Source organism: Nycticebus coucang, chromosome 9, assembly GCF_027406575.1.
Source record: "Nycticebus coucang isolate mNycCou1 chromosome 9, mNycCou1.pri, whole genome shotgun sequence".
Classification (NCBI taxonomy): domain Eukaryota; kingdom Metazoa; phylum Chordata; class Mammalia; order Primates; family Lorisidae; genus Nycticebus; species Nycticebus coucang.
The window spans coordinates 46,545,180-46,615,639 of NC_069788.1; the positions used below are offsets into that span (position 1 = coordinate 46,545,180).

Below are 70,460 nucleotides of genomic sequence, written 5' to 3' on the forward strand. Positions count from 1 at the left end.
AGCATTTAAATTGGGTGCATAAATATTTAGAATTGAAATGTCTTCTTGTTGTATTTTTCCCTTGACCAATATAAAGTGACCATCTTTGTCTTTTTTGACTTTAGTTGCTTTAAATCCACATGTATCTGAAAATAAGATTGCAACTCCTCTTTTCTTCTGAATTCCATTTGCCTGAAAAATTGTCTTCCAACCCTTGACTCGGAGCTTTAATTTGTCTTTTGAAGCCAGGTGTGTTTCTTGCAGACAGCAAATGGATGGCTTGTGTTTTTTAATCCAGTCAACCAATCTATGTCTCTTCAGTGGGGAATTCAAGCCATTAACATTTATGGAGATAATTGATAAGTGTGGTAGTATTCTATTCGTCTTATTTGGTGAGAGTCCATTGCTTAGTTTTATTTTTTGCATCAGTGTGGAGGTTAGGTTCTGTCCTTTGATTTCTGAGTTCTTACTTTGCTGCTGATCCATTGCGGTGGTCAGTGTGCAGAACAGGTTGAAGTATTTCCTGTAGAGCTGGTCTTGTTGTGGCGAATTTCCTCAATGTTTGTATATCCGTAAATGATTTGATTTCTCCGTCAATTTTGAAGCTTAGCTTAGCAGGGTACAGAATTCTGGGCTGAAAATTGTTCAGTTTAAGTAGATTAAAGGTAGATGACCATTGTCTTCTTGCTTGGAAAGTTTCATTAGAGAAGTCTGCGGTCACTCTGATGGATTTGCCCCTGTAGGTCAACTGGCGCTTACTCCTGGCAGCTTGCAGAATCTTTTCTTTTGTCTTGACTTTGGACAGGTTCATCACAATGTGTCTTGGAGAAGCTCGGTTAGAGTTGAGGCGATCTGGGGTCCGATATCCCTCTGAAAGCAGAGGGATATGTGTGTGTGTCAGAATCTTTGGTGATGTGTGTGTGTGTCAGAATCTTTGGTGATGTTTGGGAAATTTTCTTTTATAATATTCTCTAGTATGGCTTCCATTCCTCTGGGGCATTCTTCTTCCCCTTCTGGAATTCCTATAACTTGTATGTTGGAACGCTTCATAAAGTCCCATAATTCTGACAGTGAACGTTCTGCTTTCTCTCTCTTCTTTTCTCTCTCTGCCTCTTTTACTATCTGAGTTATCTCAAAAACTTTGTCTTCTACCTCTGAAATTCTTTCTTCTGCATGGTCTAACCTGTTGCTGATACTTTCCATTGCATCTTTAAGTTCCCTGATTGACTGTTTCATTTCCTTCAACTCTGCTATATCCTTTTTATATTCTTCATATCGTTCATCTCTGATTTGATTCTGTTTTTGGATTTCCTTTTGGTTATTTTCCACTTTATTAGCAGTTTCCTTCATTGTTTCCATCATTTCTTTCATTGTTTTCAACATGTGTATTCTAAATTCCCTTTCTGTCATTCCTAACATTTCTGTATAGGTGGAATCCTCTGCAGTAGCTACCTCATGGTCCCTTGGCGGGGTTGTTCTGGACTGGTTCTTCATGTTGCCTGGAGTTTTCTGCTGATTCTTCCTCATGGGTGATTTCTTTTATCTGTTTCCTTGCCCTAATTTTCCTTTCACTTCCTCTTGCTCTTTAAGTTTTTGTGCCTGTGGACTAAGGGTTACAGGACCAGAAGGGTGAGAAGGTTGAAGAGCAAAAAAGGGATGAAACAAAGGAGGACCGAGTGATAAGAAAAAAAAGAAAGGAGGACTGAGTGATAAGAAAAAAAAGAAAGATAGAGAAAGGAGAGGGGGTGGGGATAAGGAATATTGACAAAAAGAAGAGAGGCACAGAAAGAGGGAGACAGGGCAATATAGGTGTACAGTAGGGTACTTTGACACAACCTTAAAAAAACCCCACCTTCTGGGGGTGCCCAGTTGGGTGGTTCCCTTGAGGTCAGCAGCTCTTTGCTAACCTGATCAGACACAGTACCCCACCTGCACCAAGTAGAGAGGAAAGACAAAAATGCTATAAATCAAACCAAAACAAGCAAACAGAAAACTTTACGGGGATAAAATTGGGTGAAAAACCAAATGATAGCAGTAGAAACACTAGCAAAAATGGAGTTGTAGATATTAAAAAGGGCAGCAATGGGAAATTATAATTAAACTAGAAAAATTGAGAAAGAAAAAGGGATCTGTATGGAAAAGATTGAAATTAAAAAACAAAAGAACATCAACAACGTCAAAATAAACAAACAAACAGAACAACCAAACAAAAAAAAAGAAATACACAACCAAAAACAAAGCAGTTTGTATATGTTATTGAATATTGTCTGGGCAACACGTGGTCTTCTGGGGTATGAGATGTTAGTCACAGTTCTGATACGACTGGAGGCTGCTGATTTCTCAAACCCCAGCAGGTAGACACCCTAAATCTCTCTTCAGCCCACTTAAAAGGCACTTTGAACTTGTAAACTTGCTGAGCAGAAGCTTTCCCAGCTTTCTTGCTGGAATCACTGCTGAAGTGGCTATCCACTTACCCAGTGTGCCAAAAGCGGTCTCACTCTGCCCCTGAGGGTTAGGGCTGCAAGGCGGCTCAGACCCCACCCTTAGGCTACTTGGTTGCTGGGTTACCAGCTCCCACCCATTTCTAGCTCTGCCACCCTGAGGGCGGAGCTTGCCCGGGCAGATCACTGACAATGGTTCCATGTGACCCACCGCCAAACACTATTAGCTCCGTCTGGCTCAGCGGCACAGACTGGGGCCCTAGACAACGGCCAGAGTTCTCCGCACTCCCTCTCAGGCCTTCCCCAAGGCAGTTCAACTCAGTGCCAAGTCCAAGGACATCAAAACAGTTCACAGGTAAGGCTTTTCTGGTTTGCAGTCTCGCTGCTACTGAACTTACAGTTGTGGGCGGGTTTAGACGGATTGAACACACGCAACCACTTGCCGGTTTTCCACTGTTTTAGTCCTCCTCTTGGGGTCCAGAAGTCTCTCGCTGACTCCCTGTATCCTCATAGGAGTGATGATAGGCAGTTCCCACCAGCCAGAGATGCCTGGAGTCCTATCTCCCCAGACTCACGGTGCCCAGATGCAAGGAAGCTGTTACTCGGCTGCCATCTTGCTCCGCCTCCCGATTTCATTCTTTTTTATGGCTGAATAGTATTCCAATGTGTATGTGGGAAAAAATGGTACATAAAACCACATTTTAAAAAATCTATTCACTTGTTGATGGACACTTAAGTTGATTCTATATCTTGGTTATTGTGAATACAATAAACATGGGCATACATATGTTTCCTTGATATACTGATTTATTTTCCTTTGGCTATATACCCAGCAGTGGAATTTATGGATCATATAGATCTGTTTTTATCCTTTTAGGGAACCTCTGTACTGTTTTCCATAGTGGCTTCACTAATTTACAGTTACATTGACAGTATACCAGTGTTCTTTCTCTGCATCCTCACCAGCATCTGTTATTTTTGTCTTTATGATAATTGCCATCTTAATTGGGCTGAGGTGATATCTCATTGTGGTTTTGATTTGCATTTCCCTAATGATTAGTAATGTCGAGCATTTTTTCATGTATCTGTTGCCCATTTGTATGTCTTCTTTTGAGAAATGTCTATTCAAATCCTTTGCTGCTTTTGTAATAGGATTGTTTGGGGGTTTGGCTGTTCAGTTGTTTGACTTCCTTGTATAGTCTCATTATTAACCCATTGTCAGATGGATAGTTTGCAAATATTTCTTCAATTCTGTAGGTAGGTTGTCTCTTTTCTCTGTTGATTGTTTTCTTTACAGTGTAGAAGTTTTTAGCTTGATGTAATCCTATTAGTCTATTTTTGCTTTTGTTGCCTGTGTTTTTGAAGTTTTACAAAAAAAAATTGCAGCTCAGACCAAAAAGTCCTGAGTGTTTCCCCAGTGTTCTGTTCTAGTACTTTTATAATTTTGAGTATCATCTGTAAGTCTTTAATCCATTTTGATTTGATTTTGCATACGATGAGATTAGAGGTCTAGTTTCATTTTTCAGTTTTACAGCACTATTTATTGAAGAGTCTGTCCATTTGCCACTGAATGTTCTTCGTGCCTTTGATGAAAACCAGTTGGTTATAAATACATGGGTTCATTTCTGGGTTCTCTATTCTGTTCTCTTGGTCTGTGTATGTTTTTATGCCAGTACTATGCTATTTGAATTACTGTAGCTCTGTAGCATATTTTGAAGTCAGGTAGTATAATACCTCTAGCTTTGTTCTTTTTTCTCTGGATTGTTTTGACTATTTAGGGTCCTTTGTGGTTCCATATGAATTTTAGGATTTTTTTTCTATTTTTGCAAACAATGTCATTGATATTTTGATAGGAATTGTAATGAATCTATAGATTGCGTTTGACAGTATGGTTATTTTCACCATATTAATTCTGCCAGTTCATGAACATAGGATGTCTTTCCATTGTTTGGTGACATCTTCAATTTCTTCCATTAGTATTTTATAGTTTTAGAGGTCTTTCACCTCCTTGGTTAAATTTATTCGTAGGTATTTTATTTTTTGTAGCTATTGTAAGTGGGATTTTTTTTTTCTTGATTTCTTTTTCCACTAGTTCATTATTGGTGTCTAGAAATGCCATTTGGTTTTGTATGTTAATTTTATATTCTATAACTTTACTGAACTTGTTTATGAGTTCTAAGAAGTTTTTGGTGGAGCTTTTAGTGGTTTCTGTATATAAGATCATGTCATCTGCAAACAGGACAGTTTGACTTCCTCCTTGCCAATTCAGATGCTCTTTATTTCTTTTACTTGCCTAATTGCCAATTCAGATGCTCTTTATTTCTTTTACTTGCCTAAAAACTATAAAATACTAAGAAAGTAAATATATAATCTTTTAAATCTATAAATCTATAAAAACAAATTGTAAAAGATACTGTGGCATGTGAGCTGTGGGTTAAAAACTACTATTCTCCCAGGTGCAGTGGCTCATACCTGTGATCCCAGAACTCAGGGAGGCAAAGGTGGGTGGATTGCGTAAGCTCACAAGTTCAAGACTGGCCTGAGCCAGAGTGAGACCCCCTCTCTAAAAATAGCTGGGCATTGTAATTGGTGCCTATAGTCCAGCTACTCAGGAGACTAAAGTAAGAGAATTGCTTGAGTCCTAGAGTCTGAGGTTGCTGTGAGCTATGACATCATGGTACTCTAGTGGTGTCGACAAAGTCAGACTCTGTCTCAAAAATAAGATAAAAAATAAAAACTGCTACTCTGACTGAATGAAGAAGTGAAACTCCGTAGATAGATGTGAAGAAATGAAGAAGGGGGGAAATCTCCTTGGGTTTGTAAGTGGGGAGTTATTAATATTGGAAAGCAGGTTCTACAATCAAGGGATAAAATCCAGAGTATGGGGAACCTTAAATCGCAGGCCAAGTAATTGAGACTGAATATAGTAGAAAGGAGATGGCTATTTAAGTACAGTATTTTGAGAGGGAAAAGAAGATTTATTTTAGGATTTATTTGGCTTTGGAAAGATGGAAGGTAGGTCAATTAGGAATCTAGCATGCGTTCACACATGAGAAGGAATAAGTAGGCACAACATCAAAACCGGTTGCACTTAGAAGAGAATCCAAACTTCTCACGTGGTTCCTAGGTTTCACATGGTCTTGCCTCAGCCTACCTCTGGCCTCATCTGCTGTCTTCTATTCACTAGGTCTTCTTTCATTTCCTTTAAGGAACCAGCCCAGTGCCTTCCTTAGAACCTCATATATGCTGTTCCCACTGTGAGAATACTCTGCTTCCCATTTTCCTCCTAGCTGACTCCTATTTACCCTTCAGATCTCATCTCAATATCAATAGGTTTCCCACTCCATTTAGTCTCTCATGAATCTTAGTTCCTTTCCTTTATACTATCTTTTTACAATTTGTTTTTATAGATTTGTATGTTTACTTGTTTAATATCTATTTTCATTAGACTATAAATTTGATGGTGCTAGGTGTCTAATGCACAGTATACTGCTGGGCATATGAAAAGTGGCCAATAAATATTTGCTAAGTAAATAAATGAAGGAACATTTTTGAGTTTTCTTGTTTTATAATGGGGACAATAAATTCCAGCCCCGTGGAGTAGTTATGAAGATTGCTACATTACAATAATATAGCTAAAAGGGAAGGATGAATACAGATATGGGGAAACATACTGAGCTGGGAATGAGGGTGAATGTGGGAGCTCGAGGATAAGGTCTTCTCTGAAGTAGGAGGTTGCAGAGAGTAGGAAGAAAATGATAGCTGGCAAAGAGCTTGGGAAGGACTTAGAATGGAATGGAAAGGGTAGAAGAGTGCATAGGGAAAGGCAGTGGGGTAGAATGGTTCCTAGACATGCATGATAAGATTCACTGTTAAAACATTTGTGTTTGAGGGACAATCCATCACTGTCTAATACTTGAAGACTCTTCCAGTTTTAGCTTCAGCACCTTCAGTGACTGGCATCCCATTTGTTTATTGAGTGAGCAGTCACTTTTTAGGGGCCTTCTTGGTGGATGCTGGGAGTATAAAAAAGAGATTATAATCCCTTACGGACCTTGCAGTGGACGTGAGGTGGCTGTGAGGCAGACATATAAACAGAAGAGAATAATACAGTAAAAATGATGATAATGGCAGGCACAAGATGCTGTGGAAACATACTCAAGAGGCTACTAATGTCGACTCTGTTTTCAAAGAAGGGCTTCCTGAGGAAGGTGAGATTTCATCTCAAAGGACATTAGAAGTAGGAAAGTAGTAGGAGTTTCCCGGGCGGCGGGCCCGGAAGTGCAGGAACGAAGCGATTCTCCGGTTCTGGACTTGAGGCGCGGCTGCTGGAGTGAGGTGTAGGTGGGCGCGGCGGCGGTTCCCGGGAACAGCGAGCCTTGGGCAGGCAGGGAGGCAGCAACCGAACCTCCGCGTGCGGCCGCAGTCCGGGTCAGGCAGTCTTCCGAAACACTCCACCGGTTGGATCTTTGGCTCTTCTTTCTTTTCGACATGGTGGTGTTTTATTTGTGTATCTTAGGCCATGAGTGGTTTGCTGATATCTGGATTCAGGAATAAATTCTGAAATTGACTACAAACTTTTTGAAAAAAGAAGAAAGGACTGTACAACAGAATTTCAAAACTCTATGGGGCTTTCATTTTACACTTTCTTTTGCTCATTTGGAGAACTCTATTAAATGGGTAAGATCTTGCCCATTCATAAATAAGTTCTTAAAATTAAGCCCGTTAGTTCATGTTTAAAAACTTTGAAACATCTGATGGCTTTACAGGGGTTGAATATAAAAATATTTGAATTTAAAGGTTTAGTGTATTCATTAAGAAATACAGTAATGTCTTTCTTTCCTTTAACATTTTAAGGGTTGATGGGGGTTTAATGTGCTGAAAATGATATGGTGAATAATAAGGTGAGGTATTTATAAATTCAAAAGTAAATTACTCAAAAGTGAGGAAATGATTTTTTCAGAGGAGGAGTGGAGTATTCTTAGATTGCATCGAGGTGCAACAAAAAAGATACACAGAAAATGTAGGCCCACAATTTGTTTATCGGCTCTAAGTACCAGTTTTTTTTGTTTTTGTTTTTGTTTTTTGTAGAGACAGAGTCTCACTGTACCGCCCTGGGGTAGAGTGCCGTGGCGTCACACGGCTCACAGCAACCTCCAACTCCTGGGCTTACACGATTCTCTTGCCTCAGTCTCCCGAGCAGCTGGGACTACAGGCGCCCGCCACAACGCCCGGCTATTTTTTTGTTGCAGTTTGGCCGGGGCTGGGTTTGACCCCGCTACCCTCGGCATATGGGGCTGGCACCCTACTCACCGAGCCACAGGCGCCGCCCTCTAAGTACCAGTTTAATTTTTATTGGTAGGTTAAGTGAGACTCTTATGAAAAGATATATCAGAGGTGACAGATTGAGTTTAATTTTTATTGGTAGGTTAAGTGAGACTCTTATGAAAAGATATATCAGGGGTGACAGATTGGTATAGTCTTAGAAAAAAAAGATAATATTCAATGTTAGAAAGCTGCCATGCATGTCCTTTTACCTGGATGTCTTCTTTCATCCTTTTAAACTCTTGAGCCCCCTAAAGTATCTGTAACTTACTTAAATACTTCAGTAAAGTCAATGTGATTATTTACTCAGTCAACAGATATTTGAGCTCTCATTTGCCAGCCATTATTATAAGACACAGTGCACAAAACAGACAAAAATTCTTGCCTTCATGAGGTTAGAGGTTAATATTGTTATTTAGTTTCGTTAGTGTTTGTGTGTTTAATGTGTGGCCCAAGACGATGCTGCTTCTAATGTGCAACAGAGAAGATAAAGGGTTGGACACGCCTAAGGTACACAGAACTGGAATTCACTGAATTTACTAAGTAGATTGACCTGTTTTTGCACTACTTGCTAATAATTTTATCTAATAAATGTTTACTTACGTAGTTGACAAAAAAAGAAGTAGGGAAGTAGGATCATTAAGGGTAGTAAGATCATTAAGGAAAGTAGATTATGGAGAATCATTGAAGGTTTCCATGCAAAAGTATGATATGATCAGATATGTATAATAAAAAGATCCCTCTGGCAGCACTCTGGAAGACAATAATATTGGAGACAGAGACCAGTTATAAGAAAGTTGCAATAATCCAGGGGGGAAAAAACGGATAATTGAAGGCCTGGACCAATGGGAATGATAAGAAAAGGAAGGACAGACCCAGAGCACTATATTCCTAGTACTTTGGGATGCCAAGGCAGGAGGATCTCTTGAGGCCAGGAGTTCAAGACCAACCTGAACAAGAGCAAGACCCCATCACTACTAAAAATGGAAAAATTAGGTGGCCTTTATGGTGATACCTGAAGTTCCAGCTACTCAAAAGGCTGACGCAGGAGGATTGCTTGAATTCAGTAATTTGAGGTTGCTGTGAGCTAGACTGACACTATGGCACTCTAGCCTGGGCAACAGAATGAGACTCCGTCTCAAAAAACAAAACAAACAAAAAAAAAGGAAAACAAAAATAGCCAGGTGTAGTGGTGTGTGCTTGTAGTTCCAGCTACCAGCTACCTGGGAGGCTGAGGCAGGAAGATCTCTTGAGCCCAGGAGTTTGAGGTTGCTGTGAGATAAGATCATACCACTGCACTCTAGTCTGGGCAAAAATGAGACCCTGTCTCAAAAAAATAAAATAATGAAGAGACAAATTCAGGAGATAATAAAGAGAATTGATACGATTTAGTGAACAATGGGATGGGGAGGTTTGAGGAAGATGCAGTTGTCAAGAATGACTCCCTGATTGGTAGCTCAGGGGACGGGGTGAACACCTTGTTATGCATTGAGGTCATAAATATAGGAATTGGAAGATTGTGTTGAGTTTAATTTTATGAAGGTTGAGAAGGAGATACCTTCAGGATAGCAATTCCTAAACTTATTTGCCTATGGAATGATTCATTATAGTGGAATTCATTATTGAACCATATATATGATTCATAATATAAAAGAAAAAACTCACTAATTTTTTTAACCAAAGGCACAACTTGAAAATTATAAGACACTGCTTTTCATTTAAAACTTCTTCCTGTTAGACATTTTTGAGATAATTGGGAGAAATGAGCACAGATTGTGTTAAAGGAAGTTAAACAATTATTTTTAATTTTGTTGGTTGTGATGATAGTCTCATAGTTATGTTACATGTAAAAGAAAGATTATTTTCTATCATGGCTATACTTAGACATGTTTTCTGGTGTAATGCTATGACAGAATTTGTTTAAAATACTCCGGAAAAAAAAGGGATGGTGGGTACCTGAAGTCCCAGCTACTCAAGGGGCTGAAGCAGGAGGATCAGGAGATGCAGGAGCTGAAATAAGAATTTCTGTGCTAGAATGTTGAAATTCATAACAGTACATTGGGCTTTATTAGATTCTTCTCTTTTGTGTATACTTAAAATTTTTCATAATAAAATTCTTTTAGAGAAATAATCTTAGGCATAGACCCAAAGGAAATTATTAATAGCCGAATATAATTTTATATTCACATCAGTATTGAATCATATAATTTGAATATGTGATAAGACAAGTGACAGACCAGAGATCATAAAGAGGATGACATATATCACTTGAGCAGTTGGGTGGGAGATGCTGTTTGAACTTCAATACAAAGATTTAACCAAATATCTGTGCTTCAGATGTTCTTATACAATTGTCTGGGATGCCATGTTGAAAACAGCTATATTGAGGTGGGTGCTTGGTTCATAATGATTCTCCCTTTTCTAGGAATAATTCAAATGCATAGAGGTGCTATTGTGCTTGGCCACAGTGAATGGAGGCAATGGTATACAACTGAGGCATCTCACAGTCTCCCAGCAATGTGAGACTTGAGTGATAGGCAGGTGGCCTTTGTAGGTAAGCAACAACAACTCAACCCCACTGCTAAGGTCCCTGTGGTTATTCTAGCTTTTTCAGTTTTTATTTTTATTCCATGAGCTATATCAATATTTTTCCAATAAATCACCATTGTAAAATTTAAGTTAGCCATAATTGCTTTCTGTTGCTTGCAAATAAAATAGCCTTATTAAATATAAGAAATTGTTACATAATAAAAATTATTACATGAATGTGTGTAGTATTTTATTATGTCTTTGTTGAAATAGATTTTAACCAAAAAATGCTACCATCAAACGTATACTTTTTTATTTCTTGAGAAATGCTATCATCTTGTGGAGAATGCAGTTTGAGAACTTCTGTTGCAAGAAGAACGGTTTGAGAACTTCTGTTGTGGAGATGACCAGAGGCAGCTGAATGTATGGTAGTGTGGAACTCAGAGCAAGAGCTAAGCAGAAGAGGTAAATTTAGAAGATGTCCTCAGCAAATGGGTGGTAACGGCAGTCATGTGTGAGTAAATGAGACCATCCGGGGAAGTGTATAGTGTAAGAATGGTAAAGGTTGAGGACAAAGCTCCAGGGAACACCAGTACTTAAAGGGTAGCAAAGGAAAGGAGTCCCAAAGGCTGAAAAGGAGATGCCAGGGAAATGGGAGGAAAAACTGGGAGAGAGTGCCATCAGGGATGCCAAAAATTAGGCCGGTTGAGGGTATGGCCAACAGTGTCAAATGTTGCAGAGACTGCCAGGAGTCCATTTGATTTAGCAACACAAAAATATTGGTGAACAATTTTATTGTTAAGGGTAAAGATTAAATGGCAAGTGTGAAAGTGGGGATACAGTTGCTCATGACCTTTTCAGGAAATTTGGCTCTGCAAGGGGAAAAATGAGACAGTGCTAGACAGGGATGGCAAAACTGGGTATTAGGGGCTGTGTCATTATTTTCAGAGGTCTTTATGCCTAATGGCAAAGCAGACAGTGAGCTACTGTGACACAGAACTGGTTTCCTTGCTCCTTTCTTGCTCATGATTTTTACTTTCCCCAAATGATTTGTGCCTATTTCTGAAATATCTATAATGGAGGTGATTGGAGGTCCTGATGGGAGGAAGGATTACACAGTGGGAAGAGTAGTTACAAATGTTTGAAATTGTTACCATTTATACTGGGATTACAGAAGGGAGAGAAAGGAGTTAACCACTCCTTGCCATAGTCTTGTTGATGGGTGGTTATATTTTTCCTCTGCTATGGAGAACATGGACCACATTGCCTCATTCCTCTCACTCAGACTAATTGCAATGTCTGCTGTATTTATTCCTAGGCCCCACACCTAGTTCACTTTCTCCTCTTCTTAATCTATTATAACTGGGCACAATATATTCATTAACTGATTGCCATTTCCATAAATAAGGGGGAATAGGGCTCTTTGAATGATGGGTTTATTTTCATCCCAATTCTGACCACGTGAATAGAACATCATTCAGCAAACTATGGGCTGTGAGCAAAATCTTGCCAACCTCTTGTTTTCAAATGGCCTAAAAGCTAAGAATGGTCTTTACATTTTTAAAATAGTTGAAAAAAAAAAGCAAAAGAAGAATATTTCATGACACATGAAGATTACATGAAATTTGAAATTAGTGTCCATAGATAAAAAGAGAGTTGAAGATAAAACTCCAGAGAATACCAATATTTAAAGAGTAACTTACTGAAAGAAAGGAGTCTACAAATGAGACTAGAAGGAGATGCTCAAGAAGTGGGAGGAAAAGCTAGGAGGAAACTAGGAACACAGCCATGTTCTTTCATTTACATATTGCCTGTTGATGCTTTCATGCTACTGTTAAATCCTCATGACAGAGATCAGGGAGTCTGCAAAGCCTAAAATATTTACCATCTGGTCTTTTACAGAAAAGGTTTGCAGACCCCTGCTTTGGAACTCTAGGTGGCTGTGTGCCATGTATCTTCCCCTACAGTCCTGGTAGGCTGGTAAACGTCTTTCTACTGTCCTAAAGGGTTTCAATCTCTCTACTACCAGAACTACTGCTGGATTAGTCCATAAAGGTTGGGATGCTGGGAAAGCATTCCTTCATTTTTTGGAGTGTTACAACTATTTTCAGACCCTACTCTTTCCCTGGCTTCCTGTCTCTACCACACAGGCACACATGCCTTGCTGTTGCAGAATACCCAGGAGATCAATGAGTTGTTTTTGTTTTTATTTTTAGCTGTTACTGCTGCTGTTTATCAAAGGGGCCATATGAAGCTGGGCATGGCAGTGTACACCTGTAATCCTAGCTGCTGGAGAGACTGAGGCAGAAGGGTCCTGGAGGCCAAGAGTTCAGGGCTGTAGTGTACTATGATCACACCTGTGAATAGCCACTGCATTTTGGCCTGGGTAACATAGCAACTCCATCTCTAAAAAAGGGGGGTACCAATTTTGAAGTTCTCTGAAAACTGATGGATCATACTCATATAAGTTAATTTCACAGATTACTTAATTGCCACATTAGAGCTTTCTCATTGCCTCTTCCCCCACCCCTTCTGTCTTTTTCTTTTCTCTATCAAACTTGAAGCATATACTCTGGCAGTTTCTTCCTCACCTCCCACTTACTTCTCAGCCTACCACAATCTGGAGTATACTCCCACTACATCACTGAAACTGCTCTCAATAAATTTGTCAGCCATCTCATAATCGCCATTTGAGGACACTTTTCAGTCCTTCCTTGACTTTTGAGTAGTATTCATAATGCTGACTCTGTTCTTCTCTTAGCTTTCTGGATGCTCCTGGTGCCACCAGATTTTTACAAATTAGTGTATTTCAGTGTACTGGTTGTTATGTTGTCATAGTGCCACACCCACCCTCTTATTCTGTTTTCAACTCCATCTAGGAGGCAGACAGGTACATGAATATTTCCCAGACTTCCTGGCCAGCTGGCTTCCTATTAGGTTCTGCCAGTAGGAGGCATTGGTGGTGTTCAGAAGGCAGAAGAAACTAAGTAGCTTCCTGCTTCAACTTCAGACTCTAACAGGGTAACAATTGCTGGCAATTGCTGGTTGATGTAGCAGCAGGAAGAATGGGAGACTCTGGATTTCAACCTCCTGGGCAGAAGAAGGTTGGAATCTCAATGATTTTGGCCTTGATGGAGGTGCCACTTCTTTAGTAGATAAGAACTGACTATGGCAGTGCCTCCCACAGGGCAGCAGCAGGTGTAGATATATGGATTACCAGTTCAGGAGTGATGGCAGCTTCTGATTTTCAGGTACTGATCCCTTTTTCTTTTGTACTTCTAGTGTCTTCCTCTATTTTGCCCTTGCCCTTTTAACACCTTTGTAACCAATTCTCTATGTTAAGTTCTCTCAGTCTGAAGTACATACATGTTCCTGACTGGATCCTGGATGATAAATGGGATGAGGTTTAGTGGCTGAAACTACACATATTTTTGTCCTTGTTTCCTGCTCCTTGAGTTTCAACATTTGTGCCGATGACCCCCAATTCAGGCTCTTCAGCCCATGCCTAGGAGCCATATCATTACACCTTGCTGCCTCCTGCACAGCTTCAATTGGCTGTTCCACTGGCGTTTTAGATTCATGTAAAATTGGACTCATTTCTCTTCTTCTTTAAACCTGTTCCCTGGCATTTTTTCTACTTCATTCACTCCATCACTGACCACCCACTTAGCCACCCACGCTAGAAAACTGGGAGTTATCCTTGAATCTTCCATCTCCTCACTTTCCCACATCTAATCAGTAGCCAAACCCTTTAGATTCTACTTTCTAATCATCTTAATATTCTATCCTTTCTGTCTCCTCTCATTATGAGTTAATTCAGGCTCTTAGTATCTCTTATTAAGTTATCGCTATATTGTTTGCTACAAGAGAGTGAAGTGGGGTATGTGTGTGTAACATTTTTTCTTAACACACTATGCTATAGACCAGTGACCAGCAGTTTGTCTTACTTCTTTCCAAGTTCCAATTCATTGTTTTGAAATATAAATAAGAAAAAATTTTCTAAAATGCTAAAATATTATGTTACTCCCCAGTTGTTTTTTTGTTCGTTTGTTTGTTTTAGAGGCAGAGTCTTGCTCTGTCATTCAGGCTGGACTGCACTGGCCTGATCATAGTTCACTGCAGCCTGCAACTCCTGGCCTCAAACAATCTCTCACCTCAGCCTCCCAAAGTGCTGAGACTATAGGCATGCCACAACACCCATCTTCACTCCCCATTTTTAATATCTCTGTCATCTGGTAAATAAAAACAAGCCCCTCCTGTGGCATACCATAGAATCTGGTTCTTGCTTGAATTTCTAGCTCATCCTGCACCCCTCTACCTCCATCACCACACAGGACACATAAGCAACCAGCACAACATTCACATGAACTGGTACATAAGGGTCTCTAAAGAGGAGTTCTGGACGCCTTTGACTGTCACATATCTGCCTACCCCTTGCCCTGGAATGCTTTCCTCATCCCTCATATTCTGCTGGTCAAATCGTTTTAACCTTCAAAACTCTTAGGAGCCTGCCTGATTATGTTCCACATATTTCTCCATCCTAATAAAATCATTGCTATTTCCAAAACACTTGGCATTCTTACTTGAATACATCTTATTGTTGTGTAATTATTCATTGATTCCACCCCCTTCCTCAAACTCGAAGCTCTTTGAAGGCAGGAATATGCCTTATTCATCTTTCTATTTCTAGCACTGGGCCCAATATCTAGCCCTTATTAAATCTCCAGTGTATTTCTGCACAACAAATTGGAGCTAATGCCTGGAGGAGCATTTAACCTTTCCGAGAAAGGTTAAATGGAGGAGACAGGAGGGGACCGCAGAGCCCTGGGGCTTCGCTGTGGGAAGATGCGCGTCCCACTCCGCATTCTGCCGCGTGGCAGCGCTACTCTGAAGAGCCCTCTAGTGGGTTTATGGGCGGGGGCCGACGGCCTGAGCCTAGAGGGCACTCCACCCGGAGGCAGGCGTTCCTCCACTGGCCCTCCTAGCCCAGTTCCATGCCACTCTGGCCTGATCCAAGAGCCAAGTCTTCCGGAGGTTCCTGGCCTCAGGTCTCTCCCCAGTGACTGATGATGTCAAACCCGACACTTCTGTGATTGGCTTAGACAAAATGACAAGGTCAGCCATTGGAAATGAGCTGTTAAAACAAGATCTAAGCTGCCTCTCAGGGCGGGAGTGGGAGACCTGGGTAGCTGGGTTGGTAGCTCCTGCCTACTGTGTGGTATGAAGACATGGCTCATGGGCAGAGCCAAGGAGCTGCGCTGCTACAGCTGCTGCAACTTCTGTGGCTGCTGCCCCACTCCGGAGCCGTCCCTGAAGGTAAGACAGTACCCTCCCTTTACCTCCATCCTGACAGCGTTAGAGCTAGGGATCCCACCCAGAGCATTTGAGGAAGGGCCCTGTGCTTAGTAAATGGAGGGGAGTTTTAGGAGTGGAAACAATGGGGAATTGGGAAAGAGAGCTCTTGTTTATGGATAGTAAGCAATGTCAGAGTGCAGTGTGTGTTCCATTTTAGACAATTTCTGGTAGCAGAGCTATTCTCTCCATTTCACAAATGAAAAAAATGAGACTCGGGTAGTTATTTGTGCAAGTTCACACCATTGGAAAACGGTAAAGCTGGGATTTGATCAAAGAAAATGTTATTTTCACCCCTCCACTCGGGGTTCTACTCTGCCTTCTCTGTCATTAACTCACGTTGTGATTCTTGAGAAGTCTCTTTATTTGTTCTAAGTTTCCTACTCTATACAGGATAGGGAGGAATGGAAGGATAATCTGGAAGATCGTTCTTACTCTATTTTTACAGGTAATAGGTAGAAAGTTTTCTGTTGGCTGAGGGATTCCTGCCAAGAGTTTCAAAGAAGAGGGATTATTTCCTGCAATTATGGGATCACTTCCCCCTGATCCTGTCATTAGGAAGAATGGAGGGTTGAAGGAGGGGAAAACATTTTCAGAGAGGCCTGATGCCAATGAAGTGGCTAAAGAAATGTCTGGAGACTGGTCTCTCAGTTTACCTTTGGTTTTTGGCAGTAGGTGAGACAGTCCCATCCACATTTTGGGGAGACCATACTCCTTCTTGCTCTCTTCTAATACTGGGAAACCCATCCATAGTCTTCTTGAGTCAGCATGGTAGTCTTACGTCAAATAGATGAAGGAAACTCTTTTTGGGAGTTCGCGTCCCTGTGTCAGGATACATGACTTACTTAGTGAGCAGCGTGCAGACTGGATTTTGGCTTCCATTTGCTTCTTTGGCTGGGTGCCTTTGTGCAGTGCACGAACACACAACCAGCAGAATGACTTTGAATCTGTCACTTTAGAAAGTGGACTTTTAAAAACTCTTTACAACTTCAGACATTCAACTTTTTATGGGAGGGGAAGTCTGAAGAGACTATAATTTCTTCTTCACCTCTATTGGGAGAGGGAGCCTAAATAACAGACACAGGAGAGTGTTATACCACACTCCCCAAAGCAGGCCTTGATGTTTTCTGAGTTAAAGAGAAGTTCACCTCCCTGAACTTCACCCTGTCTCCATTGCAGCTTCTACTCCAAGGTGGCGGGATGAACTGCAAAACCACACATTCTTGCACACTGTGTACTGTCAGGATGGGAGTCCCAGCGTGGGGCTCTCTGAGACCTACGATGAAGACCAGCTTTTCTCCTTCGATTTTCTCCAGAACACTCGAGTTCCTCGCCTGCCTGAATTTGCCAACTGGGCTCAGGAAGAGAGAGATGCCTCTACCATTTTATTTGACAAAGCGTTCTGCCAGGACATGATCCAAAGCATAGGCCCACAACTTCAAGGGAAAATCCCAGTGTCCAGAGGTCAGGAGTTTTTCCAGGAGTAAAGGGAAGGGATTTAAGGGAATCCCTTAAAACAAGGGATTCCAGGAGTAAAGGGAGGCATTCTTAACCTCATTAATCTATACAGTGAACGATTCCCCTTCACAGGAGCTCCCCATTTCTAAGGCCTTCTCATTCTCCTCAGGACCTTAATTTTTCTAAAAGCCTTGGATTGCAGCTTGTTTTTTGTTGTGGGCAGAAGACAAGTGCTTAGCATGGAGTAGACATTTAAAACTATTTATTGATCTTGATAAATTCAACAGGGATGGGTGGCGCCTGTGGCTCAGTTGGTAAGGCGCCGGCCCCATATACCGAGGGTGGCGGGTTCAAACCCGGCCCCGGCTGAACTGCAACCAAAAAAAATAGCTGGGCTTTATGGCGGGCGCCTGTAGTCCCAGCTACTTGGGAGGCTGAGGCAAGAGAATCGCTTAAGCCCGGGAGTTGGAGGTTGCTGTGAGCTGTGTGATGCCATGGCACTCTACCGAGGGCCATAAAGTGAGACTCTGTCTCTACAAAAAAAAAAAAAAAATTCAACAGGGACTATTTGATACCTACAGAACATTAGCACATGTGTTACTATGCCCAGTAAGATGGAAGGGGAGAATAGAAGTATCTGATGATGAGCCTGTGTTTTAATGCATGACAGTGTATGATGATGTCAGTATGAGCTCTAGTCAGGAAGTTCTGTGGGAAGTCAGCTGAGGGATCCAGAGTTGCCTGGATCTGGCTCTGCTTCTAGATCCAAGCGTGGTTCTTGCCTGGAAGAAGACCTCTTATTTGGCCCCAACTCCTCCTTCCTCTCCTCCTCCCAAAGGCCAACCCACTGACTCCTCTGCCCTGCCCTCCATGTACTGGTGACCCCTCCAGACACAGAAGCACCATCTAAACAAGTCTCTCCTTTCCTTCACACCTCAATCCCCCACCAGGGTTCCCAATCGCTGAGGTGTTCACAATGAAGCCCCTGGAGTTTGGCAAGCCCAACACACTGGTCTGTTTTGTTAGTAATCTCTTCCCACCCATGTTGACGGTGAGCTGGCAACATCAATCTGTCCCGGTGGAAGGAGTTGGGCCCACCTTCGTCTCAGCCATCGATGGACTCAGCTTCCAAGCCTTTTCTTACTTAAACTTTACTCCAGAACACTCTGATGTTTTCTCTTGCATCGTGACTCATGAAATTGACCGCTACACAGCTGTTGCCTATTGGGGTGAGGACCTTCTCCCTGAAGTCTGGTCCTTTTAGGGGCAAAAAGGGATAACTTACGGGAGGGGCCTTCTTCCTCTACTTGGACTTTGCTTAGCCCATTCTTACTCTAAATCACAATCAATCTTCCATGCTTCAATTTCTCCCTTGTCATCCTAGATACACAAATAATTCCCTGGGTGGGGGGCTCTCTAACCAGGTCTCCAGGCTGATCTGCTTCCCTTTTTTTCCAGTGCCCCAGAACCCACTGCCCTCAGATCTTCTGGAGAATGTGCTGTGTGGTGTGGCCTTTGGCCTGGGTGTGCTGGGCATCATTGTGGGCACTGTCCTCATCTTGTACTTCCGAAAGCCTTGCTCAGGTGGTATGTCATCTGGAGGGGTGGGCAAGCCATGGGAACCAGATATGATGTGTGTGTGCATATGTAAAGGTTATTCTGTGGCATGGAGGGGACACAGAGTGATCCTTAGGTCCTAAGGGATTGCATCCAGCACTACGGGGGCACAGCTTCCTAGTTGGAGACCCAGTTACACACACACACAGTTTTCTAGGTCACAAGAATGGCTTTGAGGGAGAGAGAAGTGATAATGGGAAGCTGTAGGAAGCGTGCCTAGAGATGATGTGGAGACAAGGAGAGGTCAGCCTCTGAGGGGTGCACTGCAGGTAGGGTGAACAAGGCCTTCGGGAGGAGGAGGAGCCCCTGATAGCTTTCCTCCTTCCATCTCTCTCCTCAGACTAATTCTTCCTGACCAGAGTTTGATGCCAACAGCTTTAGTCACCCAAATGGAGGGTGCTCAGGTTTCCTACGTCCTGCCCTGGATCTCTCCGTCTCAGAGCTGAAGTCCTTGGGACTCCACATACTTGTGTAGGTTTCCCAGCTGGGGGCTCTGTTCTCCCTGGGCCTGCACCCCAGGGAGCCCAGAGTGGCCTGCCTATTACCGCCACATCCCTTCTCACTACAAGGCAATAAATCTCCTTTCCAAATATCAGTGTGGCCTCTTTCTTAACTTATGGTATTTGTTTCCAGATATCTCAACTTGAGTGGGTTGTCATTTCAAATTCAGCTTGCGTTAACTTGAACACTGATTGCCCTCCGTAGGGAGAGAAATAGGGAAAACCCCTCGGTACCATATAATGGCTTTTACTATTATTGGTTTCTGCAAAATATATAAGAATGCAGGGTAGCTATTTTCTGATAATCTGTTCACAAAATGGTTGAAGAAGATGCTTGTAGATTTTTGTCTTGTGGATTTTTTTTTTTTGCATTGTAATATTTGTAAAAACAATTATGTCTAGTATAGGCTGCCTTGAGGAACACACAACTCCCCTTACTGTAATTGGGAAAACAGGAGCTCAGGTTGGGAAGAATAAGCCCTTTTTCAATCGATTTTCATCAGTTCTATGAAAACAGTATCATCGAGCTCCTGAAGTGAAGTGGAAATGCCTGGAAGGGCAAAAGATTCATGTGTCCTAAGTGATCTGTTCTCTTCAGTGAACCATCTAAGGAGAACTGTGATGGTGCCATCCTGGGCAGATAACAGGAGCAGGCAGCACATGATCACTGGTGGTAAATCACTTTACATGTGCTTTATTTCTTGATTTCGTTAGAGTCTGGGAGTTGCTTTGGAGGACAGAGTAGCCCCAAATGTTAAGAGTGAAATTATTTCGATATTGGTGAGGGATTCTCTGTTCTTCACATTGTACCAGAGTCTAATCTAAGGGAAAATAGCCAATTCTCCCTTAGGGAAATTGGCACCTTCACTGAATCATCTCGTTTCTAAGAACAGCATGCATACTAATTAAGAAATGTGGGCTCCAGTGCTAAAATTTAATCATAACTGTTATTTTTACTTGTATGCCTTAGAGAGCAAGCTACTTAACTTGCACCTTGGTATCACTTTCTGTAAAGGGTGATGATAACAGTGTTGTCTACCTTATAGGGTTTTTGTAAAGCTTAAATAAGTATCTGCAGAATGCTTAGAATAGTTTTTGGCATATAGAAAAGGTTCTCAATAACCTAGAATTATTGCTGTTTGTCTTGAATTTCATAAAAGAATTTAGCAATGTTATTGACTTCTTTCTCTTTTCTGGAACATACTTTGAACCTACCTACAGGTATTGTATTTTCTCTTTGAGATGTTTTTATTGTTAGTCTTATCTTGCCATTCTAGACCTGTTCCTTGTTGCTTTCTAGTTCTTTCTAATTTCTCTCTGTTTCTCAACTTATTCAGAAATTTCCTACCAGTCGAATTTTAAAACTGCTTTTATTATGCTGTGTGACTTTAGACAAGTCACTTCCCCTCTCTGGGCTTCAAATTCCTTGTCTGTAAAATGATGAGTTTAGAATTGACATTCACTGATCAAGAAGTTCATGATACTGTCCCTTAAATATTCCAGAAGCTTTCAAAATCCTTTCTAGTCTGGTGCCCCTTTTATCTCATCTGGGTACTAACTTGGATAAGTTGGGAGAAAAGGCCTAACAAGGCCTAACCCTGCTTAGCTTCCAAGATCAGATGAGATGGGGCACATTCGGGGTTGTATGACTGTAGACTGCCCCTTTTCTTTTCTTCTTCTTTTTTTTTTTATTATTGGGGATTCATTGAGGGTACAAGAAATCAGGTTATACTGATTGCGTTTGTTAGGTAAAGTCCCTCTTACAATCGTGTCTTGCCCCCAAAAGGTGTGGCACACACCAAGGTCCCACCCCCTCCCTCCTTCCCTCTCTCTCTGCTCTCCCCTTCCCCAACCCCACCGTGTCCTTAATTGTCCTCATATCAAAATTGAGTACATAGGATTCATGCTTCTCCATTCTTGGGTAGCTTTACTAAGAATAATGTGTTCCACTTCCATCCAGGTTAATACAAAAGATACAAAGTCTCCATTTTTTTTTAATGACTGCCCCTTTTCTAATAAAGGATAGAACCCACCATTCTCTGTAGGAATCTGGGTCTTGAATAAATCCATTTTCCTCACTCTTCTTTGGCAGTATTATGTGTCTTCACTTTAGGCCATTTGTCCAGGCTCTCTCCTCTTATAGAAATGCTTTTTTTCTTTTCCTTTTTTTTTCTGAGGCAGAGTCTTATTTTGTTGCCCCCAGTAAAGTGCTCTGGTGTTATAACTCACAGCAACCTCAAACTCTTGGGCTCAAGTGATTCTCTTTCCTCAGTCTCCCAAGTAGTACCTGGGGACTACAGGCATCTGCCATGATGCCTGGCTGTTTTCTAGAGACAGGGTCTCTCTCTTGCTCAGGCTGGTTTCAAATCCTGAGCTCAGAAGATCTATCTGCCTCGGCCTCCCAACGTGCTAGGATTATAGGTATGAGCCATCATGCCTGGCGGAATGCCTTCTTTATTCTGCTTAGCTTCCTGTCTTAACCAACTCTACACTCCAAGTCAAGTTCAACCCCTTTCAATAACCTGTTTCTAATTCTTCAGCCCTAATTGATATTTATTGAACTCTTCCAAGATTTAGAGCACTCAACCCAAGGGTTGGGATATGCTGCCTTATTTCTTATGTTAATTTTTTCACCCAACTAATTTATAATTTCTATAAATCAGGGATCATAAATAGTTTATACTCCCACCAATGGAGCAAGAAAGTTCTCATTTCCCTTTATTTTTGCTAATACTTAAAGTTACTGACTTTCAAATGACGGCATATGGTGGGTGTACAAGTGGTATCTTGTTTTAACTTGTCTTCTCTCATTACCAGTGAGGCTGGGTGTCTTTTCATAGGGTTTTCTCTTCATGAATTACTGATTCATATCTTTTATTTATTTTAGTTGCATTTTCTGTCTTTTCTGGTGAATTTGGGGCTATATAGCAATATTACATAGCAATATTACATCAGTAATAGATACTATAAACACTCCCAGTTTTCTGCTCATTAGTTAAATTTGTATGTAATTCCTTCCCTGAATAGAATTTTTTAATTTTGAAACTTAAAACCCTTATGGTTTGTACTCATGTGATCTTAAGAATTCCTTTTCAGGGCGACGCCTATGGCTCAGTGAGTAGGGCGCCAGCCCCATATACCGAGGGTGGCAGGTTCAAACCCGGCCCCGGCCAAACTGCAACAAAAAAATAGCCAGGTGTTGTGGTGGGCACCTGTGATCCTAGCTACCTGGGAGGCTGAGGCAAGAGAATCACCTAAGCCCAAGAGCTGGAGGTTGCTGTGAGCTGTGTGACGTCACGGCACTCTACTGAGGGTGACAAAGTGAGACTCTGTATCTAAAAAAAAAAAAAAATTCCTTTTCAACACTAAAGCAGTAAAGTTACAGTTTTTAGTGGAATAGAAAGTAATAAGGTGATTCTCAATGAGAATATTTGAATAATTTTTTCCAACTTCAATTTATAAAGTTTTAGGAATATAGAAGTTATAAAGAGAAAGTCAAATGTCTACTAATTATATTTGTTTGTTTAGCAATTCACAAATTCAAAATCACTTTTTTAAACATTATAATGAGGGCATTTTTCTGTTTCTACCCCCTCATTTCATACATCAATTTTATCCCAGTTCCCATGCATTTATTAATTGAGATAATTTTCAGCTTATCTGGAAAAAAATACGGTCTTATAGATAACATATTTCCCTCTTTTCTGATGAATAATTTTGAGTAAAAAGCTTTGCCTTATATTTATCTGGCCATATAATATTCCACTATGTTTCTTCTCTTTGTATTATTGTTTTTCATTTACATTTAGATCTTTCTTAATTTGAAAATTTTCTCTATGGTGTAAGGATGCAACTTTCTTTGCCCACAAAATAGTAAATTGATCTTTTTAATACCATTTACCAAATATTCCATTTATATCCAAGGATTTTATATCAAGCTCCCCTATGTGAATAGATTTGTCTCTGGATTATTCAGTCTCACTACTTTCTATGTCAATATCACATTGTTTAATTATTTTGTCTTTTTAATATGTGTTACTATTTCATGAGAATAGTCTCTATTCCCTTACCACCCCACCTCCCCCATTTTGCTTCTCCTTATCAAAATTTATCTAAGATACTCGTGGACTTTATTTCCATGTATATTTCAAAATCAGTTTGTTAAATTCTCCCCAAATCCTGCCATGATTTTTGTTGAGATAGCATTTAGGTTACAGATGTGGGGAGAGATTGTCATTATGTTAGGATGGTCCACTCATGAGTGTGGTATACTTCTCTACCTCTCAGGTCTTCATTTATGTGCTTGAATAAAGTTTTCTTTTTAAAAATAAAGTTCTTTTACTTTCATATGTTAATTCCTAAGCCTGTGTTGTTTTGCTTGTAGACAATTTTCATTTTTTTTAATTGATATTAGGAATATGGAATTTAGAGTCATAAATCCTGACTTCAAATCATGGTTCTTTACTTAGTATCTAGATAAATCTGGGCAATCACTTGACCTCCCTCTGCCTCCATTTTCTCCTAGGGAAAATGGAGATAATATTCTTCGAGTTGTGGCGGCAAATCAAGTAGTCTATCCCCCTAGTAGTTCAAGTAGGTTTAGCTGTACAATAGAAGGGTGGTGTACTACCGTAGCTACAGTAGCCCAAGGCTCAGAGTTTAGTTTCAGAGCAGTGAATCCTGACAGGAGCAGGGTGCATGATGTAGGAGGTAGGGAGAGGATTGGACAGACTGGGCAAGTAATGGAATCCTACCAGGGTGCCAGTGTGTGTAGTTTTGCAAAGACACTGAAGGAAGTCACAAGTGTGGTCTCATGCTTCTGGTTTTACATTAAAAATGATTGCTTGCTTGAGCAATTTTTGTGTTTTTAAAATGAAAGCTTGAGTTAAAACCATCTATCTGGAAGAGGAACCTAAGAACTTAGAACCAAAAGTGCCTACAGAGATTTATTATTTTAGCCATACTCAGAAAAAGCAAGAGACCACATTTGTGACTTCCCTCAACGTGTGATGCCTGTGACGTTATTGCAGCTTATTTTGTTTCAGCCATCCCAGGCTCCTTGCTCTCCTCCCCAGTAGCACCTCACAGCCCTATTTTACAAGTTCAAAAACAGGCCCAAAGATTCATACCCAAGGTCTAGAAGCTTTAACTCCTCTTCTCATCCAACTCTTATACATGTACACACACACATGCGGGTACACACACACACACACACACACAATGCCTACACACTCACTACATCTTGAGACAAGGATGGCCCAAATAAAAGGAAGCTATTGCCAAGCTTATGGAACTACACAGCATGTCCTATCAATTGAGAGGACCCCTGCCTACCATGCCCATAAGGATTTCTCTCTTCTAAGTCCACTGGTCGTATTGCTTACTTGCTTTAACATAAACTCTTCTCTTTATAAGTGTTTGTTCTTACTCCTCAACTGACCTACAAGTGGAGTGACATGGAGACAGACTCCATATTTCCTAGCTCTGGTATTCCCTGTAAGGCTTTGCATGTAAACGGTGGAACTCATCTACTGCAGGTGTGTGGTGGCCAGGCTAAGGGAAGAGGCAGTGGGAAGAGAAGGGAGAGCCATCACTTTGGGGGCAGTTGCGTAGTGGCAGTAGTTGAAAGACAATATAACTTCTTCAGTCCCAGTGCTGCATAAGTAACAATGGACAGGCTGAAATAATCTTCTGAGTTGGCTGGAGGTGGGAAGATAGACCTATATCTGAAAGAATAGTAGGAATAGGAAGAGGAGAGGAAGGGAAAAACTGCTTTGCTGAGCACAGGTCTCTGGATTTTCTGTCCTGTTTTATTCTAACAAGCTCCCTCAGACTTCACATGAATAGAGAAGTGAAATCCTCTTATACCCTTTCCTCCTGTGGCCTCACAGAAGGTTTCACATCTCCTTTGACTGCCAGAGCAGAGAACCAGACACGAGAGGGAACTCCGTTCAGCCTCACTGGCACTGCCTGGGGTCATGCCCAGTGCTGGCACAGGGCCACACAGTGAGCGCTCCCCTGCCAGGGGTCGACTGTATGGACACTGAAATGATCCCAAACCTTGTTCTTGCAAGGTTAGGTTCACTGCTTATCTGGGTAGAACAGGGAGAAATGTGAAGGGGGATTCTGCATGTGTGTAGAGAATTACTATAGCTTTGAAACTGTCAAGACAGAAAGTGAAAGAGATAATGGTTCTAAGATCGGAAGGAACTCTGAGAACAGGAAAGATAATTGTGGATGGATTGGATTGTGGATTGTGGCCCTTCTTTTTCTCTTTTTACCATGAGAGGTCCCACTAAATTCCTTTTATTTGGGCCATCCTCATCTCAAGATGTAGTGAGTGTGTACGCATTCCATGTGTGTGTGTGTGTGTGTGTGTGTGTGTGTGTACATGCGTGTGTGTGTGCATGTATAAGAGTTGGATGAGAAGAGGAGTTAAAGCTTCTAGACCGTGGGTATGAATCTTTGGGCCTGTTTTTGAACTTGTAAAACAGGGCAATTGGCAAGTCATTTAAGATTAAATGAGATAGCATATAAAAGACCTACTTAGCATAATATCTGTTACAAAGCAGAAGCTCTACAAATTTTGGAGTGCCTACCCTATATTCTGCCCACTTCAACACACTTGATGATTCATTAGCAGAGGTAGAGTATATAATTAAGGTGGGGGTGGGATGGGTGGCTGGTAGGTATGAGGAGCTTCAGGTAATCTCAGCTAGCTACAGGAAACAAGTCTTTTGTTCCTGATAATGATCTTTGTATTTATTTTTGGTACACGCATTTTTTTCCTTCCCTTTTTCTTCATAAATATGAGATTCTCCTGGGGTCATGGACATTGGGGGAGGGCAGGTGAGTGTGGTGTCAAGGGGGTCCCTTCTCACCCTCTTTTGTTTGGCTCACTGTTAAATCAAATACAATAGCTTTCCAGAAACTAAGGTGAGAAGGGGCAGCCCTGAAGCCTATTACGGAGCAGAGGGAAGTCAATTTAGAGTTTTAAGTTAGTGATAGAAATATCTACCAATTGTATGGTTCACAATGGAATGGAAGGATGCATTGTTATTTAAAACTTGTCTTTTCCAGGCTCTGAGCCCGTAGCACAGTGGTTACAGCACCGGCCATGTACACCTAACCTGGTGGGTTCAAACCCAGCCCGGGCCTGCTAAACAGCAATGACAATTGCAACAAAAAAATGGCCGGGCATTGTGGCGTTGTCTTACATACTTGGGAGGCTGCATGACACATATGGTGAGACTCTGTCTCAAAAAAACAAAAGAAAAACTTGTTTTTTCCAGAGGAAGGAAAGTAGAGAAGCTTTGTCTTATTTTTCCAGTGGCTTTATGATGCAAGGACCTGCCCTGGGACCAAGCGGGAAACGCACAGGGGAATTTAGAGTTTAGGGGAAGGCAGGTGAACTGTTGCCGGCCCACCACTAGTTATTTTTCAAGGGGTTTCCTGTGTCCTCCACCTGAGATGGCTCCAGTGTAGGAGGATATGGTTACTTGGCTCTAGAAAGCAGCTATGGAGGAGGAAATGAAGCTTGACTGGCTAGAAGAGAAACAGCAGTGGAGGCCCATGGAGGGATTTTCCACCATGGAGGCCCATGGTAGAAACCAGACAGCCTGATCTCTAAGGTGGAACTTCTTCCCTTATTCTGCAGTCTTGCTTTGAGACCAAATGACTCTGTACTTTCTTAGCAGCCCTGCTCTGCCACCTGCCCCAGAAGGGCCCTGAGTTCTCTTGTCTCCTGGACGGCAGGACAGACCAAGGATTTATATACAGGCAGTCCCTAGGCTATGAATAAGATAGGTTTTGTAGGTTTATTCTTAAGTTGAATTTGTATGTAAGTTGGAACAGGTATATTTATTTATTACCTGTAATGGCCCCATTCGTAAGTGCAAGTTGTATGAGTTGGATATTTGTAACTTAGGAACTGCCTATAATACCTTTCTGGGTAATCTCCCTTGAAGGAACAAGGGACGTTATCTAGTCCTAGTCTTTTGGGAGGTAGGGAAGGCATTGAGAGAAAAAGTTTAAATCAGTGGGCATCCCAGGCTACATACACCTAGGAATATTGGGATTATTCCCTCCACTAATCTAGGGAATCCACCTACAGACTAATTGTTCTGCAGAAAAAGAACTGAGGAAAAGAAAAAGTCCTTTTGTCTAAGCCTAGGGTAGGATGAGGTTTACCCGGTAACTGATGATCCTAGGCTGAGGAACTCAGTGATTTGTCTCTACGTCTGTCCCCGCCTCCCTAGCCGATCTGAAAACTGGACTCTGATGAGCTGGTAGGAACAGGTTTAGGGTCTGGGGCCCGGGTAGCGCCAAATTACTCATGTACTGGGGATCTAGGAGCCTGGACAATACCATATTCTGCTTACTGTCTGGAAATCATCTTCCCAGGCTGGGGCTTCTGGGACAAGCAAGGACTCAAGGCCCCTGGAAGAGTTAGTCCAGGGGACTGAATTCCCAGTGGCATCTTCACAGAGCAGAGTATGACCATACTCCTGCTGCTGCTGCTTGGCTTCAGCCTGGGCTGCACAGGAGCAGGTAAGGACATTCCGTCCTCAGACTCTCCCTTACTCTTGCTTTCTTTTGGGGTATGGGTGTTCAGTTTTGTTACTGGATTTGATACCCCAGACTAGTTTGCCTCCCTACTATATATTCCTGTAGCACACTGTACTCTACCGTTGTAGCAACTTTGATAGTAATTAAGCTGTATAATTATTTGTGTGATATATACTCCTGCAGGAACACAGGCAAGGACAATGTTCATCTTGCTTATTGCTGCATCCCCAGCTCCTAGCACAGAGCCTGGCACACAGCAAGTGCTTCATAAATATGTATGGAGTGAATGTTTCATAATATTCCCAGCACAGAATAAGACTGACTCTTTCCTTTGACCCTTTTTCTGTCTCAATAATTTGTCCTACTGAAGGTCCAAGTTTTGGGTAAATTGTCACATTAAACATGCAAATAATCTTGGACCACTCCTGTCCCTGTATTAGTCTCATATAAAGAGGAAATCAGGTCTAGAAATTTCTCTGCTACTACCATCTACTCCCTTAATTGGGCTCACAGAGACTCCAGTGCATGAACTTGGTCAGTGAATGCTGCTTGAGTGGAAAAAGTAGAAAATTTCTGAGCCAAATGGGTGCAACCAAGGCCTGAGTTTCCAGCTAAATAGAGGGAAAAAAACAATTTTTTCCCCCTATATGCTCATGCTCAATATTTGTTCTATTAGATGTGTGGGTTTTTCTCCCATGCCGACCGATTCTCCTCTATCAGCCAGATATCCTACAATTCAATTCAATTCTGACACTAACTGGAGTTAGCATAGATCCCACGGGTAAAGGGCTCAGCTTCACAAGACTTCCCCTGCTTCAGACACTAGTCACAAGTAGTAAGTCCCCTGGTCACCCATACTTCTGTCCAACTTGGCTACAAACAGAGGCTTCCATGACCCCCTCCTTGGGCTGGATAATTTGCTAGAGCAGCTCACTGCATCCAGGAAAGTATAAGTTTACTTATACTATTGTGGACCTATTATAAGAATATTTTATTTTAGTTGGCAAATAGTAAGTATATATATTCATGGAGTAGATAGTGATGTTTCGATATATATAATATATGGTGATCAGATCAGGGTAATTAACATCCTGATCATGTCAAACATTTATCATTTCTTTGTGTTGGGAGCATTCAATATCCTTCTAGCTGTTTGAAACTACAGATTATTATGAATTCTCATCATCCAACAGTCATACAGAACATTAGAATTTATTCCTCTTATCTAGGTGTAATTTTGTATCCTTTAACAAAAAATATTTTAAAGAATACAAATGAATAGCCTGCAGAAGTACATAGGTTAGGTCTGGAAGGGTGTCCATTGCAGGAACTTCCGTCCCTGTGGATTTGGGTTCTCCACTTCTGTGGCCCGTGGATAAGTTTACCAACTGAGAAAGTATCCATGTCCTACAGCTCAGGCTTCATCACACAGGCATGATGGGTTATTAATTCAACCTGCAGCCCCTCTCCCTTTCCTGGGGGATGGAACTAAAAGTTCCAGGCTGCTATCATGACTTGGTCTTTCTGGTGAACAGCCCTTATCCAGGAACCCACTAAGAGTCACCTCATTGGAAAAGACACTATTAACCAAGAAATTCCAAGGGACTGGGAATTCTGTGTCAGGTATTGGAGTCAAAGATCAACTATTTGAACAAAAAGATCTAGCATCCCTATCACTCAGGAAATTACAAGGGTTTAGGATATGTATGTATATAAATATATATACATATACATATAATATATTATGTGTATGTATGTATGTATGTATGTCACAACAGCAAAGGACACTGACCTGCTCTCCTTTCCCTGGCTCCTCTAGGTGGCTTTGTGGCCCATGTGGAAAGCACCTGCTTACTGGACGATGATGGGACTGTACAGGATTTCACATATTGCATTTCCTTCAACAAGGATCTGCTGACCTGCTGGGACCCAGAGCAGGACAAAATGGCCCCCTGTGAATTTGGGGTGCTGAATATTTTGGCCACTCAGCTGTCATATTACCTCAACAAGCAGGAAGCCCTGCTCCAGCGCTTACGCAATGGGACCCAGGACTGTGCCACGCACACACAGCCCTTCTGGGGGTCATTGACTCACAGAACACGTGAGGACAGAGGGGTGCAGAGGGGCATTAGGAAGCACAGTTAGGGGAAGGAAGGCCAGGGAAGATTCCTCAGCAGGCCAAGGGGATGAGATTTGGGCAGGGAATATGGAAAGAGGGAGTTGAACCTCTAGGGAAACAAGGTAGTTGACAGGGTAGGACAGGAGTAAAGAAGGGGGGGTGATGCCCGAGCAGTGAGAGTCCTGGGGGAAGAGGACGCAGAGGCCAGGGATCTCAGGATGAAGGTGGGAGTTCAGCCAGGCCTGTGTCAGAATAACTGCATGTCTTTCTCCAGCATATTTATGCCTCTTTATCCTAGATTTTGATGTACTAGATCTGGGCTGGTCCCAGGAATGGGAATATTTAGAATCCCATAGCATTAAGGGTTCATTCTCACCCTAATCTCTTGCACTGAGAATGTCTTGAGGATCAAGTTGACTTGACAATCTCCATAGGACAGAGAAGAGTGTCTCAAGGCTCGGTTTCTAAACCTCCTTTCTCAGAATTGCCTGGAGGAGGTGCTTGATAAAAATGCAAGCCCCTTGCTACCACTCAAGATGTGCTGAAGTGTGTGGAGATGAAGGGTAGGGAATCTGCTTTTTAACATAGCTTCTTGGACTTGAAAAATACCAAGGCAGAGGCGAGCAGAAGTCTACCTAGGACAATAAACTAGTAAGATATGGCAGCATTAATAATCTCATTTGGGGGGCTATTAATTCTGAATTCAAGAGAGTTAGTACTGAGTTAGGCTTGTTTGCTTAAACTATGTGAAGACAAAAGGCTTTATTTAGCAAATTGATTTTTTTTTTTTTTTTTGAGACAGAGTCTTACTATGTTGCACTTGGTAGAGTGCTGTGGTGTCACAACTCACAGCAGCCTCCAACTCCTGGGCTCAAGCGATTCTCCTGCCTCAGTCTCCCAAACAGCTAGGACTACAGGCAAATTAATTTGTTAAACAGATTTAGGGAAAAATTTTTTTTCTTCAAATCCCAGTTTACAGCTCTGAATTTCTCTTAGCTTATGTCCTTTCAAGCTCATGTGTTTGAAATAAATACAACTTCTGAAACAGCGAGCAGTTCAGACCTGACTCTTACTAATTGTGATCAGACATAATTTTGGAGGAGGAAAGAAAGAAAAGGGCAATGAAGGAATGAGGAAGAAGAAAGAGGGAAGGAGGAGTGAATTCAATTTCCTCTCTTTCAAATGGCAGCATGGGGGTGGGGAGGGAAGGAAGTAGGTTGGCAAAATCTATGAAGAACTGAAACAGGAAAGAAACCAGGTTGGAGATAGGAGCCAGAATGTCACCCTCCTTCCTGAACAAGTTTTTTCTCCTGTGCAGGGGCACCATCTGTCCAAGTAGCCCAAACCACTCCTTTTAACACAAGGGAGCCTGTGATGCTGGCCTGCTACGTGTGGGGCTTCTATCCAGCCGATGTGACCATCACGTGGAAGAAAAATGGGCAGCCTGTCCCCCCCCACAGCAGTCCCCGGAAGACTTCCCAGCCCAACGGAGACTGGACATACCAGACCTTGTCCCATTTAGCCCTGACCCCCTCTCACGGGGACACCTACACCTGTGTAGTGGAGCACATTGGGACTCTTGAGCCCATCCTTCAGGACTGGAGTGAGTGTATGGCAATTAGGGTTAAAACAGAGGGAGTGAGATGTGGATACGTACATGGTGCATGGTAGAGTGGGAGGTGCTAATGCAGGGAGGGAGTGTGAAGGAACTTATTATGGAGGGTTTAGGACCAGCAATGGGGCAATAGGATAAAGGATAAAGAAATGTAAATAATTAGTTATTGTTATTATTGCTATTGTGTGGTTGACATTGCTGTGTTAGTGTCTGAGGTGGGAAGGGAGTCTGATTATCTTGAAAAGAGGATGTAGGCTGGGGGTGGAGGCTCAGTCCTGTAATCCTAGCCCTTTGGGAGGCGAAGGTAAGGCAGGAGGATTGCTTCAACCAGAAAGACACCCTGCTCCAGCTCTTGCACAATGGGCTCCAGGACTCCTGGTCTCCAGGAGTTTGAGATCACCTGAACAAAAGTGAGACCCTGTCTGTACAAAAACTAAAAAGGGAGGGCCATTGGTCAGCTCTCACCTAATGCGCACAATGTAAGGATATACAGCCCCCCCCGCACACCCCCACCCCGTGAAGAGCTCAACTACAACTTGAACTTTAGAAACACAAACAATGTAGCCTAATCATTGGTACCCTCATATTAATCTAAAATAAAAAATAAATAAATAAAAATAAATCATTATAATAAAAAATAATTAGCCAGGCATGGTGGTAAGTACCTGTAGTCCCAGTTACTCAGGAGGCTGAGGCAGGAGGATTTCTTGAGCCCAGAGTTCAAAAGAGTTTGAGGCTACAGCTCACTGTGATCATGCCAGTGAATTTTAGCTTGGGTGACAGAGCAAGATTCTGTCTCTTAAAAAAAAAAAAGAAAGAAAGAAAAAAAAAGGATGTATCTTTGGTAACAATATTTTCAGAACCCAAATTGTAACACACTATCCTCAGCTCCTTGGCTCCCTAGATTTCACCTCTGTTAGGTCAGGTCAGGAATGGGAGTTGAAGAAATAGTGATAATTGAAGAAGGGAGACTTTTGGTCGTGTGGGGGCAGTGCTACATTTGGGCTGCTCTATCAAGAGTAAGGGACAGTAAAGCCACAGCTGGTAGACACTTCGGTGTGTATGTTTGGGGGATAATGGATAAAGAATTAGCTATACTGTTTGAATCCAGGATTGATAGTAGTAAAGGTAGCGAGAGAAGTTGCACAGAGATTTTGGGATTCTTGGTAAAGAAAAGAGGAAGAAATGACGAAGAAAAAGAGGAAGGGCACTGACAAAGGGCCAGGGAACAGGATCTCAGACTGGCTGCTGAGACCAGGCCTTCCACTGTGGGAGTGTTGCATCTTGCTGGGCAGCTGGGAAGGGCATGGTGAACAGAGAAGAGAGTGGAACTCACATACTCGCTTGAGCTCTCCTGGGGAAAGTCTTTTTACAGAGTGCACAAGAACTTTCCCTTGGTGATGGAGTGTTCATTTTATCATGGGAAAAGACTCTGGGACATGATTTAGAACAGGACTAGCTCCAGAAAGTGTGTGGGGTTGTGGAGTGGGCTGGATACAAGCTCTGAAAGGACACCTGGGAAATCGAGATGTAGAAGACACTTTGTACTAGGATAACTCACAGAATGAAACCAGTGGTGGCTAGGAAAGGTGGACGACATGTTACTAGGAAACTGCTGTACTGGAGAAAGGGGGAAAGCACTGTCACCTGGGGGTGATGGAGAGGAGAGTGAGGAGCCTTCTTCCTGTGAGGGTGTCTTTGGGGTGAGGGAAGGAAATAGGATGTCTTTAACCCCATGGTATTAGAAAGGGCCTGGAAACTGGGATGCTAAATCTGGGGAGATAGGTTCCCCAGGCATGCTGTAGGAGTAGAGGCTTGAGAAGGACCAGTTCTTTGGGAGTGGGTGTGTAAGGTAGACCCTTGGGGCTGGGATAAAGGACTTTTGCTGGGAGGAGGTTGTGATAAATTCAGTTAGAATATTTCTAGTAAGTTTCTGGTTTTTTGCAGCACCTGGGCTGTCTCCAGTGCAGACAGTGAAGGTTTCTGTGTCTGCGGTGACTCTGGGCCTGGGCCTGATCATCTTCTCTCTTGGTCTGATCAGCTGGAGGAGGGCTGGCTCTTCCAGTGAGTGTCCCCCCTGTACTCCTATTCCGACTCCTGCTCCCAGTCTCTGCTTACTTGCTGTTTGTGATTGTCTCTTTCATTCATACCCCATTTGCTGTGAATAATGCTAGATACTTTTATTTACAAAGGCTGGTCTAATCAAGTGTTTTCCTCTCTTAGGCTACATTCCTCTCCCTGGGTCCAATTATCCAGAAGGTAACATCTCTGTTGGTCTGTTTACCTGCTGGTCCTTCTGTGGGGGTGCCAGTTAGAGGATATAAATGTTGGGATGAGCTTCTTAGCCAAGGGCATGATTTAAGCTGCCATTGTTGTGATTAGGAGTAGGAAAGAGGAGAGCCTCCATCCTCAACTTCTACAGGTGGTGGTGGTGGTGGGTCTATGGGGAGGAGGCTGAAGGTGGTTTCTCTGTATTAGTTGTTGGTGACCTAGAATTGTTAATTTTGCTGTATTATCAAGGACTCTGGCATGGAATCGTTACAAGACAAATGATAGGGTCAAGTTGGGTTGAAGCCTCATTATCTCTCTTTTTTTTTTCATTTCTTCTTTAGGACGGCACATTTCCTAGAGGCAGAATCCTACAACTTCCACTTCAAGTGAGAAGGAGATTCAAACACTTTATGATACTACCATGCTTCCTCAACATCTTTAACTGCCCTCACCATTTCCTTGGATTTTGTGGTTTCTCCATTCAATTCTTTGAATTTACCACCCTCCCCCAATATAAGCCTTAATAACTCAGGGGACTCATTCCTGGGACTATTCTGCAGCCAAATTATTATTCAAGGCTATATTCTGGGGGAATATAATCCAGGGAAGAGGGTTAAAGGCACTCCCGAGGGCCTCACTGTTCAACAGAAGACAGTGAGTTGCTGGTTATCATTTCTGAGAAATAAACTCTGGTGGAAATGTTGTTATTGACTTCTTTTTTCCTGGAGCCCTGGGGAAGGAATACGGCAGAGCAGGGGCTGAGACTGATACTCTCCTACTTGAGTGTGTGTGTGGGGGGAGGTGTCAGTGTCTTCTCCCTTCTCTCCATCTAGACAAGACAGAATTTGGGGCAATTTTCTGATTTGTAACTAAAATGAAGTCACAGAGTAAGAGAGGGGAAAGGGATTAATAGTTTACTTACCTCATAAAGGATTTTCTGATGACCAGATGATTAATACTTGTAAACGGCTAAGAACACTGCCTGGGACATAGGGACTCTGCAATAGTGATGCTAGTAGCATTATCGGTTATTCAAGTTTGGGGGCTGGGCATTGTACCAGGTGCATTATTTTATTCAAGTTCCATCATAACTCTGAGGCACAGAGTTAGCCAGGATTCAGATAGCATTCAGGAGGCAATTCCTAATTTCAAATCTGAGTTCTAGAGAGCTATTTCCTCTATGCCATGAATGAAGAAGTGATCATGGCTTGAGTGCTTATCATCTCCGGGAACTAGGCTAAATGCTTAGCGTTTGTATCACCTTTTCTGACAATAATCCTTCCCATAAGGGACAGACCATCCGCTTCCATCCCACAGACAAAGGATGTGAGATTTAGAGGTTAAACAACTTGCCCAAGGTCAAAGAACAGATTCCCTATGTTTTTCTACCCGAACTGGAAGTGAGTAGCTTTATTCTGAAGACCCTCGAGCACACATCTTTTCAGGGCCACCATTCCATTCCCTTTTACCCCAAACCCAAGGGACAATCACTGTCAGGGCATGGTTCCCCACTGTGGAACGGTGGACACGTGTCTAGTGCCGTTTGCTTTCCAGTGAAGGGCGACACCTGCTGGACACAGAAAGGTGGGCTGTGAAAGAGTTTTTGGAATTAAGAGTTGGGCACTGTAATGAGAGTCAGGAAAAGAAAGTGGAAATGAAGACAAAATACTGAAGGAGCTTAGACTAACAGAAGGGCGTGGGAGGAGATGTAGGGTTGGGATACATGTCTGCGTGTGGGCACCCGCGTAGGAATATAAGGTCAGGATCCCATGAGCTGGGGAAGGGGTCGGAAGACAGATCGTGCGCCGAGCCTCCCTGTGGGCTGGGTGTGGAGTGTGAGGGGGGCGGTCACAGCGGGTAGACCTCTTTGTCCTTGGACTGTTGCTATGTGACAGGAGCCTGGAGCGAATGGGAGCAGCACTCTTCAAATAAACTTGATGTCCGTGGGTGCTCATCGTTTGTTCAGTTAATGAATTACATCCATGGCTTCCCCAGAAGGATTCTTGGAATCAGAGCATCCCTTCTGGAAGTAGTTTACAGAAGAAGTCAATGGGAGGAGAAAGTGCTCGTGAATTCAAAATAGTTAGAGTCTGAGCAGGGACCTGTAAGACAGGAGGAAGCAGAGTGCGCTGTGCTGGGGAAATTAACTGGTAAATATAGACTCGGAAATTCATCTCCACAAACTGTACTAGTTTTTATGTTTCACTTTCATTTTTCTATTCTCTGTTCCTGCTTTTATTTTTGTTTATTTGACAAAGCAAATTCCTTTGAAATTCTATTCTAATCTGAGGGTGGGGCTTTGGGTCTTGCCTATGCCAGGGCAGTTTTAAAGGAGAAGCTGCACACCGGAAGCGTCTGGGTCCGGTCACAGTGAGAATCAGCGTGAGGGGACCCCAGGCGGGGGACGGCCAGAGTCAGCACGCTGGACGCCTTCCAGCTCCCCCTGGTCCTGGTACAGGCTTTTCTCTGCCTTAACTTAGGTTTTTTGTTCTATGGAGCAGGCTGTCCCCATCCCGGTGAGTAACAAGAAAAAGTACTTACATAAGTCACCTGGAATTTAGGAAGCCAAATTACAATAGATAGAAAAGGAAGAACATTTACCATTCCACGGGGGAATGAGTGGTGCCTGGAAGGAGGATAGAAGGATAATGAGACAGAGAGAGAGAAGAGGGAGTTAGTGTTGGGCTTTCAGGTTATACCTAATCCAATTGGCACAGTGAATTTTTTTCTCACTTCAATGTCTTGTTTGTTTGGTTTTTAAAATTAAATCATAGCTGTGTACATTAATGCAATCAAGGGGCACCACGCTCTGGTTTTATATACAATTTGAAATATTTTCATCACACTGGTTAACATAGCCTTCCTGGCATTTTCTTAGTTATTGTGTTAAGACATTTATATTCTACATTTAGTAAGTTTCACATGTACCCTTGTAAAATGCACCAATTACCCTCTCTCCACCCATCCCCTCCCTTTCCCCTTTCCCCATATTCTTAGGTTATAACTGGGTTATAGTTTTCATATGAAAGCTATAAATTAGTGTCATAGTAGGGCTGAGTACATTGGATACTTTTTCTTCCATTCTTGAGATACTTTACTAAGAAGAATATGTTCCAGCTCCATCCATGTAAACATGAAAGAGGTAAAGTCTCCATCTTTCTTTAAGGCTACATAATATTCCATAGTGTACATATACCACAATTTATTAATCTTGTTTCCAGCTGAACTGGGCGCTGGAATGGACATTAAAGGTCATCTAGTCCAACGCTCCACCCCTAAAAGAACTGGCTCTGTTCAGTTCACTCCATAAGGGCCTGTGCAGTTAGGGGGTTCCTTCAACCCTTGGGGCAGGTAACAATACTTTAAAGAAATGTATTGTTCCTGGTTGTGCTGTGGGGAAGGGAGACAAATTTGTAAACCCCAGAGTGAGGTTCTACCTACCCGAGGCTGCTGCTGTGCGGAGGCTGCCACCGGGTGAAGCCACTGTCACCATGTCTGACCAGGAGGCAAAACCTTCAACTGAAGACTTAGGGGGTAAGAAAGAAGGAGAATACATTAAACTCAAAGTCATTGAGGGCAAGGACAAAGAGGAGTTATCAGGACTTAGTGGAGCAAGTTCCTGTAGAGTTGCTACTTTGCTGGGAGCAGTGTCCTTCAGTCAAGGGACTTGCAGGGAGGATAGCAGTGAGATTCACTTCAAAGTGAAAATGACAACACATCTCAAGAAACTCAAAGAATCATACTGTCAAATACAGGGAGTTCCAATGAATTCACTCAGGTTTCTCTCTGAAGGACAGAGAATTGCTGATAATCATAATCCAAAAGAACTGGGAATGGTGGAAGATGTGATTGAAGTTTATCAGGAACAAACGGAAGGTCATTCAACAGTTTAGATATTCTTTTATTTTTTTTCTTTTCCCTCAATCCTTTTTTATTTTTTAAAAATAGTTATTTTGTAATGTGGTGTTCAAAACAATCGAAAACTGGCACCTCATCTCTTTAAAAAACATCTGGTAATTTGAATTCTAGTGCTCATTTATTCAGTATCGTTTGTTTTCATTGTGCTGATTTTTGGTGATCAAGCCTCAGTCCCCTTCATATTGCCCCCTCCTTTTTAAAAATTCCAGTGTGCACAGAGAGGCCACCGTTTTCTGGACTGTGCATTTTCAGGCTTGTGGTGATAAATAAGATCAACCAATGCAAGAAGTATTCATAATGACTTTCCATTTGGCCGTGAAGTTGTAGCATGTGATTGCTTCACTCCTGGACTGTGACTTTCAGTGGAGATGGAAGTTTTTCAGAGAACTGAACTGTAGAAAAATGACCTTTCCTTAGCTTGAAGTTACTTTTCAAATCTGAGGGTTTGGACCAAAAGAAGAATATCAAGTTGGAGTCAAGATTACAGATAAGGTGAGAATAATGACTAACTCCAAAGATGGCTTCATTGAAGAGAAGGCATTTTAAGATTTTTTAAAAAAATCTTGTTGGAAGATGCCCCAAAAGTTGTAATTTTCATTAGCAAACAATAGTTATTCATGCAGAAGTGTATACAACAACAACAAAAGAAATGTATTGTTCCGAAAATTGAGGTTCTTCTTTTGACCATTAAAGACAATGGGAATAAAACTCAAACAGTGGGAGTGGGTATTCTCAGTGTCCCCTCCCCCCCAGGGACAGCATGCTTCTGGGTTCCAGGTTTTCTTTTTTTGGGGAGGAGGGGGGGGTCCAGGTTTTCTTTGCCACCCTACCCATGCACACATTTATGTTGAAGAAATAGATAAGAGTTGACATTTAATCTCAATGTCTAGGAGAATTAATTTTAGACACATTTTCTAAAGTAATTCTGTTTCCAAAGTAAAACTGGACGAATCAGATGACAAAAGAGGGAGTTCAATGCCACCTTCACTTTGGTTTTGGAAAGAACGCTGCCATTCCTATGAGCACTCAAACTGCCTTGAAGCAAGGAATGGGGCTTTTGTTCCTGGTGCTTCCTGCCACTCCTTGGCCAGACCAGTCCCAAGGGGCTGCAGAGAGTGGAGAGACCCCAAACCCTTAGGGATTGCTCCCAGATAGGGATCACTGGCTCACTAGACTCCTCCTCTTCTGTTGCTTCCAAGATCCCCTGACCAGGCTGGTCTGGGAAAAGGATTGAAGAAATGACATTTATTGTATCAGAGTCAGATGACACTGTCTAAATAGGATAGTTCAAGGAGAGTTTATTTATAAGGAAGTATTTACAAAGAAGTGGGTGGAGGATAATAGTCAGTAACCTGGAGCCTGAGCTGTTATTACTTTGAGGTTCAAAGAGGGCAAGGACAGGAGGAGTTATCGGGACTTCGTGGAGCAAGTTCCTGTAGAGCTGCCACTTTGCTGGGAGTAGTGTCCTTCAGTCAAGGAACATAGCCGCCTAAAGGGACCTTGCAGGGAGGGAGCCAAGGGATTAGAAACCCTGACTTCATTCCCCTCCTCCCTCTACTCTCAGGCTGAGGCCAAAAGCAAGAAGCCAGGGAGCACAAAGCTGGTCCTGCTATACAGGTCAGCACCCCCGCAGACCCCAGGGTGGAGCTGTGTAGTGGGTGGGCCTGGAAGAACAGATAGAGGACAGTAGGTACATTCACAACAGGCGGTAAAGAAGTCAGTGTTGTGGAACCAGCAGAGAGTTGTGCAAAATTTGGGCTTCCTTTGGGCTTAGACAGAGAAAAAAAGTTAGTAGCAAGAGAAAACTAAGTTTGTTGTTCCCTGTTGGGGAATTCAGGAAAATTCCCATTTCTAATTCTGTCTGCTACACTTGAATTTTGATGGAGGTTATACTGAATTTATCGAGAAATTTGAGCTTAATCAATTTCTTGTTATTATTAAGTCATCCCATACAAAAGCAGAGAGTATTTCCTCATTTATTCACATCTTGTTTGGTCTTTATGATGATTTTTAAATTTTACTTTTTCCATGGTGGCCTTGTGTATGCTCAATTAATTCTTAGACATTTTATAACTTTTGCTGCTATTGTGATTGGTATTTTACAGCAGTTTTATTTTCAGATCAGTCATTTCTGTTATAGAGACATATACCCAATTTCTTAAAAATGGTGGTAAGAACATATACAAAATTTACTACCTTAACCACTTTCAGGTGTACTATCCAGCAGTGTTAAGTATATTCACAATGTTGTGCAACCAATCTCCAGAATTTTTTCATCTCTCGAAAACCAGAAGTTTAGATCCATTAAACAACAGCTCCCCTGTGCCAGGTGACTATCATTCTACCTGCTGTTTCTATGAATTTGACTACTTATTCCTTGCATAAGTATAATCATACAGTTTTTATCTTTTTGCAACTGGCTTATTTCACTTAGCTGATGTGCTTAAAATTCATCCATTTTGTAGCATGTAACAGTACTTTTTTTTTTTGGGGGGGGGGAGACAAAGTCTTACCCGGTTGCCATGGGTAGAGTACACTGGAGTAATGGGGTCATCATAGCTCACAGTAACATCAAACTCCTGGGTTCAAGTGATCCTCCTGCTTTGACCTCCTGAGTAGCTGAGACTACAGGCGCCTGCCACTATACCCAGCTAATTTTTCTTTCTTTTTTTTTTTTTTTTGTAGAGACAGAGTCTCACTGTACCACCCTCGGTAGAGTGCCATGGCGTCACATGGCTCACAGCAACCTCTAACTCTTGGGCTTACGGGATTCTCTTGCCTCAGCCTCCCAAGTAGCTGGAACTACAGGCGCCCGCCACAACACCCGGCTATTTTTTTGCTGCAGTTTGGCCGGGGCTAGGTTTGAACCCGCCACCCTCAGCATATGGGGCCGGCGCCCTACTCACTGAGCCACAGGCGCCGCCCTAATTTTTCTATTTTTAGTAAAGACTGAGTCTTGCTCTTGCTCAGGCTGGTTTCAGACTCCCAGCCTCAAGTGATCCTCCCGCTTCAGCCTCCCAGAGTGCTAGGTTTATAGGTGTGAGCCACTGCACCTAGCTAAGTTCATCTGTATTTTTGCTGATTTTTTTCCAGTTCTCTTAATTGTGAGGGTTATGATGAAGTCTCGGATTGTAATTATGGATTTATCTATTTTTCTATTCAGTTCTGTCAGTTTTTGCTTTATATATTTTACACCTCTATTATTTGGGTATGAGCATTTATGATTGCAAAGTCTTCTTGGTAGATTGACCCTTTTATTACTAAAAAATGTGCCTATCTTCCTCAGGTGATTTTCTTTGCTCTAACATTTACTTTATTTGATGGTGGTATGCTCATTCTACTCATCCCTATTTTCTTTTGATTAATGATTGCATTGCATCCTATGTCACCCTTGGTAGAGTGCTGTGGCATCACAGCTCACAGCAACCTCAAGCTCTTGGGTTACAGGTGCCGCCTGAACTGGTTTCTTATAAATAACATATATTTGGTCAACCTTTTAAAAATCCATTCTGTCTTTCTCCATCTTGCAGTTGATGTACTTAGACCATTTTCTTTTCATGGAATTATCAATATATGTATAGTTTGCCTGGGATTAGGTTCCCATAACAAAATACCATAGACTGGGGGGCTTACACAACAGAAATTTATTTCCTCATAGTGCTGCAGGCTGGAGGTCTGACACCAGGCTGCCAGCCTGGTTGTTTCTGGCGAGGGCTCTTCCTGCCTTGCAGAGTTGTCACCTTTCACTGTGTCCTCATATGTGGGTGGAGGGCAGTGAGAGAGAAAGAGGAAGGGAAGGAGTACAGAGAGCAAGAGAGAGCACCTGGTCTGCTTTCCTCGTCCTATAAAGACACTAATCCTATCAAATCAGTGACCTCATTTAATCTGAATTATATCTGAAAAGGCCCTGTCTCCAAAGACAGTCCCATCTGGGTTAGGACTTCAACATAGGAATTTGTGGCATATAATACAGTGTGTAGTATCATGGTGGGGCTTAATTCTGCCATTTTATTTATTTTCTATTTGTTTTCTCTGTTTTTCATTTCTCTGTTTACTTTTTCCTGCCTTTCCATGGCTTGAACACTTTTTATAATTCCATTTTTATTCATCAGTGGTGTTTTTGAGGGTACTTTTTTGCATAACTCTTAAGTGGTTATTTATGTATTTCATAAGTATGTAACTTGTCATAGTCTATTGGGGTAATCGTTTACATTTGAATTAATTACAGAAATCTTACCTCCTTTTATGCCCTATCCCTTTACCCTCTCCACTTAAAATATAATTGTCTTAAATATTTCCTCTACATACATTTAGAAACACGTCAGACAGCATTACCATTTTTGCTCCAACCATCAAACATACTTTAGAAAACTTGGAAGAAGAAAAATTTATTATATTTGCTCATATATTTGGTTACCTTGTTCTTTCTTTTCTCTTGATGTTCTATGGTTCCTATTTTATCATTTCTTTTCTGTTTAGAGAACTTCTGCTAGTCGTTTTCATTTTTGCTGGGCAAGTGTTTTCCCACATCCCCATCTCCATTGACATTTTGGGTAAGGAATTTCATGATTGGCCTGCAGAAATGAAATTCTTAGTGTCCTAATTGGTGTTTTTGGATAGCACCACAGGGTGCCTCATTACAGCTTCAAGAGAGGGACCGTGTAGGCTTCCCATTTGGTCTTTCTGGTGTGAATAGGAGTGGGGTCACAGGGATTTCTGTGGTATTTGCCTGGCATAGAACAATTATTTTCTAAAAGTTTTCTATCTTGATAGGCTGCCTCTGTCTTGGTCTTCTGGCAAGTATTATCAGGACTTGGTTTGTTTGTTTTTAGTTGAGGCTTTTTGTTTGTGCTATGTAAGTAGCTGTTCTTTCCAAGTTGCTCGTTCCTGCAGCTCCAAGTCTGGAATATATGAACCAAAAAGAAAGTCCAGGGAACTCACTACTGTATAAGTCCTCAGACCCTGAGGTCCTAACTGAGCTGCCTTCTCAGCTCCACCTTTATATATAATGTCCAGGTGTTTTAGTTGTACTTAGTGAGAGGAGTAGAAAAAAAATAAGTCTTCCATTTTCCAGAAGCAGAAGTCCTAGTGTAGGACTACCACTTTTTAATTGTTGGGGATTCATTGAGGGTACAACAAGCCGGGTTACACTGATTGCATTTGTTAGGTAAAGTCCCTCGTTTTCTAAGAGTTTTTAAGATAGATTTTTAAAATTCTCAGTTTTCTAGAATTGATTTATTTCATTGCCTGTATTTTTCTTCTTAATCCCCTAATATAGTGAATTATGTATTGAGAGTTTTATTGATATAAAACAACTTTGCATTCCAAAACCCTATTATTCCTTTTATAGTAACACAATAACTTTTGGTTTTATTTAGTTAATATTTTACTTAGGGCGTTGTATTTGTTTTTAGAAAGCCTGGACATAAAACTTGCCTTTCTTGTATTTCCTTATTTGTTTTTGTAATAAAAATTCCTCTGTATGATAAGCTGGGAAGATTTTGTTTTTTATTCTATTTTCTGGAACAACATACATGTATATAAATATTTTCTCAAAGACCAGCTTTTTTTCTCATTAATCTCTTTTACTGCTTTTAGTTTTCTATTTACTTGATCTCTATTAATATCTTTATTATTTCCTTCCTTTTTTAGGTTTATTCTGTTCCTCTTTTCCTAATTTTTGAGTTGAATGCTTATCTCATTTGATTTTAACTTTTTGTTTTGTTTCCTGAGAAGTGTATTTAAAGGTAAGAAATTTCCCTTTAAGTTCTGCTTTAATCATCAATAACACATTTTGATATATAGTGTTTTAATTTTTATTTAATTCTAAGTATTATTTATTTTTTCTTTTAACTCAAGGTTATTTACAACATTTTATTTCGAAGCAATTTCAACCTTATAGAAAAGTTACAAGAATAGTACAAAGAATTATTATATACACTTGTCCAAATTCAATAATTTTAAAGATTTTGCCACATTTGCTTTCCTTTTCTTCCCATCTCTGATTCTCTCTCTCATGTTTTTTTCCTAACCATTTTAGAGCAAGTTGAAGACATTATGCCTTTTTCCAGCTAAATATTTCAATCTACTTCCTAAGGGCATTGTCTTACATAAACACAGAGGAATGCTCATATTCAGGAAATTTAACTTGGTTATAATGTTATCCACGGTAAATATTTCAATTTCACCAGTTCTTCCAATAAAGCTCGTTATAGCTTTCCTCACTCCCCGATCTTCTGCCCTGCAATCCAGAATCATGCATTTCAGTAAGTTTCATGTCTCTTTAGTCAGGTTTAATCTGGAAGAGCCTATCAGTTTCTTATTTATTGAGGCTTTCAACTTAAATAGTTTGAACTTAAATCGTTTTATTGTTTTGGTCTTTAACAGCCCAGCTTTTGTCTTGATCTATTAATAGTTTATCTACAATTTTTTGAAAGGGGTTTGCAAAAATCCAAATGCATTTAAAAAATCAACTTCTACCTATAGTTCTTTTAGTTATTGCTTTATAAATTGTGAGGCTGTATTGTTGAGTCTATATTTATTTATGATTACTGCATCTTCTTGCTCTCTTGTGTCTTTTTAAATTATGTAAACATCTTTTCTTATGTCCTTTATGCACTTTATTTTTAACCTTATATTCTATTTGGTTACATAAGGTGTTAAGATTCTTGCCCAATTGTCCCTTGTTTTGTATTTGCCAGCAAAGAAATCCTTTTTCCCTCTTTTAAATTTTGATCTTTATGTGTTTTTATGCTTTTAGAGTATTTGTGGTAATTCACACATGGGTTGGTTCTTTTATTTCCTCCATTATGAGACCCTTAATATTGTCTTTAAAAGGTAAGACACTATTAAGACTTACTTTTGCAACTCATTTTACCTTTTGTGTTTATTTTACGATGTTTCTTCCTTCTTGTTTTCCACTTGACAGACTGATTTTTTTCTTTTTCTGGATTAAAAGTTACACATACTGATTTTGTTCCTGTGATTGTTGCTTTTAATTTAGGACACGTACTTACATTTATTTTAAATTTCTTTTTTTGGGGGGGCTAGGCTCAGTGGCTCACACCTGTAATCCTAGCACTTGGGAGGCTGAGGTGGGTAGATTGCCTGAGCTCACAGGTTCGAGACCAGCCTGAGCCAAAGCAAGACCTCTCTAAAAATAGCTGGGCATTGTGGCGGGCACCTGTAGTCCCAGCTACTTGGGAGGCTGACACAAGAGAATTGCTTGAGCCCAAGAGTTGGAGGTTGCTGTGAGCTGTGACTCCACGGCACTCTACCCAGGGTGACAAAGTGAGACTCTGTCAAAAAATAAATTCTTTTCTTCAGATAAATTTCTTTTCTTTTTGAGACAGAATCTCAAAACAGTGTGGCTGTTTTCTTATTGCTCCTGTTTAGCACTCTTTGGGCTTTGTATTCTGAGGTCTTCCATCTTTTAAAAATATTGATAAATTCGTTACTCATTATTTTCTCAAGAATTCATTCTTCTCTATTTTTTCCTCTCACTGTGAGTTACCTTATTATCCAGATGTTAGCACTCTATTTGTATTCTACGTTTTGGATTGTTCATCTCTTTATTCTTTTCTGCTGTCTTTGGGAGCATCTTCCATCTTATCTTTCACCTCACTAAGTATTATTAGCTATATCCATCATGCTACTTGTTCAATCTGTAATATTTGTAATTTTTACCGTTATAGTTTTAACATATAATCTCTTTATAAAGTACTGGTTTTGCTTTATGTTGCTGGTATCTTCTGATATCTTGATAAATGTATTTGTCACCTCTAAGTTCTAGGGTCTTTTTCACAATTCTGCATTAGATAGTATATGGTGTTCAGTTTGTTGTCTGTGTTTTTTGGTGGTTCTAACCTTAGCTGTCTAATTATGTCATTCTGTGAGCTCATGTCTCTGTGAGGGCACAGCTAGTCTGTGGGGTAATGCGTCATCAGGACATGAGATCAAGCTCTAGTCTGTGTTCCTCCAGATCCTGCCCTGGCAGACAGCCCAGAAACACCATGGATCTCCTCATTTGAATCTCTTAGGAAAAGCACAACTGGGAGGAGAAAGGCTGTTTGTGTTGGGGCTGTGGTGGTGAGCAGTGGAGAAGAGAATACCCAAGAGGTCACACCAGTTCATCAGTTCCTCCCTGAGTGACCCCACATGTACAAGCAGCCTGGCCTATTGCAGCCTGAGTGTGTGTGAAGGGAAGGCAATGATTATCTCAAGGCAAGTGGGAAGGATGTAAGAGAATCTTGAAAGTCTTCCTGCAGACTGTTCTCCCACTGCTGCTTGCATGCCAGGACACAGTCCTGCCCTACAACGCCAGTTCAAGATAGCAGTTCTATCTCTCCTGGAAAATCCTAAACATTTTATTTGTTTATTTATTTATTTATTTATTTATTTATTTATTTTGAGACAGTCTCAAGCTGTCACCCTTGGTGGAGTGCTGTGGCATCATAGCTCACAGCAACCTCCAACTCTTGGGCTCAAGCAATCCTCTTGCCTCAGTTTTTCTATTTTTAGTAGAAATGGGGTTTAGCTTTTTCTCAAGCTGGTCTCGAACTCATGAGTTCAAGCTATTCACCTGCCTTGGCCTCCCAGAGTGTTAGGACTACAGGGGTGAGCCACTGCGCCCAGCCAATTTGTTGTTTTCATTGTTGCTAGTTCCCCAAATCTTTGCTTCTTTTTGTTTCTCCATTTTTAATAAAATTAATTGTGGGTGAGGGAGATGGGAGCCTGAACTTACCTACTTCCCATTTTACAGAAACTGGAAGCTTTATTTCTGGTTCCTAAAAGACAGAGTGACACCCAGCAGTTCGTGGTCTGAAGCTTTCTGATTTCCAGAGTCTTACAGTTGTGGCCAGGACTGAGGTGCTGTTGTATCTGTTCTGAAGTTCTCTTTTTCTGGTGCCAAACAGGGTGGTGAGCAGGGTCTGATCCATCTCTGCTCCAGGGACAGGAGAGATAGGAGACTTAGAGATTCATGGGGGCGGGTGGGGAGGGGAGCAAACAAGAGAGGGAGGAGATAGGCATGTGTTAAGCACTAACTGTGTACTCCATCGAGCCCTTACTGGGTACACCTTGGGGGATGTTTTACTTCACAAAATCCAGAAGGAATGTTTTCAGGAATCTTTTCCAGGAAGATATCAGCTAGTTTTGGGGGAGACTATGCAGAAAGGGCCATAATCACACTGCTACATGGTATTAACATTGTGATCTCTAAGATGTCTTGAGCTGAATCTGCATTTTTTCTAATTTAGAAGCTTTCATATGACTTGTAAATGTTTTCAGATTAGCTCTTTTAGGCCACCCCAGCTGAATACTGAGGGTGTTCAGTCTATTCAGTGCACTTTTGCTGTGGCCATCCCTGAGTCCTGTTTCTTCCTATTTTTTTCCCATGGGAAGATGAACTCAAGTTATGTTTTTTTTTTTTTTTGCAGTTTTTGGCCAGGGCTGGGCTTGAACCAGCCACCTCCGGCATATGGGGCCAGTGCCCTACTCCTTTGAGCCACAGGCGCCACCCGAACTCAAGTTATCTTATCCTTACTGTTTCTTTGTACTGTACTGTGATAAATGTGGATTGTGAGCTCTATGAAAAGGCAACATTTGTTTTTATTGTGGAAGTGACCCCTGGTTTGTGAGCTACATCTTTACTGGGCAGACTCTGGCATTTAGACTTTGTGGACCAATATGACCAGAATGGAATGAAAACCTGTTGGGAGACACAAGTCCAGGATTCCGTGTAAGGTGTTTCTTGAACCCAAATGTGCCCTTTGGCTTGGAATTCACACTCACAGGCTGTTATAGGTCCTGTGGGTCCTGTCATGTGTGAGGTTTTTCTACCCTGGAATGGTTGCCATCCCCTGCTATGGTCTTACCTGTTGCAACCAAGTACATTCCCATGAGAGAAGAGGGCTGAGACATGACACCCAGACTATGTAAAGACTCCTGATGAAGGTGTCTGATGTTGGCAGGGTGACAAGTTGTCTTATAGGTCTTACATCCTTTTGCAAAGCTACATAAACAAGGTGTCAGATTACAGTTCATTAGGTCACACACATTGAGTGTGTTTGTTAATCTGAACCCAAGACAGTTTGTACGAAGTGGGCATTGCAGGGTTTTTCCCCTATAAAAATAACCTTCTCTTCATTGCTGAAATTCTATTGTAAATAGGAAAGTAGTAACTAGAAGACCATATAATATTCTTTCATCTAAGCCTTAAAATTCTGTCGCAGCATCTAAATTTCTCTGGACAGAATTGGAACCAAAATAAAATCATAGTTAATAAAACATTACAATTGTTCAATGCCTTGAATTTTCCAAGGATTTGATTCTGTTTTTCCTCTTTCTTCTCTCCTCTGACTAATTCATCAAGGCTTTTCTTTTACCTGCAATAAGATGCCTTCAAAAGCCATTTCTCCAATTTTGAACCCATTACTACACTCAATGCCCCGATAAGCTATAACACTGTTTAGAAGCAAAGGAGATAAAATCAATGAAATGGCTAAAATGAAATCAATGAAATGACTCTTTGAAGTAGATTTAATAGGACTTAAAAACTCACAGGATATAATTTTCTCATTCAGACAGTTGAGTGGACAGAAGTTTAATTCACTGGAAGAGGAAATAGGAGGGAAGGACATGTTTAAGAGATGTTTTGGGCATGTTTTGTTAAAGGTCTTAGGAGATGTGAGTCTCCACTATTCACACTGTGGGGCACCCTTCTGCTCAGGATTCCTCATGTTGGGGATGACAGGAGAGCCAGAAGATTGTCTGCCTTATGGATGGAGAAGGAGCAGCTACATGGAGTAGTTTGGGAAGCAAAAAGGCTCAGGAGCAAAGAAGAGTTTAGCAATAAATTTTATGAAATGCTCTGCTGGTGTGCGGAGGAGCCGTGATGGGCTGGGGATAACAGGATCAGAGTCCATGCCCAGTCCCAAGGTGTCTGGACCATTTCACAGTTGGAAATGTGGTCACACCCAAAGAAAGTGATGGAAGTACAGATTTCTGGCTCCCTTTTAGACCTGCTGAAATCAGAATTCCTGGGGCTGGAGCCTAACATTGCATTTAAGCCTACTTCCTGGTATTTCTTATGTATACTAAGTTTCAAGAAGCATGGGTAAGCTGTTTGTGTTAATTATAAGTTATTATCAATGAAAAATCATGCCAAAATGTGAATTAACTGGGACAAGTGGACATTTCTTTGGTTTGAGGATACTGGTAACAACTTTAATATGTCCTGCTGCTTTACTATCTTTCAGTATTATTTCTATATTTACTATTGAAGTTTATTTTTCATTGAATCTTTTTTCTGATGATACAAAGAAAAACATCTTTTCCTCATTAATTTTTATTTTATTTATTTATTTATTTTTTTGTTTGATTTGTTTTTGGCCGGGGCTGGGTTTGAACCCACCATCTCCGGCATATGGGACCGGCGCCCTACCCCTTGAGCCACAGGCGCCGCCTCCTCATTAATTTTTAAATAAAATTTTCTGAGACATTCTTAGCTTTAGTGAAAATGTTTCCAAAGCTTGTTCAAAGGGTATTCACTAGCTTGATGGTCTGAAGAACTGAATCGTTTATCAGTGGAGTTCAATAAATATTTAGTACCATTTGGACATAAAAGGGCCTTTGGACAGAGTAAGACAAGTAAGATGCCATCATTCCCAGGAAGAGCACACATGTCAAGTATGCAGATGAAACTAACATACTTTGGAACTGTTGAAAAATTTCACTGGTCTAAAGCCCTTTTGATAAAAAACAGTTGAATACTTATCTACATGTAGTTATTTATTTATAAATTATCATAAGTTCTAGCATATGATTTGATTTTATATACTATAAAACTCACTATAAATAACAAACAGAAAGTTTAAAAGTTGCCAGATACCTGACTCTGTGCCTGTGGCTCAAGCGGCTAAGGCACCAGCCACATACACCTGAGCTGGCGGGTTTGAATCCTGCCCCACCTGCCAAACAAAAATGATGGCTGCAACTAAAAAATAGCCGGGCATTGTGGTGGGTGCCTATAGTTCCAGCTACTTGGGAGGTGAAGGCAGGAGAATCGCTCGAGCCCAGGAATTGGAGGTTGCTGTGAGCTGTGATGTTACAGCACTCTACTCAGGGTGACAGCTTGAGGCTCTGTCTCAAAAAAAAAAAAAAGTTGCCAGACACAAATTTTAATAATTCCTTCCCATATCCCAGGGATCATTATACCTAGCATGTAGTGTGCACACCCTCTCTTGTAAACCAGTGCTTTTTAAAAAACAATGCATGCCCGTATATAATCAAGTTCTGTTTTATGTGACAGACAAAAAACGTATTAGTGAAAAATAAGAGAAAATGCAGACTGCCAGAGCTGGTAAATGAATTGAACAAAATTCAGGAAAAAAAAATTCAATAACTAGATCAAACAATAGAAAACATTTGTTTGAGGTTCATATAGCCTATTAAGGAGACATCAGAACAGAGTGATACTGGGAGGGTGGGGCCCCAGCTTGGGCTGTGCAGGCCGGCCTGGGAGGACCTGCCTCGCCTTCTGCCTCACAGCCCTGGGGCTGTTGATGCGCTGGTGGAGGGAAGCCAAGGGCTAGAGAACCAAGGGCGGAGGGAAGGCAAGGGCTAGAGAACCAAGGGCCGCGGAGACAGGCCAGGGCGGCGGGCAAGCCCTCGAGTCCCTAGAAAGTTAAGGGGAGACCACAACACAGCCGGCGCTGCTGCCCGTGCCAACCTCAGAACCATCCTTGGACCTAGAGAGCCCTCCTGTGGCTGCTACTGCCCTGTGAGCATTTCACAGGCTTGAGGGAGGTACAGGGTTCCCCGTTCAGGGATGAAGAAGGATCCCCCCCATTTCCTAGGCCTGGACAATTTCATGTTAGTTTCTTAGGCCTGAGCAATTTCATGTAAGTTTCCTAGACTAGGCAATTTCTGGGAGGGAATGTCTCCTTCACCTTCCTCCTAGGGTAAGGGACAGTTTCCGTTCATTAATTTGTTCATTCACATTGCCGGAGCAGAAGGGGCTAGATCCATTCATTTGTTACAAAGTCCTGGCCAAATGTAACTACAAAGGTCACATGCCACTATATACATACAGACAAAAAAACAAGACTTTCCCACTTGGGTCTTTCCCTCTGCCAGGAGCTCTGGTGTTTTTCTGTATTTCTCTTTGGCTAATAAATCCTATCTTACTACTGATCTGTGGTCCCTGGATTCATTCTTGAAATCCAGAGACCAGGGACCTACTGAAAAAATAAATTTCAGTAACAATAGGACAAAAATGCACATTCAGAGGGAAAGAAATGCAAGATAGAAATTTAAATGCTACTGCCTCTGGCAAAATGTTTTCAGCTCTTAGTGACGCATTTGCAGACATCTACAGGCTATAATTGGCCAATAATTTCGTTTAAGAATCATACCGTGAATGCTTATTTTTTATGGCTGTTAAAAAATAGTTTTAACATTTAGTATCAGTGTCTTTTGATACTGGAAACATTTTTCTTTATTGTTTTATGGATTGGCTCTGTTCCTAAAAGCTTGAATTATATTTTTAAAAACTACCAAGATGTTGGAGCTCCTTATATATTCTAGACATTAATCCCTTGTCATACAGTTTGCAAAATTTTCTCCCGTTCTGTGGGTTGTCTCTTCACTTTGTTGATTGTTTCCCTTGCTGTGCAGAAGCTTGCTTTTTTCCCCAGTTTTTGGCCGGGTTTGAACCCACCACCTCCAGTATATGGGGCCAGTGCCCTACTCCTTGAGCCCCAGGCACTGCCCTGCAGAAGCTTTTTAGCTTGATGTGATACCATTTGTCCAATTTTGTTTTGGTTGCCTGTGCTTTGGGGGGTATTACGCAAGAAGTCCTAGGCCAGATGGAAGTGGAAGACATTATTCTTAGTAAAGCATCACAAAAATGGAGAAGCATGAATCCTATGTACTCAATCTTGATATGAGGACAATTAATGACAATTAAGTTTATGGGAGGGGGAAGCAGAAAGAGGGATGGAGGGAGGAGGGTGGGGCCTTAGTGTGTGTCACACTTTATGGGGGCAAGACATGATTGCAAGAGGGACTTTACCTAACAATTGCAATCAGTGTAACTGGCTTATTGTACCCTCAATGAATCCCCAACAATAAAAAAAAAAAAAAAAAAAGAAGTCCTAGGCCAGACCAATGTCCTGAAGCACGTCTCCAAGGTTTTATTTTAGTATTTTTATAGTTTCAGGTTTTACATTTAAGTCTTTAATCAATTTTGATTTGATTTTTTTAATATGGTGTGAGATAAGGGTCTAGTTTCATTCCTCTGTATTTAGATATCCAGTTTTCCCAGCACCATCTGTTGAAGAGACTGTCCTTGACATCTGTGTCAAAGATAAATTCACTGCAGATGTGTGGATTTATTTCTAGGTTCTTTATTCCGTTTCATTGGTCTATGTGTTTGTTTTATGCTAGTGCCATTCTGTTTTGGTTACTACAGCTCTGTAATATAATTTGAAGTCAGGTAATATAATTCTTTTAGTTTTATTCTTTTTGCTCAGGATGGCTTTGGCCATTCTGGGTCTTTTGTGGCTCCATATACATTTTAGGATTATTTTTTCTATTTCTGTGAATAATGTCATTAGTATTTTGATTGGGATTGAATTGAATGTATCGCTTGCTTTGGAGAATATGGACATTTTAACAGTATTGATTTTTCCAATCCATGAGCATGGGATATCAACCCCTCCCCCCTTTTTGTGTGTGTGTGTGTCCTCTTTAACTTTCCATCAATGTTTTATACTTTTCATTCTAGAGACCTTTCACTTCTTTGGTTAAAATTTATTCCTAAGTGTTTTATTTTATTTGTAGCTATTGTAAGTTATTGGTTATTGTTCTTGGTTTCTTTTTCAGATTGTTTACTGTTGGCATATAAAAATGCTACTGATTTTTTGCATGTTGATTGTATCCTGCAACTTTACTGAATTTATCAATTCTAATAGATTTTGGGTGGAGTCTTTAGTTTTCTCTACATATAAGATCACATCATCTGCAAACAAGGATAATTTTACTTCTTCCTTTCCTTTTTTAATATCCTTTGTTTTTTTCTCTTATCTGATTGCTCTAGCTAGAAGTTCCAGTACCATGTTAATAACAGTGGCAAAACAGATCTTGTAAGAAAGGCTTTCAGTTTTTCCCCATTCAGTATAGTAATAGCTGGGGTCTGTCATATATGGCTTTTATCATGTTGAAGTAAATTCCTTTTATACCCAGTTTTTGGAGAATTTTTATCATGAAGAGATGTTGAATTTTATTAAATGCTTTTAAGCATCATTTGAAATATGTTTTTTGTCCTTCATTCTGTTGATATCTTGTATCACATTGATTAATTTGGGTCTGTTAAATCATTCTTTCATTCCTGGGATAAATTCCTCTTGATCATGATGAATAATTCTTTTTTTTTTTTTTTTATTAAATCATAGCTGTGTACATTAATGCAATCATGGGGTACGAATGTGCTGGTTTTATATACAATTTGAAATATTTTCATCAAACTGGTTAATATAGCCTTCATGGCATTTTCTTAGTTATTGTGTTAAGACATTTATATTCTACACCTAGTAAATTTCACATGTACCCTTGTAAGATGTACTGTAGGTGTGGTCCCACCAATTGAATTATTCTTTTTAATGTGTTATTGAATTAGGTTTGCTAGTGTTCTGTTGAGAATTTTTTGCATAGATGTTCATCAGAGATATAGGCCTATAGTTTTCTTTTTTGCTGTGTCTTTGTCTTGGAGACAGAGCCCAAAAAGGGAGCAGGAGAGCTTATCCCCAGCCTGGGTTCTCTCTGCCAGAAAGTTTGGTTTTTGTAGTTGTTGTAATTTTTGGTTTCTGTAATAAATCCTGACTTACCACTGAGCCTATGGTCTATGGATTCATTCTTCAAATCGTGGAGACCAAAGAACCTGAAATTCTGGTATCACCGGTAGAACACTGTGGCATCATAGCTCACAGCAACCTCAAACTCCTGGGCTCAAGCGATTCTTTTGCCTCAGCTTCCCAAGTAGCTGGGAATTACAGGCTGGGGCCACAACACCAGGCTATTTTTAGAGGTGGGGTCTCGCTCTAGTTTAGGCTGGTCTTGAACTGGTGAGCTCAGGCGATCCATTGCCTCCGCCTCCCAGAGTGCTGGCATTGCAGGCACCAGCCCAAGAAATTTTAAGAGTTGAAGTTGGTTCACCAAAATTCTTTCTGTTCTCATCTAGTCATTTACATAAAAAAGACTCCTTAGTTTTTTCACGTTAAATTTTTTTTAATTTAAATAATATACTAGTAGAACCCAGCCTCAGCCTCATTATAACAATAAGTAACATGAAATTGGGGAACTAAAGTTCCTTATTCACCTCATTCAGAGATACTTTTACATTTAAATTTTACTTTTTATTTTTATTTTATTTTTATTTTTTTGAAAAGTTAAAAATTCCTTAATTTTTTATTTCTGGTACCACTACCACAATTTACAGGGCAATATACCTGATGTAATGAAAAGAAAAAGAAAGACAAAGCTACAACAGATAAAAGACCTCAGGAATGTACATCTAATTGACACTACATTGCATTAATCAATAGCTGCACTTTTTGCAAACTGTGGCCTATGACAGTCCTGAACAAGAAGGGTTTCCTGTTTAAGCTGCAGTAACTTTTCTGACTATGGATCATCGTTCCTTCTGTGGCAGATTTTTACAGTTCCTCTAATGCATTTGGGACGACTGTCTCAAAGTAACCTGCAGCTTTCCTGACAACTCCTCGCTCTCTCTCTTGCTAAGAACTGTAGCCCTTTTATGTTGTTTTTAGAACCTTCTGCTACCATATCCACCACTTCCACCACCAGATCCATAACCACCACCATATGGACTACCTGAGCTTCTTCCACCAAAACTGCCCCCTTTCATGGGTCCATAATTTGATTGCTGTTGTCCACTATAATTTCCAAAATCATTATAGTTCCCACCACCACCATAGTTACCACCTCCAAAATTTCCTCCTTCATTGTAACCATCATATCCTCCACCACCACCATATCCGCCACCTTGGTTTCCATATCCTGGTCCACCACCACCATAGCCCCCTCTACTACTGTAACCAGGACCACCGCCATAGTTCCCACCGTCACCTCCAAATCCATTGTATCCACCATCACCTCCTCCATAACTACCTCTGCTGCCACCACCTCCACCACCATATCCTCCTCTTCCACCAAAGTTTCCACCACGACCAAAATTACCTCCACCACCTCCAAAGTTTCCTCCCCCCCCCATAAAGTTGCCAGATCCACCTCCACGACCTCTTTGCGATCCAGCAGACTGCATCTCTTGTTTAGAAAGGGCCTTTTTCACTTCACAATTATGCCCATTAATAGTGTGGTATTTCTGAACAACAATTTTATCAACAGTATCATGATCATCAAAAGTTACAAAAGCAAATCCTCTCTTTTTTCCACTCTGCCTGTCTTCCATAACTTCTATGGTTTCAATCTTGCCATACTTTTCAAAGTAGTCTCTCAAATTATATTCTTCTGTATCTTCTTTAATACCACCAACAAAAATTTTCGTCACTGTGAGATGGGCACCAGGCTTTACAGAATCCTCTCTAGAAACAGCTCTCTTTGGTTCCACAACACGCCCATCAACCTTGTGTGTTCGAGCACACCTTGCTGCATCCACCTCTTCCACACAAGAGTAAGTCACAAAACCAAAGCCCCTGGAACGTTTTGTTTGGGGATCTCTCATTACCACACAATCTGTGAGTGTGCCCCATTTCTCAAAATGTTCTCTTAAACTATCATCTGTAGTTTCAAAGCTCAGACCACCAATAAACAGTTTTCTCAACTGCTCTGGTTCCTTTGGATCATGGCCCTCCATTTTGAGACCAGACTCGCCTCTTCCAACTCGAGTTCAATATCTAAATTTTACTTTTTAAAATGTATACGTTGGGCTGGGCGCCCACAGTACAGTGGTTACAGTGTCAGCAACATACACCAAGGCTGGCGGGTTTGAACCTGGTCCGCCCAACTAAACAACAATGACAACTGCAAAAAAAAAAAAAAAAAAAAAATAGCCGGGCATTGTGGCGGCGCCTGTAGTACCAGCTACTTGGGAGGCTGAGGCAAGAGAATCACTTAAGCCCAAGAATCTGAGGTTGCTGTGAGCTGTGATAACCGAGGGCGACATAGTGAGACTCTGTCTCGAAAAAACAAATAAATAAATGAAATAAAAAAATAAAATATATACCTTTAGTACTTTTACTTATTAAGTCTGTATTATGAGTTGAGCATCCCTAACCTGAAAATTCAAAATATTAAATGCTCCGAAATCAAAACTTTTTGAGTGCCAACATGATGCCACACGTAGAAAATTCCACACACAAGTACTGTACGTAATGCAAACTTTGTTTCATGCACAAAATTATTAACAATATAATACAGAATTACCTTCGGACTATTTAGACTTGGGTCCCATCCCCCAAATACCTCATTATGTATACGCAGATATTCCAAAATCCGAAAAAATCTGAAATCCGAAACACTTGTTTCTCTTCCGTCTCTGGCACTGGGTGTGCTAAGGCCGCTAGTGCGCCACGTGGAAGAAGTGGCTCCGGAGTAAGACCCATTTCCGGAGGCCAGGCAGGGCTGGGGGCGTTCCGGAGAAGTGGGAAGGCGAGAGGGCAGAAGGAGAGACCCAAGTAGGGTCAGGAGAAATCCTGAAGCTACGGTCCACTCAATGGAGGCACATTTAACCGTGCTGAGAAAGGACACTTGATTCCCAACCTCAGCCACCATATAGGTGTATGGGAAATATTCAGATTTCAAAGCAGGTTCTAGATTCAGAAGAAGAAGGTGCTGAGTTGGAAGCGCTGGTCTTGAGGGATGAGGCAGGGTGGTAATGCAAGCTTCTTCACCAGACAGTGTATGCAAAAACAGACCAAGTTTAAGTAGCAGCTCAAAGTAGGTGGGCTTGGGGGAAGAAGTGAGGCCCAGAGGGTGGTGCCTGACAGAGAAAACGGCTGCTGCACAAACCCGACACCAAGGCCACCTTAGGTTAAAGGGAAAAAGTTACAGCCAAACAAACACTTTAAGAATGAAGGGATAAATATACCACCCGATGTGTTCTCCTGGGACCATCCCCAAAGACCTGGATTCTTTTACTGATCGCTCCAAAACAGAGACACTCGGAGTACATACGTCTTCCACAGATAAAGGCTCTCAAGTCCTGGGCAGACCCTTCTCCCTCCTCTTTCTTCTCCTCCACTAGCTGGGGAGAGAGGTCAGAAAGGAGACCTAGTCTCACTTCTCTCCCCAACCTCACCCCAGGGCCTCACCGAGGGAACCGAGAGGAATCCAGAAGTCTGTATTCCTTCCTCACTACCCTAGAGGAGCGCCTTCTGGTGGACGCAATCGCCGTCCTGAATTTCAACCTGCAATATCGTTTCTAGCACGTTCTCCAGGTGTTCGCCGAGCCACCGAAAACCCTCTTCCTCCAGGGCAGGCCTGCTGAGACTTTGCGTAATAAGCACCGTTCCACACCCCCCACCCCAGCCCCGAGCCTGGGCTTTCGCACTGTTCGCCCCGGGCCAGGTATCCAGGTGTCAGGAGGAGCCGACTGGCACCTAACTAACTAGTCAGGCTTCCACCTGCCTGGGCAGGTGCGCGGAAGAGGTGGGGTCTCGCTCTAGCTCAGGCTGGTTTTGAACTGGTGAGCTCAGGCGATCCATTGGATCCATTGGATCGTCCTTGGATCCGCCTCCGCTGGCGTGGAAAGGTCCCAGCCCTACTCTCCCCAGGCGCTGAGGCTGTGATTGTCGCGGCTGAATGTCAATCTGGGCTCGGCCGGGTGGGGCGGGAGGAACGCCGCAGGCCCCACCGGCTTAGTCCTGTGCGCTCCCACTGGGAAGCCTGCGCCCGCGTGTACCTGAGGGCGCCCCTGGTGGTCACAGATGTCCAGCGCTTAGTCGCTATCCCCTCCCTCTAACGGAAGTGGAGGGCTGGCTCCGAGGTTCTGTCGGGGAGTCTGCGTTGTCCTCCTCCCAGGGCTGTGGTTCGGTTAGCTTCGCGCGGTTCCAGTCCCAGATGCCAGCTCCCGGGCTACGTCCTCCCGCCCCTCACAACGCCACGCGCGGGGAAGCTCCGGGAAAAGAGATTCCCGGAGCAGCTACTGTGGCCCCCGCGACCTGACTCGCACCTCTCCGGACTCTGGACCTGGCAGCTTCTAAACTCCCCGCGCCTCACAGCTCCTGAGGGGCCGTTACGCCGTTTTCGAATTATTCATCTGTAGGGAGAGAAGCAGATGCCAGGGGTGGGGGTGAGGAGACCAAAGCCGGAGACCTGGCAGAGTGGAGAAGGGGTCGAGGGGACAGAGCTGGAGGACCGGAGGCGGACGAGGGGTGGGGAGTGGTACAGCGCGAGCTCTCCGTCTGGAGGGCGGTTTCCCTCCGTCCCCCACCCCCGTACCCCCGGCTTCTCACCCCAGTTCTCCACTCACCTGCGCACCTCTGCAGAGGGGCAGAGAAAGGACAGCAGGCTAGGTTTCTGTCGCTTTCTCTGGTCCTCCAGCCTTCACAGCCTGGACCGAGAACTTAGAATCTAAGCCATTTTAGTTGACTTGAAATAAATGAGAATCTTGACAAACCCCGAATCACCCCTACTGGCAAGTAGAGCAGGAGGAAACATCGTCTGTCCCTGAACAGACGGATTAACCTGAAACCTGAGGTCTCACGGTTGTGGGAATCCATAGCGTTTTCGAACTCTTTTCTTTTTTTTTTGGAATAGCCGTCAGAGCTGTCATCGTAGGACAGCTTTGAAGGGTGGACAAGGTTCTGGCGTCCTGGGTACTGAGCTTCCCGAGGGAAGCATTTCAAAGGTGACTGTAGTGATATTCGGGAATCCTAGCACTTTTTCTAGGATGAGTTCTTGGTCCTAATTGTCAGACCTCATATGAAAACAGCTCTGATGGCCATTCCGAAAAGCTTTGAGTGGTGGACGAGGCACTGGCGTCAATGAACAGCTTCCCAAGGGGAATACTTTGAGGGTGACCGTAGTGATATTCAGCAGTGGGGTATGTAGCACTTTCTCTAGGATGAGTTTGAGAACTTAATTGTCCGACCTCGTGTGTGTGGAGAGAGAGAGAGAGATCGACAAAATAAAACTCCACAATTTTTCCAATAGCTCTTGATTTTGAGTAAAAATAATTTAACAATAAAATTTTGAACTAGCATAAGAAAAACTATTGCGGAGTCAAACAGGGTCCCAATGATGTCCCAATAGAGGTTCTTATTGGCTCCCCCCACCCTTTCTTTCTTGTGTGCTCAATTTCAGTCACAGAAACACCCTCCCTAAGTTTCCATTCCCTCCCCTGCTGAGGCATACAACAGTCTTTCAGACTCAGTTTGATACAAAATCCAGTAGAACCATTTTATTCTATGCATATGTGAGAGGAGGGAACTGCCAATGATTTTTTTTTCCTGATTTGACAGAGGAAATTCTCAAGTCACTTTTCTGAAGGTGGAGATTTTTAGTTCAAACATTGTCACCAGAGAGCTAAATAAGAAAGATGAGTGGTCAAGATTATAGATGTTTTACAAGTTAAAAGTCATTTTATCAGGTCCTATCCAAAATATTTGAAGTCTAGAGGACTGACAGATTGTTGGAAATACCATTTGCAAAGGTCATTCATTGTTCTCTCTAGCTTCTGGAGCTAGGGAGAACATTTTCCCCTTTTTGCTGAGGATTTTTTTTTCACCAGCATTTCAAGGCTAAGAACTGAAATTCCAGTATTGACAATGAACTAAAAAGAAGCAGGACCTTTTTAGATGCTAAATTTTATAATATGAAATGGAATAGAAAATATTGTGGTTACTTACTACTTAGGCATGGAAAAAGGGATTTTTAAGCAACAGGCCAAGAAAAAAAAAAAAGGAAGAAAAGTTAGAAGGATAGGAATGGAAGAAAGCCAACTTTTATTATTCATAGATAATATGATTGTTTACCAAGAACAAAAGAATCTGAAACATCAGAATTAATAAGATCATTTAGCACAGCACTTTGCTAAATAGATGAAAAATCAATTGTATTTTCTATAGAAACAAAAATGTACAATTTTATCATATTTGTTATATTTTTATAACAAAGCTTATTATACATTTGACCCTCAAACAACGTGAGTTTGAACTGCATGGTTCCACCTACACGCAGATTTCCTTCCACCTCTGCCCACCCTGACATAATAAGACCAACCCCTTCCCTTTCTCCTCCTCACCCTACCCGATGTGAAGATGACAAGAATGGAAACCTTTATCTACTTAAACGTAATGAACAGTAAATATTTTTTCTCTTCCTTATAATTTTTTCTCAATAGCATTATCTTTTCTTCAGGTTACTTTATTGTAAGATTATATATGTCTAATTCATATAACATACAAAATATGTGTTATTTGGTTATTTATGTTACCACTAAGGCTTCTGGTCAAAGTAGACTATTAGTAGTTCAGTTTTTGAGGAGTCAAAATTATATGCAGATTTCTGCCCATGGGAGGAGTCAGAACCCCAACCCCTGCGTTGTTCAAGGGTCAACTGTAACCAGGAATAAATTCTCACATGTGGTCTTAATGGAGAAATTTTAAAACATTGAAATACATTGAAAAAGTGCTATATCAATGGAGAGAGATACCATATTCATAGTTAGGAAGCATCAACATTATAAAAATGCCAGTTTCCCCCAATACGGTCTATAGCCTTAATGCAGTATCTAGAAAAACTTCAGCAGGGTGTTTTGTAGATTTAGATAAAATGATTCTAAAATGAAGCAAAGCAGCACAACTTCAATAAGAGCCAAAATACTACTGATGATAAAGAGTAAATTGGAGAGATTTCCAGACTACAAAACAAGATTTTTGTTTTGTTTTCATAACAAGATTTTTTTTTGCAGTTTTTGGCCAGGGCTGGGTTTGAACCCGCCACCTCCGGCATATGGGGCCGCTGCCCTACTCCTTTGAGCCACAGGTGCTGCCCCATAACAAGATGTTTTAATGCCAGATACAATGCAGGGGTACAGGGCTGTTGATCTTCAGAGGGGATGTGCTGTTTATCTTCTACAGAATATTACAAGTTTTGAACAAAATAAAAATATTTCTGACAGTTTCTAAACTGTCGTTGCATAATACTCAATAGAATGGACAGTCTTACATGCTGGGAAGGGTAGATCTCAGTGAGGAAAGAGTCAGGGGCTCATGAGAGATAGGGTGCTGGAGACCCAAGCACCACCAGGGTTAAGTTTTCTCGGTAATAGGCAGAGAAAAGTTGTCCTTTATTCATTCTTTCTTCCTTTCTTTCCTTCTTTCCTTCCTTCCTTCTTTATTTGAGACAGAGTTTTACTTGGTAGAGTGCACCCTCGGTAGAGTGCTCTGGCATCACAGCTCACAGCAACCTCTAACTCCTGGACTCAAGTGATCTTCTTGTCTCAGCCTCCTGAGTAGCTGGGACTACAGGTGCCCACCACAATGCCTGGCTATTTTCAGAGACGGGGTCTCACTCTTGCTCAGGCTGGTCTCAAACCCATGAGCTCAGGCAATCTACCCTCCTCTGCCTCCCGGAGTGCTAGGATACAGGTGTGAGCCACTGCACCCGGGCCTCCTTTATTGTTTTAAAGCAAATAAAAGGCCAGCCAGGTACCTTAGTTTGTTTTTTTCCAGAAGCAGTCCCTGGCACAAGGATGGAGTGAGAGCAGTTTATTTTGGAAGTGCGTGAAACTTCAGTAGCTCACTGGGAGAAGTTAGATGGGGAAGGGAAAACAGCCAATAAAGGATGAATGGCTGGAACTTAATCCTTATTAAAATTCTAGGAAAGCACATGCTTTAAAGTTATGCTGGCCAAGGAATGAGGGAGCTGGATAATTGCACATCAGCTCCCATCAATCATTGGTTGAAAGCTGCTCCCTGGCATGTGAACTCCCTGGCCTTCTGGTCTGCTATGAGTGGAACAGAGTAGTTCTCTGTGGCTTTTAAGAAAACCTTCAGGAAAAAGATCCAAATGCTTGTAGTAAGAAGCCCATCCAGTGTTCACTGCAGTGGTAAAGCCCAAGGAATGTGGGCAGGCATTGGTAACATCAGGTCTGTTTCTAGTTGGAAAACCCTTAGATGGGCTTGAGCCTGTGGTCTCCAAGATCCATAATACCCATTATCAGAATTGAAATGTTTTCTATTGTCATTTTCTTCAATTCTGTAAAGTCTTGTTAAATGTTACAGTCTTATCTTCACGTTCCTGTAACTAATAAGGATGGCCTGGGTCCAAATACAGGAGGATGTATTAGTTTGCTAGGGCTGCCATAGAAGTACCTCAGGCTGCCTGGATTAAACAATAGAAATGTACGGTCTCACAGTCTGGAGGCTAGTAGTCTGAGATCAGGGTGTCAGCAGGGTTGGTTGCTTCTGAGGCCTTTCTCTTTGTAGACTTGTGGATGGTTGTCTTCTCCCTGAGTCCTCACCTGGACTCTCTGCATGGATGTCCTAATCTCCTCCATCAATCAGACTGAATTAGGCCCCAACTCATGACCTCATTTTAACTTAATTCCTCTTTAAAGACCTTAACTTAGAATATAGTCACATTCTGAGGTTCCAGGGGTTATGACTTGAACACATGAATTTTGGGGGAAGGGAGCACAGTTCAGCCTATAACAGAGGACAGTAGGGCTAAGGATGAATCATCTTCCTCCATCTCCCTTTTTCTTTCTCTCCCAAAGGCCAACATAAATGAGAGCAGCATTAGATCATGGGATCTTGGTGGTCCTGCGATTCAAGGGATATCTGGCTGCAACAGGAGCAGTGAATTGCAGAGCTGGGAACAGTGGTGTAGAAGTGGGTCACTTTTGAGTCAGGCTAAAATTTCCAGGCTTATTTACAATCAGAATTCCAGATATAATTTTGATTCACTCAAACTGCTCATGCATAGTCTAAACCAGTGGTTCTCAACCTTCCTAATGCCACAATGTATTTTCATTGTTAGAAAGGGATCGCAATCCATAGGCTGTGAACCACTGGCCTAAACAAATTTGAAATAGTATGCGTATCCTCATTCATATTATTTATTATTTTAAGTTGACAAATAATAATTGTACATATTTAAGGGGATGTATATAGTGATATTATGATATATATGATATAGAGCAATCAGATCAAAGTAATTAACATATTAATCATTTCAAACATTTATTATTTCTTTCTGTTGGGAAGGTTATCCTCTTAGCTATTTGAAACTGTATATTATTGTTAACTATTGTCATCCTACAGTGGTATGGAATGGGAGAACTTATTCCTCCTACCTACCTGTAATTTTGTATCCTTTACTAAATCTCTCTCTATCCCTCCCTTCTTCCTACCCTTCCCATCCCCTGGAATCCTCTGTCCTCCTTTTTATTTCTATGATCAATTTCTTTTAGTTTCCACACATGAATGAGAACACACAGTGTTTAACCTTCTGTTATTGTTTATTTCACTTATAATGTTGATGCAAATGCTGGGATGCCATTATTTTTCATGACTGAGTAGTATTCCATGTTGCCTTTGTACCACATTTTATTCATTTATCTGTTGGATACCTAGGTTGATTACATATCTTGGCTGTTGCGAATAGGGCTACAATAAACATGGGGGTCAGACGTCTCTGACGTCTCTTTGATATGATGATTTTGGATAAATTTCCAGCAGGATCATATGGTACTTTTACTTATAATTTTGTGAGAAACCTCTGTATCGTTTTTTCACAGTTGCAGTACTAGTTTACAGTCCCACCAACAGTATATAAAATGTTCGCCTTTTTCTGCATCCTTGCCAGCATGTTATTTTCTGTCCTTTTGATAATAGACACCCTAACTGGGGTGAGAGGATACCTCATTGTGGTTTTGACATGCATTTCCCTGATGATTAGTGATGTTGAGAATTTATTTATTTATTGGTCTTTGAGAAATGTCTGTTCAAATCATTTGCTCATTTTAAAATCAGATTTACTTTGTTGTTGAGATGTTTGAGTTCCTTGTATATTCTAGATATTAATTTTCTGTTGGATGAGTTGTTTCCAAATGTTTTTCCACATTCTGTAGGTTTTCACTCTGTTGATTGTTTCTTTTGCTGTGCAGAAGCTTTTTAGTTTTATAATCCCATTTGTTTATTTTTGCTTTTGTTGCCTGTGCTTTTGAGGTCTGATTCATAAAATCTTTCCCACACCAATATCTTGAAGCATTTTACTTGTGTTTTCTACTAGTAGTTTTATTGTTTTTGGCTTTATATTTAGGTCTCCGATCCATTTTGAGTTGATACTTGTATGGGGGGGCAGGTGGGAGTCTAGTTTTCTTCTTCTTCTTCTTCTTTTTTTTTAAAGACAGAGTCTCAACTGTCACCCTGGGTAGAGTGCTGTGACATCACTGCTCACAGCAACCTCAAACTCTTGGGCTTAAGCAATTCTTTTGCCTCAGCCTCCCAAGTAGCTGGGACTACAGTGGCCCGCCACAATGCCCTGGCTATTTTTTGTTGTCGTTGTTGTTTAGCTGGCCCGGGCTGGGCTCAAATGCACCAGCCTGGGTGTATGTGGCCGGGGGCCCTACCCACTGAACTACGGGCACTGCCTGTTTTTAACTTTTTGACTTTTTTGTAATAATACTTAGCTTAAAACATGTTGTGTTGTTACACAACAAAATTTTCTTTCTTTATATACTTATTCTAGAAGCATTTTCTATTTTTAATTTTTTTATTATGTTTTAAATTTTAAATGTTTTTGCTGAAAATTAAGACACAAATGCACACCTTAGCCTAGGCCTGTACGGGGTCAGGATGACCAATATCACTGTCTTCCAACTACATTCTTGTCCCACTGGAAGGTCATCATGGAAAAAAACAGGCATGGAACTGTCATCTCCTGTGATAACAATGCCTTCTTCTGGAATTCCTCCTGAAGGTCCTGCCTGAGACTGTTTTCCTGATTAACTTTTTTTTTTTGTTGTTCTTTGCTTTTTTTTTGCAGTTTTTGGCCTGGGGTGGGCTTGAACTCGCCACCTCCGGCATATGGGGCCGGCGCCCTACTCCTTTGAGCCACAGGCGCCGCCCCTGATGAACTTTAAAAAAATTGACACATAATGTTTTACATATTTATCAGGTACATGTGATATTTTGTTACATGCACAGAATGTGCAATGATAAAATCAGGATGTTTGGGTGTCTCTATGACCTTGAGTACTTATCATTTCTATGTGTTGGGAACATATACGTTCTCTTTTAGCCACTTGAAAATATACCATAAATTGTTGCTGACTATTGTCACTCTACTCTCCTTTGGATTATCAGAACTTATAATTTCTATCTAGATGTATGTATGTACCCACCCTCCGCCCATACACCCTTTCTAGCTTCTGGTATCTGTCATTTCTACTGTCTATTTCCATGAGATCAACTTTTTTTTTTTTTTTTTTTTTTAGCTCCCATGTATGAATGAGAACACACGGTATTTGTCTTTCAGTGCCTGGCTTATTTCATTTAAAATAACAACCTCCAGTTCCATGCATGTTGCTGCAAATGACATGATTTCATTTTTTTTAATGGCCAAATAGTACATTTAGGTTGATTCCATATCGTGGCTTTGGCAAATAGCGCTGCAATAAACAAGTGAGTGCTGATGTACCTTTGATATACTGATTTCTTTTCCTTGGATAAATACCCAGCGGTGGGATTGCTGGATCATGTGGTAGTTTTATTTTTAGTTTTTTTGGAAATCTCGATACTGCTTTTTGTAGTGGCTTCTTTAACATACATTCCTAATAACAGTGTAGAAGAGTTGCCTTTTCTCCACATTCTTGCCAACATCTGCTATTTGTCTCTTTAATAATCGCCATTCCAAGTAGGCTAGTCTGATTTACATGTCCCTGGTGATTAGTAATGTTGAGCATTTTTATATTTTCCTGTTGACCATTTGTGTATCTTCTTTTGAGAAATGTCTTTTTGTACCCTTTGCCTGCTTTTAAATGGGATTATTATTTTTCTATTGTTTGAGTTCCTCGTATAATACATGTATATTCTTGATATCAATCCCTTGTTGGAGGCATAGTTTAAAAATATTTTCTTCTATTCACCAGGCTGTGTCTTCACTCTGTTGATTGTTTCCATTGCTGTTCAGGAGCTTTTTAATTTAATAGAAGCTCATTTGTCTATTTTTGCTTTTGTTTTCTGTGCTTTAGAGGTCTTAGCCATAAAAACCTTTGCCTAGACCAATATTCTGAAGTGTTTTCCCTACATTTTCTTCCAGTAGTTTTATAGTTTTGGGTCTTATATTTAAATACTTAATTAATTTGGGGCGGCGCCTGTGGCTCAGTCGGCAGGGCGTGGGCCCCATATACCGAGGGTGGCGGGTTCAAACACGGCACCTGCCAAACTGCAACCAAAAAATAGCCGGGCGTTGTGGCGGGTGCCTGTAGTCCCAGCTTCTCAGGAGGCTGAGGCAGGAGAATCGCTTAAGCCCAGGAGTTGGAGGTTGCTGTGAGCTGTGTGAGGCCACGGCACTCTACCAAGGACCATAAAGTGAGACTTTGTCTCTACAAAAAAAAAAAATAATAATAATAATAAATAAATAAATAAATAAATATTTAATTAATTTGAATATATAGTGAATGATAGGGGTCCAGTTTCATTCTTCTGCATGTGAATATCCAATTTTCCCAGCACCATTTATTGAAGTCTTTTCCTCAATGTGTATTCTTGGCACTGTAAATATGTGGATTTATTTATAGATTGTCTGTTTTTTCCACTGGTGTATGTGTATGTTTTTTTTTTTTTTTTAATTTGGCCGGGGCTGGGTTTGAACCCGCCACCTCCGGCATATGGGACCGGCGCCCTACCCGCTGAGCCACAGGCGCCGCCCGTATGTGTATGTTTTTATACCAATACCATGCTGCATACTCTTTTTTTTGAGGTTAGGTAGTATGATGCCTCCAGCCTTGTTATTTGTTCAGGATCACTATGGCTACTTTGGCTCTTTTGTGGTTCCATACAAATTTTAGAACTGATTTTTCTATTTCTGTGAAAAATGACATTGGCATTTTGACAGCGATTGCATCAAAAGGATAGATTGCTTTGTACTTATGATCATTTTAATGGTATTAATTCTTCTTAACCCCATCCCTGAGCATGGGATACCTTCCCATTTGTTTGTGTTCTCTTTCATCAGTGTTTTGTAGTTTGTTTTGTAGAGGGCTTTGACCTCCTTGATTAAATTTATTCCTAGGTATTTTAATTATTTTTGTAGCTATTACAAATAGGATTATCTTCTTGATTTCTTTTTTAGCTAGTTCATTATTGGTGTAAAAGAAATGCTACTGATTTTTATATCTTGATATTTTATCCTGTAACTTTCCTAAATTTATTTATCAGATCTAAGAGTTTTTTGATGGAGTCTTTAGGTTTCTGTATATAAAATTATATCATCAGCAAAGAGGGACAATTTGATTTTTTTTCTAATTTGGATGACTTTTACTATTTCTCTTGCTGAATTTCTCTGACTAGGACATCCAGTTATGGTGAATAGGATGGTGAATATAGCATTCTTGTCTTTTCTTTTTTTTGAGACAGAGTCTTACTTTGTTGTCCTCAGTAGAGTGCCGTGGCATCATAGTTTATAGCACCTTAAACTCTTGGGCTCAAGGTGATTTGCTTGCCTCAACCTCCTGAGTAGCCGGGACTACAGGTGCTTGTCACAACACTGGCTTTATTTTTTTAGAGACTGGGGTCTTCTCTTGCTCAGGCTGTCGCTAACTCCTGAGCTCAGGCAATCCACTCGCCTCAGCCTCGCAGGGTGCTAGGTTTACAGGCATGAGCTCCCGAGCCCAGCCTAGCATTCTTGTCTTGTTAGAGAAAATGCTTTTAGATTTTCCTCATCAGTGTGAGGTTAGCAGTGGGTTTGTCATTTATAACTTTTATTATGTTAATGTACATTTCTTCTATGCCTAGTTTGTTGACTATTTTTATCATGAAGGGATATTGAATTTTATCAAATGATTTTTAGCATCAATTAAAATGATCATATGATTTTTGTCCTTCATTCTGTTGATGTGATGTATCATGTTTACTGATTTGCATATGTTGAACCATCCCTGCAATCCTGAGGTAAGTCTCAGTTGATCATGGCATATTATTTTTTTTCTGGTGTATTTTTTTTTTGATGGGCTGTTGGATTCAGTTTGCTAGTATTTTGTTGAGAATTTCTGCATCCATGTCCATCACTGATATTGGCCTGTATTTTCTTTTTTGGTTGCATTCATATCTGGTTTTGGCATCAGGGTAATGCTGGCTTCATAGAAAAAATTAGGGAGAATTTTTTCTTTAATTTTTCGAGTACTTTAGGGATAATTGGTGTTAGTTCTGTTTTGAAAGTTTAGTTAAAAAGAAAACAAACAAAAAAGAAAGTTTGGCAGAATTCAGCAGTGAATCTACTGGGTCTTTTTTTTTGTTTTGGCCAGGACTGGGTTTGAACGCGCCACCTCTGGTATATGGGGCCGGCACCCTACTCCTTGAGCCACAGGTGCCACCCTGTTGGAAGACTTTTTATTACTGATTTATTGTGATTTCATTATCATTATTGGTCTATTCAGGTTTTCTATTGCTTCCTGATTCAATCTTGGTAGGTCATATGTATCCAGAAATTTGTCCACTTTCTCTCGGCTTAGCGTTAGTGTATAGCTGTTAATAATAGTTTCTGTTAATTTTTTATATTTCTGTGGTTTTGGTTGTAATGTCTCCCTTCTCATTTCTGATTTTGTTTATTTGGATGTTCTTTTTTTTCTTGCTTGGTCTAGCAAGTAGTTTCTTGATTTTGATTATCTTCTCAGAAAACCAACTTTTAGTTTCATTGATCCTTTGTTGTTGTTTTTTTTTCCTTCTACTAATTTTGGGATTGGTCTATTCTTGCTTCTCTAGCTCTGAGGTGCTAGAGAGGTGCACTGTTAGATTGTTTGAAATCTTTCTACTATTCTACTTTGTGAATTAAAATAGGTGTAGGCTCTCTGGAAATATGTTCTCCTCTGGTAGTGGGAACAATTATGCCTATAGGGTCATGGACAGTGGTTATGGCCCCAATCTTAGCCTTGATCTTCAGGGCTATTGTTCATGCCACTTCCAGAGAGCTATTCTGGATGTGTTGTCTATAGTAAGAGACAAATACTTCCATCACCATCATTATTACCACACCTGTGAAAGGGCAGGGAGGGTGATTTAAGATTGAGAGACTCAGGGGAGGCAGAGTGGCAGGGAGGAGGTTTTCAGAGTCAGCAGGGCATTGAAGTCCCAGTAACATGCGTTTTAAGCATGTGCAGGTGTGTTGTTGGTGTTTAACACCATACTATTAATGGAATTTACTGAGGTGAAAGGTAACTCCATTCTTTGTTCTTATTTGTTCACAGTGAGTCTGAGAAGTTGGCTAGGTGAAGGTGGAAAGTGCCAACACCAGTGACCAGCTGCTGAACCAGTACTGGGAAGCAAATCAGTAATAGGGGTAGTGGCTGGACAGCCACCTCTGGGAGGGATTGGCCAACTCAGGCACCTGAACCAGAATAACACCCTGCAGAAGGGCTCGGTGCCTGTAGCTCAGTGAGTAGGGCGCCGGCCACATACACCAAAGCTATCGGGTTTGAGCCCAGTCTGGGCCTGCTAACCAACAATGACAACTGCAACCAAAAAATAGCAGGGCATTATGGCGGGCGCCTGTAGTTCCAGCTACTTGGGAGGCTGAGGCAAGAGAATCACTTAAGCCCAAGAATCTGAGGTTGCTGTGAGCTGTGATGCGACAGCACTCTACTGAGGGTGACATAGTGAGACTCTGTCTCAAAAAAAAAAAAAGAAAGAAAGAAAGAAAAAAAGACCCTGCAGGAGAGGCCTAACCTGAGCTAGGGATAGAGAAATAGGCTTGTTGGCCAGTAGGGATACAGGAGTTTGTTCTTTTGTGTGTTTTCTATTTCATGAGTATTTCTCTCAAAGAAAATTCTGGGTGTTCCAATAAGTACAATAAAGGAAAATGGTTATAAATGCCTCTGTGTTGTGGCTGAGTGGGGTTGGGACTGTGGTTATTGGGTGAGGGGACAGGAAATAAAGAAGGGCTTTTCCAGGAGAAGGGTCTCTCCCCCGCCTCACACAGTATTTCTTTCTGGGTTTTTCTTCTACACTTATCTCTCCAGTGTCTGTGGACACTTATTTGCAGTTTGGTTTAGGCTAGAGCCCTTTCTACAGAGACACACCTGGAGACTCCTGTGTGCTCCGTTGTTTTTTTTTTTTTTTTTTTGTAGAGACAGAGTCTCACTGTACCGCCCTCAGGTAGAGTGCCATGGCGTCACACGGCTGACAGCAACCTCCAACTCTTGGGCTTACGAGATTCTCTTGCCTCAGCCTCCCGAGCAGCTGGGACTACAGGCGCCCGCTACAACGCCCGGCTATGTGTGCTCCGTTGTTAATGGTTTGGGTGACTGGGACTAGGCCACATAGAACAACTGTTTTGAACTCTGTAGAGTGAGATGGAAAAGCTCCACCTCACCCGGATGTGGCAGTTGCAGACACCACACCATTCACCCCAAATAACACTCAGAGATACTGGATATTGAATGTCAAAACAGACATTAGGGGTCCAATTTCATGATGTGTCATGCTGGATAGTGAGATAACAGGACTATCCTTGAAGAGGAAGTAGAGAGAAGGAGAACTCCATGAAGTGAGGAATATGAG

At 41.5% G+C, this 70,460-nt stretch overlaps 4 protein-coding genes and 1 long non-coding RNA gene across 6 annotated transcripts; 4 read left to right on the forward strand and 1 right to left on the reverse strand.

The window, feature by feature from the left end:
• The first annotated feature begins 13,201 nt into the window (after positions 1-13,201).
• LOC128594125 (uncharacterized) lies at positions 13,202-15,044 on the forward strand. The gene is made up of 3 exons (XR_008382497.1): positions 13,202-13,525; positions 14,335-14,509; positions 14,609-15,044. It is a non-coding gene; the product is annotated as an uncharacterized LOC128594125 (long non-coding RNA).
• A 405-nt stretch (positions 15,045-15,449) lies between these two features.
• Positions 15,450-19,291, forward strand: LOC128594124 (HLA class II histocompatibility antigen, DM alpha chain). Its single transcript, XM_053602661.1, has 5 exons — positions 15,450-15,590; positions 16,806-17,090; positions 18,035-18,313; positions 18,543-18,671; positions 19,042-19,291. The coding sequence occupies exons 1-5, from the start codon at positions 15,503-15,505 to the stop codon at positions 19,044-19,046; spliced, it is 786 nt and encodes a 261-aa protein (XP_053458636.1). The 5' UTR covers positions 15,450-15,502; the 3' UTR covers positions 19,047-19,291.
• On the forward strand, positions 15,453-34,477 carry LOC128594123 (HLA class II histocompatibility antigen, DM beta chain). The gene is made up of 8 exons (XM_053602659.1): positions 15,453-15,590; positions 26,899-27,001; positions 27,603-27,751; positions 29,589-29,870; positions 31,207-31,491; positions 33,451-33,567; positions 33,727-33,762; positions 34,116-34,477. Exons 3-8 carry the CDS (start codon positions 27,697-27,699, stop codon positions 34,130-34,132), a joined length of 792 nt encoding a protein of 263 aa, XP_053458634.1. The 5' UTR covers positions 15,453-15,590; positions 26,899-27,001; positions 27,603-27,696; the 3' UTR covers positions 34,133-34,477.
• A 2,788-nt stretch (positions 34,478-37,265) lies between these two features.
• Positions 37,266-37,667, forward strand: LOC128594530 (small ubiquitin-related modifier 1-like). Its single transcript, XM_053603415.1, has 2 exons — positions 37,266-37,347; positions 37,447-37,667. The coding sequence occupies exons 1-2, from the start codon at positions 37,266-37,268 to the stop codon at positions 37,665-37,667; spliced, it is 303 nt and encodes a 100-aa protein (XP_053459390.1).
• Positions 37,668-54,171: 16,504 nt separating this feature from the next.
• LOC128593960 (heterogeneous nuclear ribonucleoprotein A3-like) lies at positions 54,172-55,591 on the reverse strand. 2 transcript variants are annotated; one of them, XM_053602399.1, is made up of 2 exons: positions 55,012-55,591; positions 54,172-54,915 (listed from the first exon to the last, which is right to left on the reverse strand). In XM_053602399.1, exons 1-2 carry the CDS (start codon positions 55,586-55,588, stop codon positions 54,518-54,520), a joined length of 975 nt encoding a protein of 324 aa, XP_053458374.1. In that variant the 5' UTR covers positions 55,589-55,591; the 3' UTR covers positions 54,172-54,517. The 2 variants fall into 2 exon arrangements, with proteins under 2 accessions (XP_053458374.1, XP_053458373.1); XM_053602398.1 differs by having other exon boundaries at positions 54,172-55,591.
• Between the last annotated feature and the right edge of the window lie 14,869 nt (positions 55,592-70,460).

Bases quoted from the DNA above. Each gene is read 5' to 3' on its own strand.
- LOC128594124 (XM_053602661.1), top strand. From the start codon at position 15,503: ATGGCTCATGGGCAGAGCCAAGGAGCTGCGCTGCTACAGCTGCTGCAA. The intron at 17,091-18,034 runs GTCAGGAGTTTT...ATCCCCCACCAG, and splicing joins GAAAATCCCAGTGTCCAGAG to GGTTCCCAATCGCTGAGGTG. The intron at 18,314-18,542 runs GTGAGGACCTTC...CTTTTTTTCCAG, and splicing joins CACAGCTGTTGCCTATTGGG to TGCCCCAGAACCCACTGCCC.
- LOC128594123 (XM_053602659.1), top strand. From the start codon at position 27,697: ATGACCATACTCCTGCTGCTGCTGCTTGGCTTCAGCCTGGGCTGCACA. The intron at 31,492-33,450 runs GTGAGTGTATGG...GGTTTTTTGCAG, and splicing joins GCCCATCCTTCAGGACTGGA to CACCTGGGCTGTCTCCAGTG. The intron at 33,568-33,726 runs GTGAGTGTCCCC...TTCCTCTCTTAG, and splicing joins GAGGAGGGCTGGCTCTTCCA to GCTACATTCCTCTCCCTGGG.
- LOC128594530 (XM_053603415.1), top strand. From the start codon at position 37,266: ATGTCTGACCAGGAGGCAAAACCTTCAACTGAAGACTTAGGGGGTAAG. The intron at 37,348-37,446 runs AGGGCAAGGACA...AAGGGACTTGCA, and splicing joins CATTAAACTCAAAGTCATTG to GGGAGGATAGCAGTGAGATT.
- LOC128593960 (XM_053602398.1), bottom strand. From the start codon at position 55,588: ATGGAGGGCCATGATCCAAAGGAACCAGAGCAGTTGAGAAAACTGTTT.